The sequence below is a fragment of the Ischnura elegans genome (assembly GCF_921293095.1).
Source record: "Ischnura elegans chromosome 13 unlocalized genomic scaffold, ioIscEleg1.1 SUPER_13_unloc_4, whole genome shotgun sequence".
NCBI lineage: Eukaryota > Metazoa > Arthropoda > Insecta > Odonata > Coenagrionidae > Ischnura > Ischnura elegans.
In genome coordinates, this window is record NW_025791660.1 from 2,256,458 (window position 1) to 2,328,546 (window position 72,089).

Sequence of the window (72,089 nt, forward strand, 5' to 3'; positions counted from 1 at the left end):
TTTTTGAGTTGGTCATTCATGTATTCAAATGATACACTTTTTCGGCTATGATTGAATTGTAAAAACTTAGTTATACCAAAATAAAAAACGACTTCACTCTTCACCATTGAGTAACCAGATGCGTGTTAACAAATGCCTCTTCAGGATTAACTAATTCGGAAACACTACGTGGGACATTGGACTCTTTTCACTGTTCAGTCGATCATGCACAAGGGCCTTTAGTACCATCTTATGTTGTTCATCAACAAATTTAATACCCCATTTACCTTTGATGCCTAATCAAAGCGATTTTTAACAAACGTTGCACGTACCTGTTTGCTAAAGTCATAAAGCATTATACTTACCCCGTCGTAGCAAGTGATTCATCAAATACACAATTAAGTTACTTTTTGAAGTAACTGTTATAACCAGTTCAACCAACAAATACAAACATCTTGCTACATTTTTCATTCTCGTTGATATAAACTTAAAACTACTAATACCGGGCTACACGGTACATAATCACGAGCAAGTTAATATGTGTTTGCGAGAATGATTTAACATCATGTGGAAGTTACACGAGGCATCCAATGAAAAAAATAAGAAGCACTCACCCTGAAGTAATTTCTGGACGAAAATTTTCTCAGTTCTGCGTCCGATTCATGACAAATATTTCTGAAATCGTAGAATTCGATGATCTTTTTCAAGCACAGTGGACATAAAGTGGCAGGCAGGCCATCTCCCACAGCAACCTAAGAAAGGAATGAAAACATATGCAAGAGATTTCAGACGTACCAAGGAAAATATGTACTCATAAAACGGAATAAAATAAGAGGTAAGGAAATCGATAACATGTAACCCGCCACTTACTTTTAAGTCGACTAAATCATATAAGGCATCCTCTACAGTTGTCTGGCTTGCTACAATCGAAGTGAATATGTTATAATAATAATCATTTTTCTTCATGCAAAGTCTGCACGGGGTGCCCTCGGAATTCCTGTCTAAAGAATCCGAATAATTCCCAGTGGTAGCATTCATGTTGTCTCAGTCTCTAAACCAGTTCACTCCTCAAGGTAAGCATCCACACAGCACTCAGTTATTACTAAATTCCTAATAAATTACGATCATTTCCATGAAGTACAACAATGCAATAACATGAGACTTATTAAGAAAAAGGGCGTGTTAGGCTCACATTTAAATGTGACCTCAAAAAGAAATCAAACCGCAGCTGAATACTCAGCAAATACTTCAAGAAATTCCTCGTTATTGACGTTCTACGATATAACAGACCAAGGTAGAAACGTTTAGTTCAGATACCAGACTTTAGTTGCGTTTCTGACCACTAGTGTATAACGTACGCAATAGGCCTACAATCGATAAATGAGGCATTTGCAACGATGAGATATATCTAATTGAGCTTACTTGCATTTTTTTAAACATAAATATTTAAAACTCTTTAAATTCAGCGTTCAAGATATTTTGTAACCTTTTTCATATATAAAGATCGTAAATGAACTGTGACCGTGTGGAAGCTGAAGTCGGCCTTAAATTCAGTTTCTGTCCTAAGCATAGAATTATAATTAAACATAAATTATAATACTACCAAAAATTGAAATAAAATTGACGAATATATATTAAATATCCCTTTATTTTTTCAAATGGAAAGAAATTTGTCTTGAAACGCGGATGTTTGGCCTGTTCTATAGGTGTGCTGTTTGCGGATAAAATGGCAACTAGATATCATCGATTCTAATCTGAGGCTTGATTGCATGTTCTTGTATTAACAAGTAAACGTTGCGGTCGTGCATGTTGTGTTCGTAAGATTTACAATCATGTCATAAATTGTTGAAAATATTCTCAGCCCTTGCTATTGAGTCGTGAAATGTCTCTCAGGCGATTGTTGTTCGTTGTTGGCGTCGTTGGTCCTTTCGTTGAGCATAATAATCACAAGTATTTTCATTTTCAAACATCAACGTACTGAATGTAGTTTCCTTGTGTGATTTTGAGATCTTTGTCAGTGAGTAGATTATGTCTTTGACGATGTACCTGATTTAAACAGTGAATGAGATTTTGAAGTGAAAACATGAGTCGCACCAGCGGGATTTTCACGGAATCTTCAGGAAGGAATTACTGACTTAGTAGGAAAAATCATGATTATTATTACAACATATTCACTTCGGATGTAGCATGCAATAGTAACTGAATGATTCCCTACATGATTTAGTCGGCTTACATGTGATTGGCACATTAAATGCTATCGATTTTCTTTACAATGATGCTTCCTTCATTTTGTTTTTTCCTAGATAATTACGATATCTGTTGATGTATAATGATGCATGTGCCTTTATGATCAAAATCACTTTTGTAAATGCTTAGTTTATTTTCTGTTTTTAAGTTCATTTGTTGTTTTGTTTATTTGTGAGCATGTTTGTTTTTATTTTTATTTCTTTGTTTGAGGCGATGCTATGGTGATAAAAGATAAATAATAAATTGTTAATGAGAGAGCCATCTTGAAGTGGGTGTAAATAAAGTGTATTGAGAATAAAACAGAGTGTCTAGTGATATATACATGAATATAATGGCTGTGATACGTTAATAATTTGTTTATTAATATCTCAGATTGCTGTGGGAGATGGCCTGCCCACTACCAGACCAGTGTGCTTGAAGAAACTTACGGAATGCAGTGTTTTCAAAAAGATTTTATCATCATCACACGCAGTTCTGACAGAAAGTTTGCCGAGTAGTTGCTGCAGGGTGAGTACTTTTCCTTTTTTCTTATTTGATGACTGACGTGGTGTAAGTATGGCAGAGTTAAGGGTGACACTCTTCGGTTTTTGTCGACAACAGGAGGAATCTTGAAAGATAAATTTTGCGGACTGAAATATTCGTTGTATAAAGTTGTGAGGATTAACTCTATATTGTAATAGATTAAATTCTTGGTGACACAATTGGAGAAATATAATGTTGTAGTACTACCGGTGGCCATTAATTGGAATGCTAACTAAAAAGGCGCTTCGATTAACGGTCAAAAGATAATTTAGTATACCTTTTGGTAATCTACAATATTAGGGCACATGAAAGGTCCTCGTCCATGGTCTACGGGAAAAATGTAACAAGTCCAAATTCTAATAAACGGTTTTTCCTTATCTTTGAGCACTTGGCAGGATGCTTTTTATGTTGCAGTTGGTTTTTCAGTGCCAAACACTGAAGACATTTCATCTTCTGGTAAAACTTAGTGTTTAATAGACAATGATATTCAGGAAAGTATGGGATTTGAATTCACCCTTTATCAACTTAGCAAGGCAATTCACACACATGGCTCTTCCATACTCCACTTTTTAGGAACGAAGAAACCGCTGACCATATGCTGTTAAATAATGAAATGTGAGAGACCTTGAAAATAGTTTGTTGATCGGTTGTCAATTGTAGTTCCAAGTGAATGAAGACATATTATATTTCTTTTTTCTGTGTGAGAAAAGTTTAGAGGGTAATGCATAATTGTTGCATGATTGGTTTTGCAAGTTTTAAGGATATGAATATCAGGGTTATTTAAAAAAATATTTTAATGAAATAATTTTGTAAGAGAAGATGACTTTGAGGTTTCTTTTTTCTTAAATAATGTTCTTGGTGCAACAGTAAAGGCCTGTTTACATGGTACTTACCTGTACTAGTTAATGTCTTCATGTAGGAATGCATAAATGGACACGAAAATGCACAGTTTGACCACCCAAGTCGTATAAATGCATGAAGAAAAAATAGAACCTGTTCTAATATGGTTCATACATATGTACTTTTTCCATTCTGGTCCACTAAAATCGCCCACACATTATCTTATACATGTGCATGCATGGTGTACACAGGCCTGAAAAGAGTGAGGTGGGTATTTTTTTTTGCACATGATTGCTGTGTTATTGTTTTTTTTTCAGTTATAAGAGTTATTTGAAAAAAAACATGATAAATAAAATATTTTTAGCATAGAAGATTAATATGTGTGTCGTTTTTGCAACTGTATTAAGTAGGCATTAACAGTATTACTCCCACTCATCTCTATGGTTCGGTTGAAGAATAGTGGAAACCATACATTTGGTAATGAAAACTCTAAAATTTTCTATCCTGGATATAGTGTATCACAACTGTTTAAAAAAAGGGTTGGTTATTTGCAGGCATACTAAAATTGTAACGATAGAACTCACAATGCTGGTTTAAGTAAAATCTATGGTAATCTGGACAGTCGAAGTTGATGTAAATATAATAAACGTGATTATGATGTCACAAATTAGCAATTTGCATACAAATGGAACAAGTCCATGAAGGTATGTCAGATATATTTAGTTAATTTGTTTATAGAAGTTTAATTTCATTTTTTAGAATTCAATGTTGGACATTTTTTACTATGTAAAATAAGTTTTTTGTGCTTCACCACTTTTAAGTTTTTATGCTCTAATCAATTCACATGCATAATAGAAAGTAGAAAATAAAATTCTGTAAGCCAGTAAGTATGTTTTTCATAATGATGTAAGCCCCAGAGATAATCTTTAAACATAAAGAAGAGATCAAGAATGAAAGAATATGCTTTGTCAATGGTTTCTATGGTAAGACTTGGGCTTAAATAAAATATGTTAAGTGATATTGATAGTTTATAACTCTTTACTCAGAAATTACTGATTTTCTAATTGAGTGCGGGAATAAAAAATTTATTTTCATGCACTTAAATGTGAAAATGACAACCTTCATCAACATTGCTGTTATGAATATAATTTAAATTAAATTAAGGGAATAAAACCATATCTGCATGACGTCTAATACTCTAATCCATATGCATAATATATTTTTCTGTGAAAGGGCCTACTTTAAGGCCTTTGAGGGCTCAAAGGTCGTTGCATTGCCTGAATAAGAATCATGTTTACCTAGTTTCTTCCTGCCAAATTTAATTTCATTTGGTTCGGTAGTTTTCAAGCCATTTAGCAAAGAGATGGACAATACTCAATATTTAGTTGACTGTATATAAAGAATATTTAGAAATCCTGTTTCATCAAGATTAGGAGCATCTTTTCCTTTATTTACTTTGATGGAGGTGAGTTGCTTATCATAGGTACTTTCTCTGAAAGGAAAGGAGGCGGCTGGTGACGAGTTGGATTTTTCTTCGGAGACAAAGGACTGCATGGGGGCTGTGAAGTGTCTTCAATCGCATCTGCATTCAAAATGCGGTTGGAGGCACTTCACAGCTACCATGCTTTGTCCTTACAACTGTAACACACATTCCTGTACCGGACTGTAATCTACTGAGAGCCAAGGTGTTGGTCAGTTTCTTTCTCATCTATTGTGAAACCTGAGATAAAAAACCTCCAGATGCACTAAGTTCTTGGTGAAAGAAAGGAAGTGAGTTCGCCTAGTGGAAATATTTCTGCGGGAAGTCACTGTCAATTGTGCAAACTTCAGGGGTATGACTTGTATGATATGAGGCAAAAAGCGTAACCGTAATTATTTTAATTTAAGTCACTCTTAGTTTTAAATCACTAAAACACTGCTTATCTCCTAGGAGAAATGTCTTGTATCTAATGTTGTAGGCCAATGGTAAACAATCTCAATTCTATTTTCAAGGCAATAATATTTGGTAAAACATGGCTGGAATGAAAGATTGTTCTGTAAATGTTCAAGCAAAATTCATGCTTAACTCAGCTAAAGCACTAACTCTAAACCTACTGTCACCTCTTAATTAGAATGAGAAAATCGAAGGAGAACACAATCCAATGTATGAAGTAAATGGTTCTACAAAAGGTAATAATTACCTGGATTTTGTTATCACTGTGCATTAGCAACTTTGCTCTAAAATCTTAAATAGCCCCAGAAAAGTCATCTTGTGGTGCACAGGATATAAATTATATTGTTATGCATTAAAAACATCTCACTTAGCATGAAATATGCTAGCATGACACTCCATAGGAACATGTTTATAGTGAAGTGAGGGGTACCTGAAATAGAAACAAAAATATTATGGGAGGAATTTTTTCATTTGCATGGTCTGATTTACTCCCGAGAAGGAAAAAAATTAAAATGAGAGTATGGACTTAGTTGTAAATATATCATTTTTTGCTATGAAATTTGAAGTCTAATTCATGATAGAGTTTTTGAAATTCCTTTCATCCACAGCTCAAATCCACACTCAGATATTTGGGAGATCACTTTACTCGGTTGCAAATACTTTGGGTACTGTTTGTTAGAAAACTTGTATGTTTACTCAGTGTGGCCCGATGGTGTGCCGTCTATGGCGTGGAATGCAGCCAGCGCTACATTAAGGCAGCTTTCAGACGAAACAACTTTTCACGGGCCAATATTCACAGAATGATATGCTCAGTGGTACGAAATGGTGACAAGCTAAGTTCCAGTTTAGATTGACCAAATGCTTAAGTCTGCTCCTGAATCATTGAAATTAAGCCAAATGATTTAGCCTTAATTTTTCAGCATTCTTTCTGTAGTAGGCATTGGGGTTTATTTTTGGTCTCTATGTTTATGCCTCAGCATGCATACATATGTTAAAGGAGATTACATGGGTGATGGTGTGATCAGCAACAGCACTAGTTTTTTTTACCTAAAATAATTGAAGGTTAAGGTTGACTGATTCTCTCTTTTATAAACTCTTACCAGCTGCATTGAAGACATTATGCATTGCATAACAGTACCAATAGGTATTCAATTCAGCCATTGGTTCTAAAGCTAGCAGACATTTGCATCGTTAAAGCATCATCTTCAATTTTCATGGTTTTTAAAATTTGTCACTCTCAAACAGATGGGAATAATTTTAGCGTCCTTGCATCCAAACTGTGAGTCATTGGAATGATGAATAAGGGATATAAAGGCATGCAAACTTGGGGAACATGAATTTAAGTGCAATAATAATAATGAGATATAAACTAACATGCAATGAATGAAGCACTATGGAACAGAGGATTTTTATGACCCATCACAGCTGTGTACTGTCTCTCATGCTTCTGGTGGCTTTGAAATTGATTGCTTTGTTCAGGCAAAAGAGCTCTTCAGAATTGGTTTTCTTGTTTAGTTATACACTCTGAATTAAATTTATCACATTCGTATGTACAATATAATCTTGAATTCTTTGAATGAGGACCTTTTTCCTAATGACCTTTGGTCATTAACCTCGTCGTTTGATATCCACTCACTGCATTGGAAGGTTTCCCACTTCTTCATTTTTGAATTGTTTGTAATTGGTAAGCAAGATATAATAACATGTATCATAATAAGATAACAGTGTCTCCATGGGTTTCCATTACTATGTTGGGCAGTGTCTTTTACTGTTGTGAATTTATTTTATCTGAATGTGTATAATAACGTTTATCTTTTCAGGGTTTGTCAGCCTGCTGCTATTAAAATACAAGCCATGGACATTTAATGATACCCTTCCTGGGAAGTGATGCACAGCTGTTGATGTTCATATTTTACATTGCAACTAGTGCCAGATTGATCTCAAACATCATCCCAAATTTTATGCAAATTATTTGTTGACTAAAAAGCAGATAGTTCTGTTTGATTTGTCTGCAGTGTTTATAAATTTGTATTAGGATATCATGAATCAATGTAAATCACCATTATACTCCAAAACTGATAATGTGGTAGTGCATCTGGGAAGACTTCCTGAATGGATCAGTGAACAAAAAACGGTGAAAGTGTTCATAAAATCTCAGGAATGTGTAATTACCTCTCTACCATCTTCTATAGCATGGAAGGAGTATCGATTTATGAACAGCTTTTGTGGGAAAAACTTGCTGCCGTCACAAAACCAAGATTTGGTCAATGGTCGGAGGTTAACTCACTCTACTGGTGAGAACGTGATAGTGAATTTCATGGCCAAGTTACCTGATGACATAAATTATTGTTGTAAAATAATAGGGGCTTGCATTAACCCTTTCCTTGGATTTGATTGGTGTCATCATGCAATCGACTTACTGAACAATGAGGCCTTCCAGTGTCTTAGAAAAGTACAGGAGAACATGGATTTTGTGCTTAGTATGGCCATCACTGAATCTCAGTGTTCTGATGTAGAGTGCAAAGAATGTTCATTGCTGATGGATGCACCCTGGCTAGCAGCATCAAATCCTGGAGGCAGCCTGGTAAGTTGTTGAGAGCACCAGGGAAAAGGTGGGAGTGAAGTTTAGTGGAACACATGTGGTAAAGTTATTAAAGAGTGAGGAGACATAATTTTGTTATGGTAATGGTCCACTGAGTAATAGGAAAGCAGAATGTGGTAAAGACTTTTGTGGTCTGGGATGCATGGGTTGCAGATAGAAAGGTAAGGGGAAGTGCGTGCATTGTGGCCATGCTGATTGCATGTTTTCAAAACCTTCTTTAACTGTTTCTAATTTTACCGCAAGAGACTCCATTTTGTTAACAGATTTTAGTGCTGAGAGGTCATCTGAGAAGGGAGGGATCATTTTGATGGCAGTCAATAGTGCGTAGTATTGGGGAAGTATTAAGATTCTGTATTGCTAGCCTATTAAGTGTTCAGGGAGTGTGTTGTTCTCCAATATGTATCCTGTTACCTGGTCGGTGGGAAAAGCTGGTTTGCTAAAATACTTTTAAATCTCATTCTCTCTCCCAATGTTGAAATTTCCCTTGCTGCTTGGTAATTCATGGAAGAGGCTCAGGTATTCAGCCAAAATGACCCTTCTCTGCTTCACGTCTTCAGCAGTTATTTGGGTAGAATTCTTAAATAAACCAAAGAATAAAATGTTAGCTTAAGAGTACACCTTAATAACCATACCTCTGTACGTTTACTATTGTCACCCTGAAATATCCTCACCAATGCCTCATGACAGTGTTTTCTAGGTCTTTTGTCCTAAATGCAGTTCAAGTGGAGTGGATTAGCAATGCATGCATGGCCCTTCAAACTAACATAATCTTTTCTAGTATTAGAGGTAAGATTTCAATAATCCTGTTTCATTTTTTTTGGGTGTGCCCCTAATTTGTTAACTTTTAAGAAGGTGATCTGTTTATCTCCATTACTTTCTCTGCAGAGTATCAAAGAAGAGGGGACAGGTGATGACAATTTACGGTCTTCTACTTACTCACAGGACTGCTTGCAAAGTGCGAATGAAGGCACTTCACAGCTCCCATGTGCATTCCAACCTACTGAAGTATACATTCCTGTGTCAGACTGCCTAGAAACGAGACCAGATGCTTTGGTAAGTTTTATTCTCACCTACAGTAACACCTGAGTTGTACGACCTTGTGTTGTGTAAATTTCTCATCTGTATAATGATAATGGGTGTGCCTGACATGAATAGATACTATTCCCAATTCTATTCTACAACTCTCCGTTGTACGGAACAGCAAGTTTATGTGAGTCAAATAGCCTAATCACTATTATCTATTTACACCTGTGGCGATGTTTGTTGCGGAACAGTGTTAATCTTATGGCAGAAATTTGCATGGCAAATGAACTTAGATAGCTTGAGTTTGCTTGCAAGCTAATAAATATTCTTATGTATAACACTGATTGGTCTCAAGATAGTTCCCTGTTTGTTCAATCTTCCCGCTTCACCTTGATGAAGAAACGTGCCTAAACTCTCATGTTACCTCTTTATAGGCATAGGAAAAGCAAAGTAGAACACAGTTCTATGTATATCAACTGATATGAAGTAATAATCTCTACAAAATTCAATCCCTACCCATCCTTTTCCCCTATTCTGGTGTAAATTTTAAAATTCATCGAGTAACAAGGAAAAAATAAGATAAACAAATCATAATTTGCACCTGAAGTTGATGATAATCTGTTGAAACTCGGGAGTCACGCTCTGTTAAAAAATAGGCGGTATAAGTAATTGTGTGATATCCAGGAAAACTGATATGAAGTTTCTCATCTTCCTGCTTTACCTCAACTAAGGAACTGGCGAAAACTCATGGCACCTCTTTTTAAGCACAAAAAAGGTAAGAAGAACACAATTCAATGAAAAAACAGAACAACTAAGCAGTGCATTGGAAAAGGACCGCGGGGAAATATTATGGCTTCACGCAAACAAAGTCAATAGAATAGACAGACGTAATATTACATCAATGGCATTCTTCAGAAAGATTAACAGGATGTTATATTACATCCATGGCACGCAAAGTGTTAATTTTGTGTGTGATGGATGATTGGAATACTTTTTTTGATATGCAGCGCTGGAAAAACTCCGCTTTTTAATGTTTACATTGTCTTATTATTTATTCTGAAAACGAGGGCCGAATAAGTCTTGAGGACCATGTGATATGTAATTTTGCTTCCCTGTGTCCCCTTATATGCTATATCTTTGCAGTGTACATAGAAGGCTAAGATCTTAAACATTAATAATCGAACAGGTGCAGGTGAAGTGAAAAGAGAAAAGTGTTACTTTTGTAATTTTTACAGTGATTCTGGCAACCAAGACAAATCTTATGAATATTCTGGTAGCTTATATCCTGCAATTTAAAAAAAATTAGGTCTAATGGGTTTTGAAATGTAAAGAATATGGGATATAAGCAACGTGTCAAATAACCCAATGCCGCTGTGGAGTGGAGCTAGAAGAGCTGGTATTTTTTTCGTACCGCAGAGCCCCATTCCCTCACTGAGGACGTTTCCTTAGAGATGGACGGGTAAACGTGATGTGGTGTAGTGCGGCAGATAAGGTTTCACTCCTGGATTGGTGGGAGATAAAAAAAGTATGGGTTATAGATGGTAAGAAAGAAGGAAAACTAAGAGCTCTTCTACGGTGCATAGAATCCATATGAGGGTTAAGGAAGATTGTTAGGTTCTTGCCCTCTATAAATACTACAGGGTGCATTTCAAAGGTAATTCAATTCATAGCTTTTCCATGCTTTCTCTAGCAACCTTAAACACTCTATTGCCAGTATTGAGTAGGAATTTTACAATCTACACTTACTGCAGTGTTACCTAAAATGCAGGTCTCAGAAGTGGTGGCAGAATAAAGTACTTGCCTGACTAACTGAAGGTCGTGGGTTCGTGTGATCGTTGTTAAGTTGTTAATATCCGGGATATTGGTGATTATGATCATCTTTTCTTAACATTTGCTAGATTTCCCTCCTTTAAAGGCACTGTTTTTGGGGTGGTGAAGATAAATATATGGGTTATTCACCCTTAATTCATTCATTATTGTAAGAAAGCTCAAATTTACACGTAGCATGGAATGAAGTTTTGTGATTCAAGAGGTAGGTGTAAAACTGTGATTGAAGATGGATATCATTATATTAAGTACCAATCGTCACTTGTAAGAAGTATCCTAGAATACTTAAGGATTTGGTGGATCTTGCCCGCCGGAATATAAACCTCATTTTACAGATCTAAGTATATATTGCATTAACTCGTAAGATATATCATAGAAAACTTAAGTATTTGGTGGAATATGCCATCAGAAATATTAACTTCATTTTACAGATCTATTAGCAGCTTGGATCAAAAAGTAATTAATATTCAGTATGTGTTTTTAATGCCTAAATATTGTAAATTCATTGGTTAGAGCCTGAATTGAATACAGTGGAACCTCGTTAAAGCGAGTACGGGCTATAGCGACACCCCCGCTATTACGAGAGATAGCCGATGCACCGTCAATTGACCCTATAATAGGCGTGTTAAAAAATTCGTTTTTACGAGACTTTCGGCGTTGGCTCTCGCCATAGCGAGGGTTTCACCGCCGGAAGACTTTCATCAAGACTTCTTAACCTCTGTAACTGCTAGCGATCTGTTAGAAATGAAGTTATTGGAGTGCTCAGTCTCAAATTTATGTGGTAAACTTTCGTTCGATAAATATAATGATTGACGAAACAATGCTTTGTATGATTTTTATTCAGTGCGGCGCTTATAAATTTTTTGAATAGTTAGTCGTTATTTGAGTAAGGAAATCTAGTGATGCAAAAAAACATCGCCTTTCGTCTGGATTTATGCTTACGTTTATCGGATAATGTTTATCTGTCGCCGCACCACTTCTGTTCCTGTATATCTGTTCGCAACAGGTATATTGGCTATTATTTGTTCCACCTCCGGTAAAGTGACAATTCGCTATAGCGAGTGTTTATTAGTGCACCGTGGGGTGTCGTTATATCGAGGTTGCACTTTTGCTTTGTTATGGAATTCCAATAAAAAACTCCTTAAAATAATAAGAAAAAATGCTTAAGCGCCTCCTAAAGGTCATGCTCTAAATAAAAAAAGTATCAAAATTTCAAAAGTATTAACTCATTCTCTAATCCATTGAATTTTTATGGTGTCATGATTTGGATCAAAAAAAGAAATGACATTGAGCATAATTGTTTATATGAAATTAAAAATAATGGAAAGGATCGTAAAATTATTGTGGAGGTTGAACTAAATGTTCCTATCTTTGAAGTGGGAGTGACAAGAATCTCATGATTACATGCATTTGGTCAGCTTGAGTGGCCTTGAGGTGAAAAAGGAAGTTTTGTAATTATCAACACAATCAGTGCGGAGCACCTCAGTTGACGTGCTCTGCTAGTAGGGCTGGGAGCCCTTTCTCCACCTCTATATGTAACCAATATCCACTTCCGAATCTTCCGATGGTGTGTATGGCCTTCAACAAGCTTCCCTCTTTCGAACCATGTGCGCCGTTTGTAACAGCAGTATTTGAACGGAAATTATGTTGCAGAAACCTCCTGCTATTTTTCTTTCTTGTTATTTTGGCCAATTTTGATCACTTTAATGAAAATCGGGCTTGCATTGAATGTGTTGAAGAGGGTCTTAGTACTATTATTTTGCCTCAATTTAGTGACATGTAGCATTCTATTCTAGTTTCATGTGAAAGTGGAGAACGAAGACCCTCTCAGTGAAGGAAAGTATCCAGCGATGTTCACACCAGATCCACTGGAAATTTTAAGGGATGTCACAGATCCATTGGCAACTGATGAATTGGTGAGTGTACTCTTGCGTGGTTCAGTGCAGTTGTGCTATCAAACAAATTCATTCCCTGGTTAAATATTCCCAGGAAAACTCAACATTTTCCCTAAGTTGATAAAAGTTGGATCATAGAGTACAGAGGTGTCATTTTTGACTGTATCCTTCAAAATGAACTATGCATTGTAATGAAAAGAATAGGTGTGTTCTGCCACCCAACTTTGCTCTTTGCTGCTGCGATCCAATGAATGCCACATTCACTCCAAGACAGTTAAGACAGAAGTGCTGCAGAGCACCATGCATGGGCTATGTTTGCTACAAGAATTTCTTTTCAGATGGGTCAAGAGCAAAGTCAAAATGTAGAATGAATGAGGGAGGCTAAAAATATTAAGAGATGGTTTTGATTGCAAATTGAGGCTATAATTATCATTGAATATTAATGATTATGGTGTAATATCTTTAAAATGAGATTTTTCCAATATCCTGGTTCCACAAAGTAAAGCAACAAACTTAAGACTGAATTTGTCTCACCTACCCCACGTACCATGAATGTTGATGAAACTCATTACCCTGGACAGTAAAAAGTATTTAATTGCTTTAAAAAATGTTGAACTTGGCACTTTTTTCTGGTTTTCCAACAATGGGAGCATATATATTTCCCTACCAATTGAAGTTTCAACTTCTTTAATAATATTTCCAGAAATTGTCAATAAATTGATCTCTTACAAGAAACTTCCAACATGATAGTGTAAAAATTATAAACCAGTGAAAACTGACTTTTTTCCCTGGGATCAAAGAAATAGGCCATTTTTAGAATTTTATTAAGTGGCCATTTTGAAATAATGACATAGAAATATGAAAATGAGTATTATTTTTATTTGCCAAAGTTGATGTTAATGAAACAATGTATAACCCGAAATGCACTAAATCTCTAACTAAATTCTCTGATATTGAATATATATGTTTTCTGTAAATATGTTTTAATGCATGGGTACTGAAATCATATGCCAGGTACTCCCTACAGATAAGTCATCATTACAAATAAGATGGTATCAGGAGGTAGACATCTCCAGAAATCTCTCTGGCGATCATTTTTTGGCTTTTCACAAATTTCGCAGCGCAAAAAAGAGGCGTTATGAGTATGGCAAAGATAACCAAATGGCAAACATGCAAACCAATTTTTAAGCAGTTAAATTTCCTTACCATTACTTCCTTGAGACAGCTTGTAGAGTAGACTGTACATTTACACAAACACTATACATAAGAATCAACCTCTAATTTTATTTCTGTGACTAACTCAACAAGGCTTTTCCTCATTTTTCTAACTCTTTCATTATTTGTGCACTTATTATATGTGGATTCTTGTGCAGCCTTTGACCTCTACTCCTTTCCAAGAAGAATGGTTGGAATGTATGGCTGAAAGCTCAGGAGCCATCGTGACAGACTTTGACTGGAAGCTAGTTGGGGCTAAGGAAGAACCATCCCTAGAGGAGAAAGATGCTGCCAAGGTATGCCAGACATTCATCTTATCTATTGATATTTAGGTGTAGGTGATGCATATAAGGAGACATGGTGACTGATGTTCATGACTTGAATGCTAATCAGAAGTGATAAATTTTAATGTAGTAAACCGTAATGCACAAACTGTAGGAAAGTTTTCTCTTTGGATTTTTTGCACAATTTGTGCTTTGTGGGTGACTCCTGCTACAGTTATTGCCGTGGCTAATCCCGGTGTACTTAAAAGTAGTCAAGACCGAACGCCTCTATGTGTTCAAAGTTCAGACTTTGCTCTCCGGCTGTGGTGCCATGTGCACGACTTGGAGTGCTTTTGGCATCATATGCTCAGCATTCCAGCATCACCTTGTGCAGTATAGTCCACAAATATCCAGAGGGGACGGCTTGGAATGTTCACTGGCTAAAAACACTCAGGTGGAAATCGAGGGATTGGAGCTTGAATCCAAGTGTAGGTGAATGACTTTTTCCCTCTATGGATTTTTTCACGCAATAGGGTGGTTTCCTATAATTATTTTATTGCGTAAATCGAAAGATTATTACTCCTGGAGTACGTATTTCACGCTTTTAGATTTTTAAATGACAGTATCTATTTTTCGCGATTAAATGAAAAGTGAAAATTTTCAAGCGCACGAAAACGCGACGCATAAGTATGAATGCCGGGAAATCTGTCCGTGCGTCGTATTTCTGGTTCCCCTCCCGCCCAGTGAGGTGACCTTGAGGCGAGGCTTAGCGCTGATACGTCGCAGGATGCTAGTAGGTAGCTGAGTACCCTTCTTGCAGGTAGTGCTTTGCTCAATTAAGGATTATTAATACCTCATCAAACGAAGAAAACTTTCCGACCCTATCCAGTTTTGATAAGTGATTATTAAGTTATATTTTCCTGAGCTCTGTGCCTCATGCATGCATTGGTAACCTCAGACGATGTATAACTCCTATCTTCTCCTATAGAAACTAGGTCCCTGTGACGTCACGTGGAGTGGCATCGCATGGACGCCAATCTGGTCCTTTTCAAATGAGGATAAAAATGAACCATTGCCATTCGTCTAAACCGGCATTTCTAAAACGAAATAATTTGTATATTGTGAATACACTAATGGTGGGTAACGAATCGCAATTATTTCCTTTTGTTTTCTTTGATGAAGGAAACTACCCTATTTACAACTTTCATTCAGTTGAGAGCCAATTGTGGTGTTACAATCACTGTTAGAGGCTATGCATTGTGATTGGCTGCAAGAAAATACTAGCAACGGAAAAAGCGATGGGATTTCCATCCCTCGAGCTGTTGAGATAATTATCTGTAAGAAATAATAAATAATGGAAAGAGCAGTTAAATACTACTGGAGTTGAACTGCAAGCAAGGAGTCATAAAATAACTTATGAGTACATGCTTTTGGCTAGCTGAAGTGGTCTCAGCTAGTAGAGGAGGTTTTATTATTATTTTATAGAGGTTATTTTTATTGGTTGACTTATATTTAGTGACACTCAGCATTCTCTTTTAGTGTCATGTGAAAGAGGAGAACAGAGACCATCGTATGGAAGAGAGTTATCCCATGCTGTACGTACGAAACCTTGCCGGAATAATGACTGATGTCACGGATCCATTGGCAACGGATGACGTGGTGAGTGTACTTTTGCATTGTTTAGCTCAGTTGTGCGATGACACAAATCCATTCTCGGGTGGAACATCCCCAGCACCACTCAGCAGAGAGGCGAGACATTTTTCCTCCCTTGATCTAACAGGAGCAGAAATGCTGTATTTTTCATGAACGAATCATTTAAAATGAATGAATCGTTGCGACGAATAATTAGGTGTATTTTACTATACTGGTAGCTTATCTTACTGTTATTTTTAGGTTTGAAACTATTTCATTGATTTTCATCAATTTTTATTGGAAAATCACAAGGAATTTTTATAGTTAAATGGGCACGAGCCATGAGAGGCGGAGGTACCAGGAATTGACCCACTGGATGAATCAATTCATCCACTTTCAGGGCCACTAGATCACACCAGGGTAGTGTAAGTCTTTGGCTCAATGGAGGCAGACTCAGGCTGTGCTTTCTCCAAACAGCTCTCCTCACCCACATCCTTCTCCTCATGCTCTTCTTCTTACTCTGGTGACGAAGTCATCTGTGGGTTGAAATACGCCAATCGTTGCATTATAAGGTGTCCCTCAACAGATGTCATATGATCAGTCTCAACATCTCCTTCAACTGAGCGCCAAGCATTGAAAGTTTTACCCTAGTCGCGACATGTACTATTAACCACTTAATACTTCTGGGGAAACTGAGGATCAATGTCACCCCTAAATCCTCAGATGCCAATGTGCACTGCATCTCAGCTGCTTGTATTTTCTCCATTCCATTAAAGCCATGAAAAGGGGCCAAGCGATTGAAATGGACTACTCTTGGCTTCCCTCTTGGAGGTTTCTTGATCGTGTACACCACATCATTGATCCTGGTAACTACCTCATGCGGTCCTTCCCACTGTTTCTGGAGCTTTGCTGAGTACCCACAAATCATTTTTGGGTTGTAGAGCCACACCAAATCTCCTGCCTGGTAGCCACCGTGGTCAGTCTTGATATCATACCTCTCCTTCATTTTGCCACTTGCTTCCTCAAGATTGGAATGCACACTTTGATGGGTTTCATCCATACTCTTCCTGAGCTTTGTGATGTAGTCTTCTATCTCAACATCCTCCCCAGGCCTGCACCCAAATTGGAGATCACAAGGCAAATGCAGATCTCTCCCAAAAATGATGCGAGCGGGTGTCTCTTTGGTTGTCTCATTGAGAGAACTTCGGTAGGCCACGAGGAAGAAATGGAGATGCAGGTCCCAATCATGTTGATTGTCTGGAACCATTTTCGTTAGGTATCTACCTAGGGTTCGGTTCATACGCTCAACCATGCAATCAGACTGTGGCTGAAATGTTGATGTCCTGGTTTTCCTGATACCCATCAACTCACACACTCGGGTGAATACTTCTAACTCAAAGTTTCTTCCCTGATCAGAATGAAGCTCTAATGGGACACCAAAGCGACTAAAGAATTGTTTCACAAACACATCAGATCAGCTTAAGGTTGGAAGGCGATATTTGGTGGAACTTGTTCACAGGAAACATAATGAAATACACTTTTGTATGTTCCACAATAGTTTTTTATCCCGACCCAGGTTTCGACAGTACACACTGTCATTACCTTGATAATTTTTGAAAAAGAATTTCTCAAACCCTTCGTTTTGCCAAAAGCAACTTCCCTTGAAGGAGCTCGGCGCAAAAAGGTTAAACTCTGCATTGCTTTTTAAATAGGTAGGAGTTGTAGCTTTACCGTTCTTGTTCAAAGGTTTGTTTACACCATATTTTTACCTGTAAGGTGGGATGAGTGTAACCCCTAAATAGCACATATCAATTTTCACTAGCCTAGGAAATTTTTCTAGGCTTGCTAAAATCCTGAGATTCAACGGAAAATATGTATTAATGACCAAAAAAGAAAATTATATTTACGTTCCTCTCTCAGTGAAGTGGTAATTTTTATAAATCATTTCTTAAAATCTTGTCGAGGGATCGCACTTGCCCTGTGCATGGAGCAAGTGCATCTCATGGCTGATGTGTCATATATTTCCACATGAAGTGGCTTATGGGGTAAGTGTGATTTGCCCAGAAATTCAGCATTACATTGCTTTTTAAGGTACCAAATTATGTTTAATTATTCTTTAGAAATTGGCTATTATCTAAGGTAATGGAAGTAGTTTTTTTGCATCATCTGGTTAATTAGGTATTACACTAAGGAATTTAGTCATTGATCGATGGTGACAGTATTCCAATTTCATAAATTAATTTACAAGCATATTACAAATAGATAATGTGTATAGAAGCTGAATAAATAGTAGGAAAAATAGCATAGAATTTGTATATGACAATATACCTGAATGTAAACTAGGTTGAAAGAAACAAAAAATTCATTCTATAATGTAGCTTGCATTATCAGTGTAAAGAAACAAAATGAAGATAAACTCATGGTCTTAAAACAATTGAGCCTTCAATATTGATTAATTTTTAACTCAGGTTTTAACCTGAAAAAGATAGGGAAAATGTTAACTTATCCTCCACAGCCAACCAAAGGATTAGGCAATATTTTTACAGCGTCTTCCCTTGGTATTTCGCTTGAATTCTTAATCTGTGGATAGGTGATACTTATTTCAGTCCCACAACATGTTCTCAAAGCAAACCACGGGATCACCTGATTCATTGTTCTCCAGAATTCTCCCTATATAGTGAGAAACTGACTTCTTACCACTGAACATAGCCAGAAACCAATCTCCACTACTATCCTGTATTTTATGGAGGGCATCAACTATCCCAAACGTTTTTTTCTCTGAACACTAGGGATGTGGAACGAGAATTCGAGGGAAAATACTGTTGGCTCGTGTTCCATTACAATGTGTGGAATATGTTGTACGACCACCACGTGCTTCGAGAATGGAAATACCATCTTCTGTGAGGGTGGTCACATTTACCCCACCTCACCTTACTAGTTATTGTCCAATAAATTAACCCATGAAAGTACACTGGAATAAATGTACACATTAATGTAATTTACTTGTGAAAATTGTGACCCTAAATCTCTATTTTAAGTAAAAGCTTGTAATGTTAAAAGAAGGGAGTTAAGATACTTATCATGACCTTGATATTCCAGGGGTTATATGAATTTGCTGTGAATGGCATGATTTGAAGGCATTCTCATGACCCCAATGATGCCGTAATAAAGCCATAATAGTATGCACTGAGTTTCACTAAGAATCTTCTTGCCCAATTTGGTTTCTAGCGGCCATGTAGTTTCTGTGTGATTTATTTACAGACACATTTCAATTTTTATTTAATGACATAGATACCATTTCTAAAATACTGTTTCATGAATATTGGCAGCAGTCCTTAGTTGTTGATTTTGAAGTAGGTGAGTTGTTATATCAGTGTTACTCTGTTTGCAGAGTGTTGCAGGAGAGGGGGCAGTTAATGACAATTTTAAGTTTTCTCCTGATACAAAGGACTACATTCAAGATGCGGTTGTAGGCACTGCACAGGTAGCATACTCAGTCCAGCCTGCTGAAATATTCATTCCTGTGCCAGACATCCAACTGCCCACAGCCAATATGTTGGTAAGTTTTATTCTCATATGCAGTAAAACCTGTGTTGTGAGATTCATTATTTTAGCTTTTTTTATTTTAATGCATCGTGTGTATGATGAAAATAGGTTTGCCTAGCATATGTATATGCATTTCTATGGGAGTCTTCTTTAACATTTGGATCACAGGTTGTATGTTATAAGGTAAATTGCTTATCAGTTTACACATAATTCAATCTTAGTTGCGCAACACGGCTAATGGGATGAATTAAATGTTGCATGTCCCATGTAGTAAGTCTATAGTGAATTCTCTCAATTCTACTTACAAGCCAGTAGTCTTGGCTGTTACACAGCTATTTGTTTAAGCAATATCCCTTAATAAAGTCAGTAAGGGACCTTGCCTTAATATAAACATGGAAGAGCAAAGGAGAATACAGTTACTGATATACATAAATAAATATATTATATATATATATATATATATACATCTCATACTAGTAATTATCTCCAAGTTTATTACAGCTAGGATTTTCACCCACTTTGCAATATCAGCTTAACCTTTAAGGGACAGCCTAAAATCCCAGATGTATCATAGCATGGCGGGGCATTTAAATGGCCTTGCTTTAACATATAAGCAGCTCTCCAGTCAACTCTTGAGCGATAAAACTCATTATATGCCGATTTTAAACGAAGTGTGTCTCGTTGGTCCTGAAATTACCAGAGGGTCATGAAGGAAAACATTCGGTGGTCCTGTTTGGAACTGCAATGATGATAAGGTTAATGTAATTAGGATAAGGCATGGCTGTGAAATAGCCCCACTAAAGCCATCCTATGGTGCACAGAATTTAAGTTATACTGCCTGAAATGTATCTCTCACTTACCAATGCACTATTTAGGACAATATCTGTAATTTTCAGTGGGGGTGACTGTTAAAGTTACAAATATCAAATGGTAAGAATTTTTTAGGCAGACTCTGATTTCCTTTTAAGAAGAAAAGTATTTCATGAGGCTCTCAACCGGTTGTGGCTTCATTGAAGTCCTTTCTCCCTCATGTTGCCATCCTTGATAAATGGTTGGGGGCCTAAAATGTGGTAACGTTAGCATTGGTGCAGTAGCCGTAGGAATCTGCATTGTGATCTGCACAGTTGCCTGGATAACCATGGTCAATTTGCAGTATAAGGGAATTTTTTCTCATTGCAATTCATGTGTATTCCTTTGTAATTGTAACTGAAACACGAATAGGAAACTGTTGCAGTGAGCATGCCCTGATTTCCTCATTTGAAGCAGAAAAAATTAACATAAGTGTACCTAAGTATTAACGTTGCATTAAGCCTCACTGTAGAAGACAATTTTATGTTAGATTTTGTGAAATTCTGTTCATCAAGAACTCAAAGTCTATTAACAGGTAATTGGAAGTTTATTCTGTGACAAATATCAGGAGGGAAAGCAACTCTCCTCTCTCATTTCCATGCTGCAGAAATTTCTGTGAACCATTTATAATACATCTCATATGACAACACCTGTCAAGGTTGTACGCATTGGAATGGGGTCCCTTTTGTGTTGTCACTTCGCCAATAATGCTGTATATACTCTTGTCATTGCGAGCATCCAAGCCTAATTCTAATTCTCGGAGTAAGGATATCAGTAGAAGAGGGGAAGCTGGCAACCGCTCTGGTAAACACATGTGCCATTCATATCCATCAAGTGAGTTTGGGAAATGTCCTCACCAATGAGCCCCAAAGGAATAGTACTGAAAGTATAGAAAAAGAGCACCAATAGTACTGAAAATACTCTTTATCTCTTCTCTCATCCATACCTCATTCTCAATCTTAGAGAGGAGGACCGTAATAAGATAAGAATAGGGGAATCTGGCAATCACTCACTCCCGTTAAAACATATGCCAATCATTTGCATCAGGGGAGTTACTGTGAGAGAATATTTGTTCACCAACGAGCCCTATAGGAAAAATTAAGCAACTTCCCTAAGAAATAATGTGCTATAAAACTTTATTTAGTGGTTATGTGCAGTTATATACTAACTTTAATTCAAATATTTGCATTCATTGCCTAATATCATTATTTTATGGCTTGTAGAAGCATATAAAATGTAAATGTTGTGAATTACATGGCAAATGGTGTATCAAAACTGAGGGTTTGTTAGGTCCCCTAGTAATAGACCATCAAATTATTGGCAGATATGAGTGAAAGGACAAAAACATCCATCCATATCTGATAATAACAATTAAAATAAGAGTGTGACTGTAGTACTGTAAAAGTCAGGTAATGGAGAAAAATTAAGACTAATTTTTTTCTAGATTATTTGTAAATACATGATAAATAATACATAAAATGGATATTAGGGCTTGATGGAAATTTCGAAATGAGGAGGGAAGGGGAATTTTTATGGGTAAGGACAGAGAACTCCAGAGATTGCAACCAGAGATAAGTAAAGGTTTAAGATTGCAGGCTGCGAAATATTTCGTGACTTCTAATCATTTTTAGGGCTTGATAAAACAACAGTATTAGGGATACCCTGCTCTCCTTTTTCGGTCTTAAATATTCAAATTTACCTTGAATGCAGGAGGGTGTCATTTTGACACCCAGTATATTTTATGATTTCTTCGTTCGGTTTAGGTGTTTCATGGGATGCAGTTTGATTATTACTAGCCAAATTAGTATTTTAAAATAATATTTTACCTTCACGATTGTTTATGTTTTACATAATTTCAATAAATAACAGCTGTTATCATTTTTTCTCAAATTTATTTGCTCGTAAGGTAAGTATATTCCGCTTTATTTGTCAATGATTATCCTTGAAACCAGCCAAATTTTACCGCGACGACACTTATTTGCCGTGAAACATAAGTGTAGTGACGGGTGCAACAATGCACTTGGCTTCTTCCGAGCCTCTGTGTTCGGCTGCCTGGCGCGGAATTTGACAAACTGGCTCGCTGGCGTGTCACGACCAGTCAAGACGTGCTTCTTGACTTGCATCAGCAGTTTGGTCTTGATAATGGCACTGTATAGACGTGTTACGTCAGAGAAAATTATTGCAATACTAAGTGATATTCTTGTCTTAGATGCCATGAATTGCATGTATGGACATCTAGCTTTGTTTGGAAACAGCAGTTCGTCAATGGTTGTGTGTGGTCCAGGCTCTGGTAAGGGCATTTTAGTACTTCAGTTACGAAGGAAAAACATCTTAGCATGTACACATGGCTATCGGACAGAAGAAATTTATGCGTAGTCTTGAGGTTGTGTGCCGACGTGGAAGGGGTGCTCGCCGGGCTTCAAAGCGACGACACACAGTGGTCCGGATCGCGAAAAAGTTGGAAAAAAATCAGATTTTCGTTGGATGTCTTTAAAAATTGCTCCCTACATGTTTTTTGGCGAGCTATTTTCATTTCTGCAGTTATTTTTACGAAAAAAACTATTATTTCATGCGATATCGTGGAACTTTAACTTATTAACTGGCTAATTGTAACGCTGACTGCATAGATAAACGGTTAGCATGATAAAATATGAAAATAAATGATTATTAGTTGTATAGAATGAGTTAATAATCTTTCAAATTAGTCAATAAACAAAAAACGGCTAAAAGTAGGGTTTTTGGGTGCATTGACTTACGTTAAAGAGGTGCGATTTCCAGATTTCATGAGATTCTTCTGTATGGACTAAAATGTAATTACTAAATAAGTGTCAAAATAGTATTTAAGTGACTTTTATTCTCATAAAAGCATGGTTAATTCCTCATAAATTTACAATTATGTATTATAATTGTTCAGCATCAGATTCTTCTGAATCCCACCCATCCTCCTCTTCTCATTCACTCGAAGAATTTTGAGAAATTTGCAAGACCAAGAGATCACGAACCTCCTGCGGAAATTCTTTAAGGCCCCGGCATTTGTTTAGCTCAGTTCCTAATTGCTAATAAAAGGATCCGATATTAGGATCAGTCTCCGGAAAATATCCTCATTAGTGTGAAGTCTAGATATTTTTCTCGCGTGATGCTCGCGATATATTCTAATGTCTTTATTGCGAGATTCCTGGGCCTCCTCCGATAGTTCTCCAATAGGAAGAAGAGCCGACTCGATGACATCTGCACCATGTATTAACACTTTGTGCTCAGTGGGTGGCATGTAAAACCAACCATAATGTCTCACAAAATTTTCCGCAGTATCCATACAGAACTTTTTAAATTTTACTGAATCAATCAAAAATCCGCAAGACAAAGACATTATAATTGTTGAGAATTGAAAGATTAACTCTTTCTCTACTCCTTAAAATTAATTAACTATGTTATTTCATATGAAAAGTACTGCATAAAGCAATAATAAAAAGATGTTATATTGCAACAATGAAAAAAAAGCATTCAAAAATATTGATCCTCGCCAGTAACTTAAGCCGATAGGCGAGAAGAAGCGCCTAGCTAAGTTTCCATCACTGGATGTACCATATTTTGGCTTCGGCACATCAACTAAAAGGCCCATTCCCTTTTTAAATTAGTAGGTACCTATTAAAAAATAAGACTACTAGAACAATACCCCAGGGGACCCCATATCACCATTAGAATACAAGGAAAATACGAACCTGAGGTGCTTTGAAGGTTGCGAAATACAACATCAGGGAAATCAACAATTTTGTCCAACCAAGTGCAATTCCTCTTCAAAAAAGAAGAGTTTGATCGCGAACTAGCTCGCCATCTTCTCTCGTTGGAATTTAAAAAAATTCATCTTTAAAAAATTATTAAGCTCTAGTTTTGCCTCCTCGTCTCCATGTAATCTGAAACAACTCTCTAGATATGCATTGAAATTCCTTTTTCGAGCATCCATGGTTTTCTCTTTTTTCTCCAGCATTTTTTCGTGCAGTTTACGCCGCGTAAATGCCCATGACATTGTTGACAGTCAACAATAAAAAACACAGGTTTGCAAAAAGCTACACAACAGTCTTCTTTCTAAAAAGTTTAAATATCAAATAGAAGGGAAATCTGAAAAATTAGAGCGGTGCATCGTCTCAGACCAATTAAAAAAAAAAGAAACAAGAAACGGAAATAAATGAAACATAGCATACCTGCTCCATAATCCTTATTTATGTGGTTGTCAGGAACTAATAAATCACTTAATCACAATTTTTTAGTTATCACAACACTAACTTCTTTGCGAGATCACTGTAAATCACAAAAACTGTAGCCAAAATAGGACCTCGCAATTAGTGATGGGTAGGTGTTCACATCGACAGAAAAGTTGAAACTGAAGGGTACCAAAATGTTTCGACCGAAATTTCGATGGGGTTAAAAAGAGGAGTAATCTTTACCAATGGAAATGTGGGTATTCCCCTGGATAACTTGTTGGGGTAGGGTTGGACCCCGTAAAGAAAATATGAAATGTTTGGATTTTGAGCGAAAATACATCCTAGCGGCGGACCTGCAATAAAATCCGTCCAAAAGGAAGCGGGTGGAGGGTAAAAACCTCATCTATTAACACGTGCAGCTTCACTTGCAAGCCAGACCGCCCCTAGAAAAGCAATAAACTCAAGTTGGGTCGTGCACCAAGTGGCAAAATAGCAAAATGACAAAAGATGGCAAAATTTCCCGGCTAAAGACCCCTTCCCACTTCCCTGATGTCCGACACGTGTTCGGGTAACGGGTCTCTTGCCCGTTCGGATTGAAAGAAAGGGAAGGCGGTTGTGGGTTTTCCCGGTAGCAGAGCATGTAGCCTGTCATATTTACTTCCATCTATTACCAAATCGTGATTGACACACAGATAAAGTTTGGATGATTACAAAGTATAAAATAGGTTTTAAAATGCTAAAATTCATATTTTTGTGATTCTGGCCCATTGGGAGACACATTTTACCATGTGCCTACACTGCGCTGATGCTAGCGTGTCGACGCTCACGTCTACCGCGGCTGGGAACATAAATCGTTGTTATTCGCTAACTCGCACAGATTTGCAGCTGATTTCTTTACTAATATCTTTATAATACTGTACTTTATTGTCACCAATAGCCGAATTCGCGCAAATCGACATCACTTTTTTATAACTCAACATTTATGCGAATTTTTCCGAAAAAATTACTCCCCTTCAAATAATTCTACAGCAATCATCAACCTCTCTATAAGGTTGAAATATATATTTTATGACAGAGAAATGTCTATATTACTATAGTGCAAAGTTAGTTTACGAATATAATTGGCGGCGTAAAGCCAAAAATAAATCTAAAATGCGTAATTTTCGAAAAAACGGAAAAATCAAGTTTCCATTAGAAATAGTGCTACTTTGACGCAATATATCTAAGCAAGCAATTTTTTTTTATAAAAAGTAAGCATGAAAGGTGATACCCCAGACATATTACTACATAACTTCTATAGTTTAAATGAGTTTCAAGAAAGTCGAAAAAATGATTTTTGTCCACATTTTTCCGGATCCGGACCACTGTGCGACACCTTCTCGTTCAAGATCCTACCTGAGAAGGAGATGGCCATTCTGTGGAACCATAGCCTAGGCCACACATAACCTTTGACGAACAGCTGTTTCCAAACAAAGCTAGATGTCCATTCACGCAATTCATGGCATCACAGCCTGATAAATATGGGCAAAATACTGGCTTGTAGCGGATAAGGATAGTAATTATCTGATTAACGGATTTCATTACCTTGGCAAGGACGACTCTCGTCAAGCTGGGAATCGCTTTACAGATCATGCTGTATTGAAACTTATGCGGCCCTACTTGACCAAAGGCAGAAATATCACTAATGGTCAATTTCTCATCACTTAGCTTGGTTTTGCTTGAAAGAAAGGGTACAAACCTTTTGGGTGCCATAAATAAGAGAAAGAAAGATATCTCTGCTGGAATAAAAGCCTTCGTATTTAAATAATAACAATAATATTTTCGTATACCTTCTTATTCTGCATATACTCAAAGAATACTTCTTGAAACAGCTCATCACCATTGCCCAAGTTCATGGGAAACTAACTCGACATGGTGAGGATGTAATCATGCTCTCCAATTACTCAGTAGTGTACAACAAGGTACCCTTTCTTATGGCCACAAAAGTAAAGAACCTTTTGCCTCTGAACATCATATATATTCCTTTGAGACATGAGTTCAAGTATAAAATGAAACTTCTTCGTGTAATTTAAGTTACTTCAGCCTTAAAGAGTTCTTCGAGGTGTATTCATATCACAGGGCTAGTAGATTGTTTCCTTGTGTTGCTGCATGCATGCATGCATTGTATTTGACTTATATTTTACTAAGTAAAATAATAGGACCTATAAATCATATCTGATAATGGTATAGATTTAAATCAAGTGTAATATTAATATAATTGATAGTAGTACTGACACTTGGTGGAAATCCTTTATTGTGGGAGTTGAAGAAATAAAATCTTGGCTTTTTCTTTTAAGTGATTTATTGTGATGATGAACTTGCAAGCATGCTCTCACAACAACTGTTACAACATAGTTGCGTATTAGTTTGATTTTAACGTAGTGAATCTATTGCCAATTATCCCAAGAAAGTACATAGCACTTTTAGTGGAAATCACCCTAACCGAGTCAGATACACCGCATCCAGTGATAAGTGAAGTTTGTTAACTCATGAATTTGTGCACAAATCAACAGTTTTTTCTTCATTGGCAGGCATTACAAACAGTTAGATAGCCTAGCTATGGGATCACCTTTGTCCCCTGTCCTAGCCAAAATTTATATGGATAATTTTGATATACTTAAGTTCTCTATTATAGTTCCCTACTTCAAAAAGCATAAAATAATATCGATATGTAGTCAATGTGTACTGTGATTGACAGGGGTATGTCATGAAATTTAACCTTTTCGCGCCGAGCTCCTTTACAGGAAGTTGCTTGTGGCTATATGAAGGGTTTGAGAATTTCTTTTTTGCCCCATACGGAGTTTTTTCTCGGCTTGGGACTGTCCAGGTAGTCGCTTCCTCCCCTTAATGACCTTTCCTAGCGGAGTGCCGGACCCTTTCCTCGGCAACTGGGCAAATATAATCCTCAACCCTTTTCCCCAAAGGTAACCCATCCCAGCGTACTTTTGCGGTCAGTTTATTGTTGCCAGTGCAATTTTAATTTTTTTAATTGTTACTGTTGCATTAAATGTCAGTTTATACATGTATTCCTTTCATTTTGCAATGCCGTTAGAACTTTTAAACGAAGTTCTACGGTTATTTTTAGGTTTTTCAGCTAAACGGCACTATATCGTAGCCAAATGAGCTTTTCCGAGAGGAGTGAGGTTATCGTCTTCCACGTACATATTTGAGTAGGAGAATACTTACACCAATATACTCTTGGATGTTCCACTTGGAGGATAATAAGTTTTTCAAAGAAAACATTAACGCTCTAATGTATCTCGAAATAAGCCCGTGAGGGGCACAGGGCAGACCACCTGGATCCTGACCAGAGAACCAAGATATGAGAGTAATTACCTGGGTAGAGAAGTTCTTATTCTTGCAATGGTATGGAATGCTTCTCACAGCATGTGTCTACGTAAAACATTCCTTATCATACATTATCGTACATTAAATTTACGAATTTTTAGGATATGCATTAATAAGTATTTATAGCTAAATTCGTTTAAAATACCTTTGTATTCAAAGGTTGGTAAGCGGTTATTAAAGTAAGCCGCTGTAAGTTTGGCTCACGACAAAGAACTAAGAGAATCATATTTTATTACATTACGAGGGCTTTTTTTTCATGGAAGTTAAATCGGATGTTCTATCGAATTTCACCGCAAATGTACTCTTAGAATGTAGCTAACAGAGTAACTTATATTTTAGATGTACATCATTAAAATATCGCTCCTATAAACTTGATAGTAAGATAAAAAAATAACAACTAAACATCTAACCGTAGCGTCTTCAAAAAATGTTCTAGGTTATGATCAACTCCGTTAATATGAACGCTAGAATTCCGTTTAAAATTTGGAACCAATCAGCAGAACATACAGAATGTAATTCCTCGCATTGATTTTCAATAAATACAACATTTATGTGTTTAGTTATTCCACCATATAAACAAATAAGTGACCATGAGCACCTTCCTTGAGTGGGTCACTAAGTGCCGGAATGGGCCGAGGTGTTCCCCACACGGACAATAGGAAAGGGTCGGACCTCTCTTGCCGAGGGACCCACTTGGCATTCTTGACCGAGAAATCGTAAAAAAACGGCCTTTGCCCTTTTGCTTCGAAAAATTCAAGCCATGAAATCATGCCCTGCGTAGGGAAGAGGTTAATGCGATTTCTTAGAGTGCTCAATTCACAGGATAAATACGTGTATGAATAAATAAATACAATTTTTGGTACAGAAGTCGAGGAGGAAGGCATACAATGGAATGTAATGGGTGTAGACCGCAGACTCAATTGGAATACGTTTCCACTGCTGTTTATGATTTTTTTATCGTTCTGAAAGGTGGAAATCAGATTTCTTTAAATTTGCTGTCATCCATAGATTATTCATATTTTATCATAAATATTATTGATTTACTTCTTGTTCACATGGAAAATATAAGCTAATATGCGAGTTTATATGGTTTAAGAATTAGTTGTGCGTAATCACGTGCTAAGTTAGTTTTAATTCCCTGTCCATTCATATTTTTTCCTACTTTCAGCCTACTTCTATGGAAAATGGAGAGCTGATTCAGAATCAGACAATGGCCATGGAGTCTATGACGGAGGCAGTAGGTGAGTGCTCATAAGTGCTTGAAAATAACTTTTCGCACAAAAGACTTGTAAAGAATTCAGACCAGGCAAATGTTCCAATACTGGATCTCAGAATTCAATCAAATTTTGTGATCCCAGAATTCAATCAAATTTTGTGATCCCAGAATAGGGTAGTTTCCTTCATCAAAGAAAACAAAAGGCAATAATTGCGATTCGTTATCCACCATTAGTGTATTCATAATATACAAATTATTTCGTTTTATAAATGCCGGTTTAGACGAATGGCAATGGTCCATTTTTATCCTCATTTGAAAAGGGCCGGATTGGCGCCCATGCGATGCCACTCCACGTGACGTCACAGGGACCTAGTTTCTATAGGAAAAGATAGGAGTTATACATCGTCTGAGGTAACCAATGCATGCATGAGTCAAAGATCTCAGGAAAACATGTCTTAATAATCACTTATTAAAACTGGCTAAGGTCGGAAAGTTTTCCTCGTTTGATAAGGTATTAATAATCCTTATTTAAGCCAAGCGCTACCAGGCGGCAGGGCACTAGGCTACCCGCTGGCAGCCTGCGACGTATCAGCGCTAAGCCTCGTCTCAAGGTCACCTCACCGGGCGGAGGGGGAACCAGAAATACGACGTACGGAAAGATTTCCCATCATTCCTACTTACGCGTCGCGTTTTCGCGCGCTTGTAAATTTTCACTTTTCATTTAATCGCGAAAAATAGATATTGTCATTTAAAAATCTAAAAGCGTGAAATACGTACTCCAGGAGTAATAATCTTTCGATTTAGGCAATAAAAAAATAATAGGAAACCACCCTATTTGATCAAATTTTGTGATGAAATTTGTCGTACTTTCATTTTACTTTTTATTTTACAGAAGCCTGTTGTTCCATAAATTTGAAGAAATTTTTATTTTTATGAGTGGATCGAAACTGTGACCGCTCTGGGTGACAACTGGGCACTTTAAGCACGGGACTAATGCTAACCCTTTGCAGAGTGTCTCTTATTTATTAATATGTTTGACCCTCAAATGTTTAACTGGATTTGTAGTTTAAAATATTGGTTGTACATGTTACCCCAAATGGGGGCTGATTCGGTGACAACTCACAATGGACTGCAAAAAAAAATTTGGTGAAATTCTTAGATCAGCTTTTTGGACACTCCACTTGTGAAGGATGTAGCATGTGAATATTTCATCCTGCTATACTTTCTTTAGTTTATGTTGACGGTTCTGCTGGATAATTTAATCAGGTCGGCAAATTTTTAGTAAAATATTCTTCGTGTTTCAGTGAAATATATTAATATTTCACTGAAATATTGCTATGTAGAAAAATTCATAGCCTTCTATTTCTTGATAGTCATGGTAGCGATAGACAAAGTTAACATGGAACCTGTTAAAATGAGGACAAAAGGTTTGGTTCAGTTTTGAAATAATAGAAAAAAATTAATTTGATACATAACGCTTCCAATTCACTCTGTTGTGCTCATGGAAACTGTGCTATATTAGGTCAATTACATATTCATGGAAGACGTGAGACATGGAAAAATACTGATTTGGCTAAAAATAGGCAAAACACAATTTCAATGCCTTGTGTGCCGAAGTTCTGGTTCTGGAGATAAAGGACAGTAAGTGACCAGTCCATGCTTACTTATTCTTGTTAGCTAAGATTTCAAGGCTATAGTTTCATCCAAATTTTTCATGGTTGTACAATGACGTACAGGGCATCACCCACATTGAGGGTGGTTATGAGAGGTTTGAATAATTTGGATGTAGTTTTACAAATAACTTCATGGTATATTTTTTAATATGGATGCTCTACTGCCATTTTGCGTGAAATGGTGCACTGGGGTGTTTTTTGGAGTAGATGTTTGAGGTTATTATGTAATGCCTTACTTAATTTCTCTGAGCTGCAGTGCCACTCAATTTGTGAAGAAATGTTTTGACCCCAGTATAATAAGTAAATTGCAACATTGTTTGTGTGTATGGCATTGAAACGAAAGATCGTTTGAAGTTGCAACTTTGATATCTGTCTTATGGTTGTTATAAATTTGGTCAACGAATGATATATTACATGTATAAATTTACTCATTTTAAATGTGAAATTCTTTTCTAGATCACCCTACTTCTGAAAGAGCCTCAGCTTTGTTTACTCTCCTTGAACAAAAAACTAGAGCATCAAATTCGAGGAAAGGAAGTAAGGTGATGGATGAAGACATTGAAAGCTGTGGTACCTTGGTTGCTGATAAAATAACTTCGTGCTCAATTCCTGGTGATGGACAGTTTCATTCGAAATCTAGGCATGTGTCTAAAATCAGAGGAAATAGAGAAACAATGACTGTTGCTGGACAAACAAATGGTTGTGATAATCGAGACACCATAGAGTTTTTCAGGGTCACTGACAGTAGAAAGAGTGGCCATGAGGCAGCCATGCGAGAAAACAAAGAGATGAGTACTAGCATGATCAAAAATCCTCGGAAGCTTGCCAAATCAAAGGACAATTCTTATCGTTGCTTCAACTGTGGAGATGCATTCAATGCCAAGAATGATCTTATCGAACACCTCAAAATTCATTTTGGTTCTGGCATTTTGGATATTGATGCTAATTTGACAATCAGAAAAGATTTGGCCCTCAAACCTCTTGTTTCAAGAGGAGAAACTAATAGTTCTTATCAGTCCACCTCCTCCAAAAGTTTAAATAAGCTGATATGTAAAAGACAAGGGATGAGACAAAACGGAAATGGGGTTTTTAAGGCAAACTTTGGAGGAACAAGGGAGAAAAATGTGAGGGAAGTGAGGAAAAGCTTCACTGCAGATGGGGCATCATGCAGAGATAGTCCACACAGTGCAAAGAAACATTATTCCTGCAATGAATGTGAACAGCCATTCTCTAATAAGAGTTGCCATATCCGTAACAATTGTATTCATGCGAAGGAGAAACCTCATTCCTGCGGTGAATGTGAAAAGTCTTTCTCTCGAAAGAGTTTTTTCTTATAGATCACATTCGGACACATACTAAGGAGAAACCTTACAGCTGTGGTGAATGTGAAAAGTCTTTTTCTCTTAGGAGCAGCCTTGTCTGTCACATGAGGATGCATACAAAGGAGAAACCTTATTCCTGCGGTGAATGTGAAAAGTCTTTCTCTCAAAAGGGTCACCTTGTTCAACACGTTCGGACTCATACGAAGGAGAAGCCTTATTCATGCAGTGAATGTGAAAAGTCTTTCTCTCAAAAGAGTGTCCTTGTCCGTCACGTTCGTACCCATACAAAGGAGAAACCGTATTCCTGCGGTGAATGTGAAAAGTCTTTCTCTGTCAGGAGCAACCTTGTCTGTCACATGAGGATTCATACAAAGGAGAAACCGTATTCCTGCGGTGAATGTATAAAGTCTTTCTCTCTAAAGAGTCACCTAATTTATCACATTCAGACTCATACAAAGGAGACACCTTATTTCTGCAGTGAATGTGAAAAGTCTTTCTCTCAAAAGAGTATCCTTGTCCGTCACGTTCGGACTCATACGAAGGAGAAACCTTACTCCTGCGGAGAATGTGAAAAGTCTTTTTCTCATAAGGGTCACCTAATCTATCACATTCGGACTCATACGAAGGAGAAACCTTATTCCTGCTGTGAATGTGAAAAGTCTTTCTCTCAAAAGAGTATCCTTGTCCGTCACGTTCGGACTCATACAAAGGAGAAACCTTATTCCTGCAGAGAATGTGAAAAGTCTTTCTCTCAAAAGAGTGACCTTGTCCGTCACATTCTGACTCATACGAAGGAGAAACCTTACTCTTGCCGTTAATTATAAATGTCTTTCTCTAAATAGATTCACTTTTTCGCTCATTTAAAAACAGTGATTGGTCTAAGTAGTCTAATTAGTGTTCACTAGCCACTAGGGTAAAAAAATTCTTACTGTTATGATAACTGCATTGTTGAAATGAAAGAAATGTCTCGTAGTAATTGAATAATGCAATATTATTCAACTAAGTCTGTGACCTAATTTCTAAATGTTTTTGTAAATGTACTCTACTTTATTCTTAAGGATAAATAAATTATTCTTTTATCTTTAAATGCTGTTCTTAAATGGTAAAAAAGTGTTTAAATTAAAATGTAAGCCATACATTTCAACGCTTTTGATAATAGTTTGAGGCACTTAGGGCAGTATTTTAAGACGTTCCTAGTGGAACGACTCTTCCTGTACGACTCGTTACTAGGGGGAAGTCCACCTCTAAGCGTTTTTGAAACGTACCTCTCCGTTTGTAGGACCAACTCTATCGACAAGCATACCGATTGTCTCCCTACTATTTTGAGCATGGCTCAGACCATGCTACTAAATTGTAGGAACGGTTCCAAGGTCTAATATGGCGGAATGCGTTGATCACCTCCGGATTTTGGCATTTTTTTATAGACACATGTTGCAATGTGCGATCAAAATCTGTAGTTAAGATGTCGCTTTTTTAACCTCACGATATTTATTTAATCATCATACATGCCTGTTATAAGAAAACGTATAAAAAGAACGAAAAAAGTGAAGTCCGTAATAGCAATGAAGTGAACAACCATTGCAATAACATAGATGCAGAATTTGCTAGGTATGTGATGGAAGAGCCGTGTATTTATGTTGGAAGAATGCACCTTAGGGATGGGCAGAATTGCATATTGTATTATTCAGGGGCGGAATTCCTCCAGAGGTATCGCTTCTCTAAGAGAACTGTCACAGACGTTTTATTAGCCTGTGTGAGGAGTGAGAGTTCAAGCAACCGTGCTCAAGTAAAAATTTCTCACTTGAAACCGAGCTGATTCTTGGCTGAAACTCCCCTGAATGTGTTAAAACTGCCTTGAAACAACCTTGTAGCTGCACTGCACTGCCATGTCCTCAACAAGAAAAAGAGCACTCAACTAAAACTCTGATACCATTCTCCCGTGCAAGTCTATGCATTTGAACTGCTTCTCCCTTGCTGCATGTGTGCCCCACTGGACAATAGGCTCACCCAGGTAAAAATATTTGCTCTGTAACTAATCTGGATCTGGTCTGTAACTGGTCTGAAAGGCTAAATTTATCTGTAACTGGTCTGTAACAGAACTAGGCTGGTCTGGATTTCAGAGAGGCAAAGGAAAATGGTCTGCAACTAGACTGGAATTCTGGTCTGTAACTGTGCTGTAAGATTAGATGATGTGTAACTGATCTGAATCAATTGCCTGTAGCTGCACTGGAATTTTCGATTGTCTGCAACTAGTCTGGATCAATTCTGTAACTCAGCTGAAATATTCCATGGGTTTCAACTGGTCCGGAACTCTACTGAAATGGGTACCAACTGGTCTGGAGCTATTCTGAAAAATCAAAGGGGGGCAACTGGTCTGGATAAGATATGAGCTCTGATATTTTATTCAGTGATCTTAAACCGTTCTTAAATTTAGTTCTTACTGTTCAATCACTAGAATATATTTTAGGCATTGACATTTAGTGGAATTTGGAATCCTAGTCTATGTAATAATACTGATAATGCGTATGTACTCTACGTAGATGTTTATTAGGCGCGAGGCAAGCGAACACTGCTGTAGACCACACTGGTGTGGACTGGCGGACAATGACAAATGACATGCGATATACATATGTTACAGTCTATGGAGTGGTAAATTTTTATGCACATTAATTTTTTTCAAGAAGAGATAAAATTTATACATGTGTAACTGATTAAATCAAGCTTAACTTTGTGAAACCTCTCCATATTGGAAATAATGGAGTGAAACTTTGTCAGGTTCACTATTATATTAATATTAAGTTACGAAGAAGAAGTTAATATAATAGAGAACCTGAGAAAGTTTTACTCCTTTATTTCCTTCATACATGTTATCTCATATATAAATTGCATATAGGTTCAAGGGTACCCACTGCACATAACCATACAACATGGGGAGTTGCTTTCTTTTGACGGCATTACAAAGGGGGACAAAATAAATTTAGACTGATATCAAAAGTAGGTTCAAAGATTTTCGCTGCGTTGATAAGATGATATTTGCATTCCCTTCGGGTTTTCACCGCGTCTGTTGGGTTTTCGCGATAACAGTTTCACTGACATTGCAGTCAGCGTCTTCAGGTCGAAGGTCTGACACTGTTGGAAACTGTTGTCGCCAAAACCCACAAACGCGGTGAAAACCCGAAGAGAATGCTGAGATCACCTGATAACAAAAGTATTTTACATAAAAGAATCTAGCAGAGGTGGGTAGTAAAAAATGTACAGGAGGAAAAAATATATATTAAATGAAATTATAACAGAAGAAACGAAGGTTGAAATATCAAATAGGACTCGGGCAAATAGTTAGCAATCAATGAAAGAATTTGCAATGATTTATTCGAATTTATTTACCCGTTCCACACAAAATGTTTTATTGCCAACTTCCACCATAACACATATATCAGCAATACGATTAATGGCAATACTTTTTACTTTTGATGTTACTAATACGTCATTAATGAAGATATTTTCTGGCAAGGTACTAGAAGTATAGATTTTGTCTTCTCTAACAATAGCTATGAATTCCCCTTCACAAATGCATTTGATGGGGCAACAACAAGATTTTAGTTTAATAGATGACTCAATGACACAAAACGAGCCATCATCTAACACAACAAAAGAGGAGTAATGCTTTCCTTTTATAGAATAGATTTCTGTGACATAATCCACTACATCCTTATAAAGTCTATCAAACACCCATATTTTTCAAATATCACTGAAGGGCATTTCTTCTATTTTTTCTATAGCTTTTTACATGAATGCCGACACCGAAAAAACAGGTTTTAGAGCACCAACGACAAAATTTTTGGGGTCAATCTCTTCTGTGCTGATAATCTTGGCACTTAGATTTTCAGCATAACCTTTTGCACTGCAGTCATGTGGCAAGGAACCAACATGCATAGGAAATGACCGCAAAAGCAAAAACATATCTGCTATTTTCATAGCAACGTGAGTTTTCCCAGACACAAACTTTTTCAATTGTCCAAGAATAGGCTCCGATGGGAAACAACTTGAATGAAATAACCAATAATGGACCAAGTTTCCTCACATGATCGGCTAAATGCTAATTTGAGTGACATTTGCTGATATAAAGCGATCACCAAAAATTTTGCTAAAGCCTTTTACAAAATCTATCAATAAGGTTTCAGCCACACCAATGTCAGACACAGATAGAGAGTTTAACAAGAATATTGCATGAACAACATTCAAATAATTCTGGAGCATTCTATTTGGTAGAACATCATGCAAAATTGGTATTGAAAAATAAAAAAACCGTAGTTATACTCAGCTGTTTTGTAGTATGCTAGTGACTTTCTATAGGTCATGGAGTGCGAGACAGGAAATTAGGGGGTTTGACAATAGCAAGTCTCATAGACACCAAATCAGTATGACCATGCAGTGAAAATGACCCAGATTTAAAATTTGGGCTAAACCAAAGCTTCATGAGAACTTTTCCTCCAGTGCCACCAAAAACAGAGTGCATTACATCTACTCCACAACCATTTACATAGTCAGGCATGATTTTCGAGAGTAGGCTCACACCCTTAAAGCCGAAAAATGCCTTCCCAGATTTCTCAGCCTCTTCTGCATGCCTTACTGAAGCACTCCGCCTCCACTTCCTCCACTTCCTTCTTCCACTTCATTCTGCCTCCTCCCTTTCCTTCTACTTCCTAAACTTCCTTCAGCCTTCTCCCCTCCCTTCTACTTCCTCCACTTCCTTCTACGTCTTCCACTTCCTTCAACTTCCTCCCCATCCTTCTCCCTCCTCCCGTTCCTTCCCCCTCTTCCCCTTCCTTCTACCTCCTCCCTTTCCTTCAACCTCCGCGACTTCCTTCTATTTCCTTCATTTCCTTCTCCCTCCTCCCCTTATTTCTCTCGCCTCCACTTCCTTCTACCCCCTCCACTTCGTTCTACGTCCTCCACTTCCTTCTACCCCCTCCACTTCGTTCTACCTCCTCCACTTCCTTCTACATCCTACACTTTCTTATACGTCCACCACTTCCTTCTTCCTCCTGCACTTCCTTCTACCTCCTCAACTTCCTTTTCATTCCTCCCCTTCCTTCTCTTTCCTTCATTTCTCAGCCCTCCTCCCCTTACTTCTCCCTCCCCTCCTTCATACTCCATTCTCCACTTCCTTCTACCTCTTCCACTTCCTTCTAACTCCTCCCCTTCCTTTACCTCCTCCACTTTGTTCTACCTCCTCTACCTCCTTCTACCTGCTCAACTTCCTTATACCTCCTCCACTTCATTCTACCTGCTCTACTTCCTTCCAACTCATCCATTTCCTTCTACCTCCTCCACTTCTTTCTGCCACCTTCAAATTATTCTACCTCCTCAATTTCCTTCTACGTCCTAAATAACTTCGACCTCCACTTCCTTCTACCTCCTCTCCTTCCTTGCCCCTCCTCCACTTCATTCTCCCCCCTCCCCTTCCTTCTCCCTCCTCCACATTCTTTTACCTCCTCCACTTCATTCTCACTCTTCCACTTCCTTCTACCTCCTCAATCTCCTTCTACTTCCTCTATTTCCTTCTACCTACTACCCTTCCTTCACCTCCTCCTTATTCTTCTACCTCCGCCGTTTTGTTCTACCTCCTCCACCTCTTTATACCTCCTCCAATTCCTTTAACCTACTCTTATTCCTCCTCCTTTCTCCTTCACTTCCTTCCCCTTCTCCACCAACTTTTCCCTTCTTCACTTTCTTCTACCTCCTCAACTTCCTTCTACCTCCTTCACTTCGTTCTGCCTTCTCTCCTTCCTTCTACCTCGTCCACTTCCTTCTATGTCCCCCACTTCCTTCTACCTCCTCCAATTTCTTTTAACTCCTCCTCCTTCTTCTACCTCCTCCCCTTCCTTCACCCCCCTCCACTTCCTGCACATTCTTCCTCCTCTTCCTTCTACCTCCTCCACTTCCTTCACCCTCCTACCCTTCCTTCTCTTTCCTCCATTTCCTAATTCCTCCACCCCTTCCTTCTCCGACATCCCCTTCCTCTACCAACTTACCTTCCTACTCAATCCTACACTTCCAACACTCTCCTCTACTTCCATCTACCTCCTCAACTTCCTTCTCCCTCCTCCACTTACTTCTACCTCCTCCACTTCATCCTACCTCCTCCACTTCCTTCAACGTCCTCCACATCCTTCTAACGTCTGCACTTCCTTCTACCTCCTCCACTTCCTTATGACTCCTCCACTTCCTTCTACCTCCACCACATTCTACTACCTCCTCCACTTCCTTCTATCTACTCAACATACTTCTACCACCTCCACTTCCTTCAACCTCCTCCACTTCCTTCTACCTCCTTAACTTCCATCTACTTCCTCCACATCCTTCTTCCTCCTCCATTTCCTTCTACCTCCGGCAATTCCTTCAACTTCCTAAACTTCCTTCAACCTCTTTCACTTTTTTCTACCTCCTCCACTTTCTTCTTCCTCCTCCATTTTATTTTGCCTCCTAAACTTTCTTCTGCCTACTCAACTTCCTTCTCTCTCCTCCACCTCATCCTACCTCCACCACTACCTTTTACCTCCACCACTTCCTTCTACCTCCTCCACTTCCTTCAACCTCCTTATCTTCCTTCTTCCTCCTCCACTTTTTTCTACCTCCTCCACTTTCTTCTGCCTTCTCAACTTCTTTCTTCCTCCTCCACTTCCTTCTACTTCCACCACTTTCTTCTACCTCCTCCAATTCCTTCTACCTACTCCACTTCCTTCTACCTCCTACACTTCCTTTTACCCCCTCCGGTTCCTTCGCCTTCCACCACTTTATTCTATGACCTGCACTTCCTTATTCAGCCTCCCCCTCCTTAAACCGTCTCAACTTCTTTCTACCTCTTCCACTTTCTTCTACCACCTAAACTTCTTAATACGTCCTCCACTTTCGCCTACGGCCTCCACTTCCTTCTACCTCCTACACTTCCTTCTACCTCCACCACTTCCTCTTACCTCCTAAACTTACTTCTACCTCCTTTACTACATACTACCTCCTCCACTTCCTTCAGCCTTCACCCCTTCCTTCAACCTCCTCCACTTCCTTCTACGTCGTCCACTTCCTTCTCCGACATCCCCTTTTTCTCCCTCCTCCACTTCCTTCTACCTTCTTCACCTCTTTCTACCTGATCCACTTCCTTCTACCTCCTCCAATTCCTTCTACCTCCTCTATTTCCTTTTTTATCCTCCATTTCCTTATACCTTCTCCACTTCCTTCTTCCTCATCCACTTCCTCCTACCTCCTTCACTTCCTTTTACCTCCCCCCCTTCCTCCTACCTCCTTCACTTCCTTCTACCTCTTCCACTTCCTTCTACCCCCTCCACTTACTTCTACCTCCTCCACTACCTTCTCTCTCGTCAACTTTCTTCTCCCACTCCACTTCTTTCTACGTCCTCCACTTCCTTATACCTCCTCCACTTCCTTCTTCCGCCTCCACTTCCTTTTAACTCCTCCACTTTCTTGCAAATCCTCCACTTCCTTCTACCTCCTCCACTTCCTTCTACCTCCTTCACTTCCATTTGCTTCCTCCACTTCCGTCTATTTCCCCCACTTCCTTCTCCCTCATCTACTTCCTTCTACCTCTTCCACTTCATTCTCCCTCCTCCACTTCCTCTTACCTCCTCCACTTACTTCTACCACCTCCACGTCCTTCATCCTCCTCCACTTACTTCTACCCCTTAATATACTTCCACTTCCTCCACTTCCTTCTACCTCCTCCATTCCTTTCTATCTCCGCCAATTCCTTCTTCCTTCTCAATTTCCATCAACTTTCTCCACTTTCTTTTACCTCCTCTACTTTCTTCTTCTTCCTCCACTTTCTTTTGCCTCCTCCACTTCCTTCAACCTCTATACCTTCCTTCACCTCCTCCACTTAGTTCTTCCTCTTCCACTTCCTTCAGCCTCCTCGTCTTCCTTCTGCCTCCTCCACGTATTTCTACCTCCTCCACTTCCTTCTACGTCCCAAAATTAATTCTGCCAACTTCAATTCCTTCTGCTTCCTACAATTCCTTCTACCTCCTCCCCTTCCTTCTACCTCCTCAACTTCCTTCTGCCTCGTCCACTTCCTTCTACTTCCACACTTTCTTCTGCCTCTTCCACATCCTGCTACGCCCTACACCTCCTTCTACCTCCTCCACATCCTTCTACCTCCTACACTTCTTTTAACCTCCTCCACTTTTTTCTACGTCCTCAACTTTCTTCTAACTTCTCCACTTCGTATTCCTCCTCCACTTCCTTTCTACCTCCTCCACATCCTTTTTTCCTCCACTTCCTTCTACCATCTCCTTTTCCTTCTACCTCATCCACTTAGTTCTACCTTCTCCAATTCCTTCTATGGCCTCCATTACCCTCTACCTCCTACACTTCCTTTTACCTCCACCACTACCTTCTGACTTCTCCCCTTCCTTCTCTTACCTCTTCATCTTCTCCCTCCTCCCCTTCCTACTCAATCCTTCACTCCCATCTTTCTCCTCCACTTCTATCTTTCTCCTCAACTTCCTTCTCTTTCCTCCCCTTACTTCTACCTCCTCCATTTTCTTCTACCTCCTCCACTTCCTTCAACGTTCTCGACTTCGTTCTTCGTCCTCCACTTCATTCTACCTCCTCCACTTCCTTCTACCACCTCCACTTCCTTCAACTTCCTCCACTTACTTCTACCTCTTTAACTTCCTTCTATTTCCTCCACGTCCTTCTACCTCCTCCATTTTCTTCTACCACCGCCAATTCTTTCTACTTCCTCAACTTCCTTCAACCTCCGCCATTTTCTTCTACCTCCTCATCTTTCTTCTTCCTCCTCCAATTTTTTTCCTCCTCCACTTTCTTCTGCCTATTCATTTTCCTTTTATCTTCTCCACTTCCTTCTACCACCCCCACTTCCCACTACCTTCTCCACTCCCTTCTCCCTCCTCCACACGAGTCACACGTGTCCAAGTGCCGCTCCCGTATATCCTCTGATTTCATGGGTAATTCGCCGATAAACTAACGCTGCTAGTGTCAGCAACGATTGTGAAAGTGTCTGCTGCTGACCAATGTGAAAATCTCCGATATTCACCCATTTTTGGCGTTTTTGTGGCATTTTTTGTGTTTGCCACAACCCAGCCGCTACCGAGATTTTTCAAAGTCGACATTCTTAAGGGTTGGCTTTGGCCACCGAGTGATTTTGTGTGATTCCAATGCCGTTTATTCTACAGCGCTTGTGAAAGTTTCGTTCTCTTAAGTGCATTTTTCATCCGATTACAAGTGGATTAAGTGTTCAGTTTTACCGAATTGGTTTTTATGTTATAATTCCTTATTTTAGTGAAAATCCGTCCTGATCGAGGGTAATCAGTGTTCCGGAGTTACTATTCTGTTATATTTCACCCCTTTAGTGTCATTCTGTGCCTAAGTTTCGGTTATTTTCGAAGTTTTATGTTTCATGAGTGAACATGTGATCCTGTTCTAATAATTACGTAATTATCTCTTATAAGTTTCATACCAAGTGTTTATATCCAGTGTAGGACATCTATATCATCTAATTCTATTATTCTGTGTGCCATTTACCTCCAAAAGTGATAATCTGGGGTTTTTTTTCGATGTTTTCGTAGTGATCGGCGATCGTCTTTTGTTTTGTTAACTGGTGTCTCATTATAACCTCCCTTTAGAGCCCCAGAATTGTGTTCTGAATAATTTTCTCAAGGTCCTGGTGGTATTGCGATCGTCCTGTGTTAATTAGGAGGCCAACAATCCCTTTTTCAAATATTAGTGTTTTTTGACTTTGACTTTATTTCATGTTTTTTGGCACCCCTCATTAGAGGCATATTTTTTGATTCGACGTTATTCTCACTGTGCTTACTACTATTTTACCGTGAACCGGAGCCTCTTCTGCTCTTGGGTGCCGAGTTTTTCATTTTTTAAATCTTAATTCAGTTTATGCGTGGTACTTTAACGTACCACCCTCTGTTGGACCACGGGCCTGCAGTGTCCCTCAAGTGCATACACCGTCTTTAGCTCACCGGTGCGCTGTCGTGTGTGAATTGAGGTAGTGTCCACTAGTCTGGTGCGCTATGGTGGGCAAAAACAAGTCATCAGTCAGGGGGGCTGGCCGTAAACGTAAAAAGAAGGCATCATCTGCCAGTGATCTCGGTGTGTCGCAGATCGGGGGCGATCGTTCTCGATCTCCTTCCCCCTCAGCGGCCGAAATCGTCCCCGACACTTATCATTCTCCCTCCAAATCTACGAAAAGCCATTCCACAAAATGCCCATCTTCTCCTACGCCATCGTCCACCCACGAGATCACCTCTTCTGCTTTCAAGGTACCATGTCGGGAAGTGGAAAAGTGTGAGGGCAAATTTTGGTCAAATTGCCCATCTTCTCCCACGTCATCGTCCATCCACGAGACCGCCTCTTCTACTTCAGTTGCAATGCCCACGAAAAAACTGAAGTCCTCCACGTTAAGCCCTCCACCTCCCCCGCTAACGGATGTTGAGATCCAGCCACCGCCTACCTGTCCTCCTTCCCCTTATTCCACTAAAAAGCCATCTCCTCCTGACTCGACCTCATTGACTTCTACCTCAACAACCTACGCCACAGCTACCGCCAACGCTACCGGGATGCCAGCCTTTTCCTATTCTGACGTTGGTGATGTGCCGAATAAGCGCACCGCTGTGGTGTGTGAGGCAGTCGAGAATGTCCCGCTTGATAATTACCTCATACCCATTTTGTCTGTTGTGGACCCTCGTGATATTAAATTTGCATCCAAGATCAGCAATAATAGGATTTGCGTCTACCTCAAAAGTTTGGCTCACGCCGAAAGGGTTGTTTCGGCTTTCCCTTTGTGTTATCAGGGGAAATCCTATAAGTTTAGGAAATATGTGTCAGGAGCAACTAGGATTTTTCTTTCAAATGTTCTACCAGACATACCCTCTTCGATTCTCCACAACATGTTCGCGCAGTACGGGCGTGTGGTGGGGTCGATCTCCTGCGTTCGATCCTCCTGTCGAGACCCTCGTCTGGCTCATGTGTTGGGGTTCAGACGACTAGCTCACGTGGTAGTGGACAACCTGGCGGATCTTCCCTTTTCCTTACCTGTGGAACATGCCGGGACCGTTTACACGGTTTTCCTTAACCTCGATGACATCGTCTGCACCACGTGCCGGAGGACGGGGCACCATCAGGCGCGATGCGACATCATGCGTGGGAAGTCTCCCACACCTGCTCCGGCCGTGAAGGCAGTCACGGTGCTTCCCACTCTACCCACACCGCCCCCTTCTCCCGAGAATCCAGCACCGCTGGTCGCGGAGGTGCCTCGGTCCTCGGTCGCGGAGATCTCTGCGTTGGAGGGAGTACCGAGGCCTTCCGGGGATGGAGCTCATCGGCCACCAAAACGGAGTCCTGACTCACCCACCGAATTCCAGGCGAAGAGGTCGGTGGTGGAGACAGAGGACCGCCTATCTTCCAATGACGACGACTGCCATGACTCAGACATGGCCGACCTGACTTCTAGTTATAACAGTTCTGGTGATGAGTCAGTTTCTGACCCTGGTAACACTGACGAGGATGACTTGCCTTTGGTCGGTGATGATATAGTCAATAAAGTCTTAAAGGATGTTAATGACCAAACTGACATCAAATCATATTTACATGATCTTAATGTTGACCTGCATGCCTTATATGTGACGGTTAGGAACAATTGGTATGCGTTTTCTAGAAAATCTGAAATTCTAAAAAAGGACTTAAATTCCAGGCCCTCAAGCTGCGTCTCCGTAAGGAGATTCCTGTAGAAACAGATGCTCAAACTTTATTCAATCCAAAAGACTCCTTTTCATAACATTTCTGAGGATATCTCTGATCCTGTATATAGAACTATATATCAAAGTCTTACGATTTTATCTTTAATCTATGTCTTTTTATCGTTATTTATTATGTAACAGTGGTGAGTCCCGTGGTGTCCACTAACGAAGGCTGCTGCGATTACATCAGCGGAGGCAAGGAGTGTCTCCAGATAGCAGCAGCCTCAAGACTTGACAGCTCTGTAACACCACCTCAAGGCATCACATTTGTTTTATGGACTTACCGACTTACGTGCCAGTCAATTAATTGAAATTACGAAACATCTATTGTAAAAGACCCCTGGCCCGGGGGAAGAGGGGGCCGGATTGTGGCCTCACCCGGGCCAGGTTAAATAAAAAACAAGTCCAAGTCCCATTTCTTCTCTTTCCTCTTTTTTTCTCCCTCACCCTCTTCCATCTCTCTCCTCAACTTTCATCTCCCTCCTCCACTTCCTTCTCCCTCCTCCATTTCCTTCTACCTCCTTCATTTCCTTCTATCTCATCCACTTCCTTCTACCTCCTCCACTTCCTTCTACCTCCTCTCCACCTTTCTACGTCCTCCACTTTCGTCTACCTCCTCAACTTCCCTCTACGTCCTCCAATTCCTTCTACCTCCACCACTTCCTCTTACCTCCTAAACTTACTTTAACCTCCTTTACTACATACTACCTACTCCACTTCATTCTGCCTTTACCCCTTCCTTCTACCTCCTCCACTCGCTTCTGTGTTCTCCCATTCCAACTACCTCCTCCACTTCCTTCTACGTCGTCCACTTCCTTCTACCTGTTCCACTTCCTTTTACCTCCTCAACTTAATTCTACCCTCTCTTCTTCCTTCTCCCACCCCCACTTGCTTCTACCCCCTTTACTTCGTAATATATCTTCCACTTCCTTCGCCTCCTTCCATTCCTTCCACTTCTTCCACTTACTTCTACGTCCTCCACTTTCTTCACCCTCCTCTTCTTCCTTTTCCCTCCTGCCCTTCCTTTTCAATCCTCTTCTTCCTTCTCCCTTCTCCCCTTCTTATTCCATCCTCCACTTCCTTCTTTCTCCTCCACTTCCTTCTACAACCTCAACTTCCTTCTACCTCCTCCCCTACCTTCAACCCCCTCCCCTTCTTTTCCCTCCTCCCCTTCCTTCTCTTTCCTCAACTTCCTTCAAGCTCTTCCCATCCTTTAACCTCCTCCACATACTTATACCTCTTCCACATCCTTCTAGATCCCCCTTTCTCTCCTACCTCCTCCACGACCTCCATCCTCCTCAACTTCCGTCTTACACTTCCACTTCCTTCTCCCTCCTCCCCTTCCTTCTGTTTCTTTTATCACTTTCTCCTTCATTCCCTTCCTTCTCTTTCCTCTTCTTCTCCTCCCTCCTCCCTTTCCTACTCAATCCCGAACTTCCACCTCTCTCCTCCACTTTAATCTCCCTTCCCAACTTCCTTCTACATCCTTCGCTACCTTCTACCTCCTCCTCTCTCTTCTACCTCCTCCGCTTCCTTCTACCTCATATTCTTCCTTCAACCTCCTCTTCTTCCTTCTTCCTCGTCCACTTTCTCCTTACTCCTCCACTTCCTTCTTTCTCCTCAACTTCCATCTACCTCCTCCACTTCCTTCTACTTCCACACTTTCTTCTACCTCCTCCACTCCCTGCTACGTCATACACTTCCATCTACCTTCTCCACTTCCTTCTACCTCCTCCACTTCTCCTACCTCCTACACTAACTTTTACCTTCTCCACTTTCTTCTACTTCCTCCACTTTCTTCTAACTCCTCCACTTCTCATTCCTCCTCCACTTCCTTTCTACATCCTCCACATCCTTTTATCCTTCATTTCTTTCTACCTTCTCCACTTCCTTAAACCTCCTCCACTTCCTTCTACCTCCTCCACTTCCCTCTACCGTTTCAACTTCTTTTTACCTCCTCAACTTCCGTCTTTTTCCTCCACTTCCTTCTCCCTCCTCCTTTTCCTTCTACCTCATTCACTTAGTCCTACCTTCTCCACTTCCTTCTACCTTTTCCACTTCCTTCATTCTCCTCCACTTCCTTCTATTGCCTCCACTTCCTTCTACCTCCTACACATCGTTTTACCTCCACCACTTCCTTCTGACTTCTCCCCTTCCTTCTCCGACATCCCCTTCTTCTCCATCCTCCCCTTCCTTCTCTTTTCTCATGTTCTCCATCCTCCCCTTCCTGCTCAATCCTCCACTTCCATCTTCCTCCTCAACTTCCTTCTCCCTCTTCCACTTACTTCTTACGTTTTCACTTCCTTCTACGTCCTCCACTTCCTTCCACAACCTCGACTTCCTTCTACGTCCTCGACTTATTTCTACCTCCTGCACTTCCTTCTACCTACTCCACTAACTTCTCTCTAATCCTCTTACTTCTACCACCTACACTTCCTTCAACCTCCTTCACTTCCTCCTACCTCCTTCACTTCATTCTACTTCCCCCACTTCCTTGTACCTATTCCATTTCCTTCCACCTCCAACAATTCCTTCTACCTCTTCAACTTCTTCAACCTCCTCCCCTTTCTTCTACCTCCTCCGCTTTCTTCTTCCTCCTCCATATTCTTTTTCTCCACCACTTTCTTCTTCCTACTCAACTTCCTTCTCTCTCCTCCACTTCCTTCTACCTCCTCAACTTCCTTTTACCTCACCGTCTTCCGTCTGCCCCCTCTATTTCCTTCAACCTTCTAATCTTCCTTCTTCCTACTCCACTTTTTTTCTACCTCCTTTACTTCCTTTTACCGCCTCCACTTCCTTCTCCCTCATCCGCTTCCTTCTACCTCCTCCACTTCCTTCTCCCTCCTCCACTTCGTCTACCTCCTCCACTTCCTTCCACCTCCTCCACTTCCTTCTTTATCCTCTACGTCCTTATACCTTCTCCACTTCCTTCTCTCTCATCCACTGCCTTCTATTTCCTTCACATCCTTCTACCTCATCCACTTCCTTCTATCTCAACCACTTCCTTCTACCTCCCCCACTTCCTCCTATCTCCATCACTTTCTTATACCTCTTCCACTTACTTCTACCTCCACAACTTCTTTCTACCTCATCAACTTCCTTCTACCTCCTCCACTTGCTTCTACCTCCTTTACCTCCTCCTAACTCCTCCATTTCCTTCTACCTCCTCCACATCCTTCTACCTCCTCCATTTCCTTCTACCTCCTCCCCTTCCATCTGTCTCCTCCCCTTCCTCCTTCGACCTCCCCTTCTTCACCCACCTCTCCTTTCTTCTCTTTCCTCAATTTCCTTCTACCTCCTCCACTTCCTTCTGAATCCTCCACTTCCTTCCGTCTCCTCCAATTAATTCTACATTCTCAACATTTTTCTGACTCCTCCACTTCCTTCTACGTCCTCCACTTCCTTCTGTCTTCTCCAATTCCTTCTGCCTCCTCCAATTCCATCTACCTCCTCCGCTTCCTTCTCCTTCCTGACCATCCTCCTCCCTCTTCCCCTTCCTTTTCCCTCTTTCATTTCTTACAGCGTCCTATCATTTCTTCTCTTTCCTCTTGTTTCTCCTACCTCCTCCCCTTCCCACTCCATCCTCCACTTCCTTCTCTCTTCTCCACTAACATCCCCCCCTCAACTTCCCTCTCCCTCCTCCACTTCCTTCTATCTCCTTCACTTCCTTCTATATCCTCCACTTTCTTCTAACTTCTCCACTTTCTTCTAACTCCTGACTTTCTTCTACGTCCTCCACTTCTTTCTACATCCTCCACTTCCTTCTACGTTCTCAACTTCTTTCTACCTCCTCCACTTCCTCCTACCTCCTCCACTTCATTCTTCCTCCTCCATTTTCTTCTACCTCCTCCACTTCCTTCTACCTCCTCCACTGGCTTCTTCTTCCTCTACTTCCTACTACCTCCTTCACTTCCTTCTGCCTTTTCCACTTCCTTCTACCTCCTCCACTTCCTTCTGCATACTCCCCATCCTTCTACCTCTTCCCCTTCCTTCTACCTCTTCCTTTTCCTTCTCCCTCCTCCACTTCTTTCTTCCTCCTCCCCTTCCTTCTCCGACTTCCCCTTCTTCTTATTCCTGCAATTCCTTCAACATCCTCCGATTCCTTCTACCTCCTCCCCTTCTTTCTACGTCCTCCCCTTCCTTCTTTCTCCTCCCCTTCCTTCTCCCTTCTCCCCTTCCTTCTCTGACCTCCTCTTCTTCTCCCTCCTCCCTTTACCTTTCTTTCCTCCACTTCTTTCTACCTCCTTCACTTCCTTCTACCTCCTCCACATCCTTCCACCTCCTCCACTTCCTTTTACCTCCTTCACTCCCTTCTACGTCCTCCACTTCCTTCTATCTCCTTCACTACTTCCTACCTCCTCCACTTCTTTCAACCTTCTCCCCTTCCTTCTACCTTCTCCACTTCCTTCTACCTCCTCCACTTCCTTCCACCTCCTCCCCTTCTTTCTCTTTCCTTTTCTTCCTTCTCCCTTCTCCCCTTCCTTCTCTTTCCTCTTATTCTTCTCCCTCCTCCCCTTCCTACTGAATCCTCCCCTTTCTTCTGACTCCTCCACTTCCATCTCCCTCCTCAACTTCCTTCTCCCTCCACCACTTACTTCTACCTCCTTTATCTCCTTCTACCTCCTCCACTTCCATCTACCTCCTCCAGTTCCTTATACCTCCTCTACTTCCTACTACCTCCTCCACTTCCTTCAACCTACTCATCTTCCTTCTTCCTCCTCCACTTTTTTCTACCTCCTCCACTTTCTTCTGCCTCCTCAACTTCTTTCTTCCTCCTCCACTTCCTTCTACTTCCACCACGTTCTTCTACCTCCTCCACTTCCTTCTTCCTACTTCTCTTCCTTCTACCTCCTACACTTCCTTTTACCACCTCCGGATCCTTCTACTTCCACCACTTTATTCTATGACCTGCACTTCGTTATTCAGCCTCCCCTTCCTTAAACCTCCTCCACTACATTCTACCTCTTCCAATTACTTCAACCGCCTCAACTTATTTCTGCCTCTTCCACTTTCTCTACCTCCTAAACTTCTTGATACCTCCTCCACTTTCGCCTACGGCCTCCACTTCCTTCTACCTCCTACACTTTCTTATACCTCCACCACTTCCTTCTACCTCCTCCCCATCCTTCTCCGACATCCCCTTTTTCTCCCTCCTCCACTTCCTTCTACCTTCTTCACCTCTTTCTAACTGCTGCACTTCCTTCTACCTCCTCCAATTCCTTCTACCTCCTCTATTTCCTTTTTTATCCTCCATTTCCTTATACCATCTCCACTTCCTTCTCCATCATCCACTTTCTCCTACCTCCTTCACTTTCTTCTACCTCCTCCACTTCCTTCTACATCCTTTACTTCCTTCTACATCCTTTACTTCCTTCTACCTCGTTAACTTCCTTCTGCTTCCTCCTCTTTCTTCTACCTCCTCCCCTTCCTTCTTCCTTCTCTCTTTCCTTCTCCGACCTCCCCTTCTTCTCCCTCCTCCCCCTCCCTATCTTTCCTCCACTTCCTTCTACCTCCTCCACTTCCTTTTACCTTCTCCACATCCTTCTACTTCCTCCACTTCCTCCTACGTCCTTCTATTCCTTCTACGTGCTCCACTTTCTTCTACCTTCTACACCTCTTCCTACCTCCTCCACTTCCTTCTACCTTCTCCACTTCCTTCTACCTCCTCCATCTCCTTCTACCTCCTCCACTTCCTTCTCCCTCGGCCTCAACATTGTACTCCTCCGCTCACTGGGCGATCATCGATCCACCAGGCCACCACTGCCGGTTGGACTCTTCATTAAAATCGCTCTTTTAATGATAACTTTTTAAGGATTGCGTGATGCACTCGCCAACGGCTATACCTACGGAGCGGACGTGTTTTTCGCGAGCTCCCTCGTCCCGTTAGCCCGATCAAACAGGTTTCGCTGCCCGGCGCTTGCTTCAGCAATCGCCCGGGCCTCGGTCTCGTTCGGTGAACGCGATAGTGTTCTGTTTTTTACCTTACGCGGCGCAGCAGCGCTAGTTTTTCTTGCTTTAACAGTGCCAGTGCGCGGATACGTGACGGCTTTTTGTTTGTAATAATGCCCCGATATCGTGTATCTATAATCAAGATCACGCTAACCGAAGTGGTTAACGAATTAACTAGCAATGAGCTAATGAAGTTCATTGAAAAAGAGATAGGAGTGAAGGAGGAAGAGCTTTTGGGCCTACAATTTGGGCCGTTCGAGAAAACAGCCTTTCTAAAGATGACATCCAAAGAAGCCGTCCAGAGGATCCTTATGGAGGCTGAAGGACTGGTGCCTTTCCCATCAAAGAAGAACAGAAGAGGCCTGGTAAGAGTGGAACCAGCGACAAATTGGACAAATTTCGTCCGTGTTAGCATGTTTCTCTTCGAGGTTACTAAGGAAGAGGTATGTGAAATCCTAAAAGACTATGGCAAAATTGTGGATTACACCGAGACAAAATGGGGGAACACAGGTTTAAAGTTAAGAACGGAAACAGGAGAGTTAAGATGGTTTTGGATAAAAATATTCCCAGCTATTTAAATTTGGCCGGGGAAAGAGCTCTAATTCATTACGATGGGCAGGTCCAAACGTGCTCAAAATGTGGGGGCACGGATCATTTGAGGGTAAAATGTCTCAATCTCACGGTGGTTTTGAAAAGGGGGTATAGTGACGCGGCGAAAGCCATGACAAATGAGGAGGAGGAGTTAATGGAAATATGTCATCAACAGGAAAACTCTCGGGCGAGGGAAGTGGGCTGAATAACTCAGATATGCCCAGGGAATCTGAAAATGACGAGGCCGAAAAGGCAAGAAGGGGAGGTAGGGGGAAACGAGATGGGAGGGTGAGGAAGAACAGTGATAGCTCTGCTCCCGTTTTGGATAAGAGTATGGAAAAAGACAATAGGGCTAAAGACGTCAAAAATGTAAAAAAAATTGAAGATCGAGGAGAAGGAAATGGAACCTTCCACAACCAGTTGTATTGAGTCGAGCACACAAGCTTCCTTGGGGCAGGAAAAGGGAGCCTCAGAGAAAAGGGAAGGGGACTCGGTTATTGAAGAACTTACAATAGACTGGGCCTTCATTATGGAAAGGGAGGGGAGTGAGGAGTGTGCCTCGCCTGGAGAACCAGGAGAGGGGGATAGAGATAGGGAAAGTGAGGGGAGTGTGTCCACAGACACGCCTGATGAGCCGAGAGGCGAGCTAGATGTGGGGGGTGGGAAGAGGGATTCGGCCGACACAGCTGTGAAGCCACGAGGAATTCAAACTGAGGGAAGGGAAATACCGGTTTGGGAGGGGAGTGGGGAGAGTGGGGAGGCCGTCGAAGGGAAAGAAGCGGGTAGGGACCTACCGACTGAAGAGGAAGCCGGCTCGGAAACAGCTGATGATCGGGAGGAAAGAAAAAAAAAAGAAATGTGTAAGAATCCGAATTATTTGATTTTGCAAATCCCAAAAAGGAAAAGTGCAGCTAAAATTAAGAGTGCAATTATAAAGGATTCTCAAAAAGAATCCAAATGAGTAAATTAAAGATCGGGTCCCTTAATATACGCGGAATCTCCGCGAGACACAAAGTGGAGGAAGTGATTAATTGTTTTCTAGTAAATGATATTGATATGTTGTTGTTACAGGAAGTCATCCCTTCAGAATTTTGGAAGGGACACAATTGTAAATTTATTTGTAATACAAACGGGAACAGAGGAACTGGTATCCTTTTCAAAAATCATTTTAAGCCAATGGACACTTGTTTAAGCCCTGATGGGAGAATTTTAATTTTAGACTTCAAATTTGTAAAAATTATAAATGTGTACGCCCCAGCGGGCAGTAGATTGCAAAAGGAGAGGAAAGAGTTCTTCACTTCTACTCTTTCCATTCATATGAATGGTTTTACATAAAAAACAATCCTGGGAGGTGACTTTAATGCCATCATAGAAGCTAAGGACAGCTTGAACAACGACAAGCAAATAATCTATCCGGTTAATAAAGAATTAAAAACGTTACTCAGCACCTTCAGTGCTATCGATACGAATGAGCTCGCAGACGCCGCAGGCAAAATAGATTATACATTAATTACAAAAACGTACGCGACAAGGGTTGATCGGTTCTACATTCAAAGGAAATCTGATGTAAGCCTGGAAACACAAGGGAGTTTTCCAGTTAAATGTAGTGACCATAATTTGGTTATCCTAAATGTGTCAGTAAGCAATTTTCATACACACAAAATCTGGCCACGCTCATCAAATTAATACAAATCTTTTTTTGGAAAAAATTTGCAAAGTTTTTAAAAATAAATGGAGGGAGTGGAATGGTAGATATTCTCATTTAAACCCTGGTTTAAAATAGGAAACTTTAAAAATTAAAACAAGGGAATTTTTTACTCAACAGGGTAAAAATAAGTTAAGGGATATCAATTCACTGATGACCTTTTATAAAAAAAGCCTTGAGAGATTGTCTCAGGCAAAATGACAACCTAGAGATGGCATTTAAAATTAAAAAGAAAATCGAAACTTTGGGAAAAGAGCGGCAGGATTTCAGAACTATAAATAACAAAAGGGACTATATGGAGGGAGAAAGTAAAGTCTTGTTTCACCTCATCAAAGACAGACAAGATATTGAGCTAAAAAGTTTGCAAAGTCTAGATGGGAACTTCATTCTAACGGACGAAAACGACATTAAAGAAGTTGTGTACAGCTATTTTGAGAACACGCTGTCGATAGAAAGTAAAATTGTTAAGAAGGATTTTATTTCAGAATACAAACTATCTGAAGAAGAAGTAGAAAAAATAGAAGGGGATTTCACCCTGAGTGAACTAAAGTGTGCAATTTCTGAATTGCAGGCAGGAAAAGCTGCAGGGTTGGATGGGCTTGGAACAGAATTTTACACTACTTTTGAAAATTTAATAGAAAAGAATCTTTTTGAGGCCTTTACCCATAGCATAAAAAGCGGAATTTTAACAGAATCCCAGAGGGAGGGGAAGGTCATACTAATCCATAAGTCCAAGAATCCGATAAGCATCAAAGAATACCGTCCAATTACAGTTTTAAATACAGACTAAAAAATCTTGGCAAAAATGATTAAAAATAGGATGATGATAGCAGGTAATGAATACATGCACCTCTTACAATTTGCAGTTAAAACAGGTGGAGAAAATATTATAACCACAACGGGTATAATTAGAGACCTAATAACAGCAAAGGACACGTTAGACGAAATAAATCTGCAGCTGATAGCTGTGGACTTTGAAAAAGCTTTCGATAGGGTGAGCATGGAATTCTTATTTGAGGTAATGGTAGCAATGCATACCCAGAATATGCCTAGAAACTTATTTAAGAAAGATAAATGTCACTATGTGAAATGTTTCCTACGAATTTTGTTCGTGTTTCAAGAGAGTCACGTTAATGTACCGTTAGAAAGAAAAGGCTTGCGAAAAAAAATCCATTTTCAGTAATCACTGCAATCACTTACCCTGAATTCATTCCCTACTGCGAAAGTTTCGTCGATTCTGATATGTCGTCAATTAGAGAAATAGGTGTGGGAATAACTTTAACTTGCATTACACGCGACAATTTCCTTCAATCCTCGTTTATCGCATCGGGATTACATTATCAAAAGGCATGGAAATCGGCTTCCGCTTCCCGGTGTCCATTTAGATATTTGTTCCATTCAATAATGTCTCGGCCCTATATTTCAGCAATTCTGGGACCCCAGGTTTTTTAGAAATCGTGAAACGCGGACCAGGCAATATTTTTCCACTTGATTTCGTTTCTGAGAAGGCATCAGCCAGCTGAAGCTGCCGTGTGCGTTTCCCCGTAAGGAAAGCGTTGGAATTCGTGCAGAGGGTTTTTCATTGAATTTTTAAAAATAATTTACATTTCCAAAGTAATTAATACCGGTTATTTTCAGGAAGGATAAGGTTTGAAGATTGTTTTCATACCATCGTTGTGCAACGTAGGCCCTCCCTAACCTTCGCACAGGACATTCACTTCGCGAAAGCACGAAATTTCGATGCTCGATCAACAATACGCCATTACCTTGGCAACGACGCAAGACGAGCATCAAAAACACAGGCGTTCGGGTAATGACAGCGTGTAATTAGTAACAGTTCTTGGTTAAACGTGGCATTCTCGGATAGTGTAATACATTGTATTCTCTACTGGACTCATCGCCTGCCGTTTCACGGAACCGTGTCTCGGGAGGTGGTGCGCCCTAGTGGCAGTTGCGGAACTATCGGCTAGGATTCCTGCATCACGCAAGAACCTCACGGAATTTGACTAAAAATTTTAAGTATTAAAACGCAATGTGGAAGTGGTACTCGTCGCACAGACTGTGACAAGTGTTCCCTAATTTCCCTAATGTGCAAGTGAAGTCCCCGTGATTGTGAATATGGTAGAAAAAAGGCAGCGCAAAGGGAAGTGTTGGAAGGCGACGGAGGAATGAATGGGAAAATAAATCCGTTTTTGCGTGTGAGTGAGGAAATGTGTTAACGCGAAGAAATTTGAAGTGCATACTTTCATGTGAATGTGGTAATTATGTCGTTGCATTGCAAATACAACAAATACATCATTTGTTTGTTCAGGCTGAAGTTGGCTGATGTGTAGGAGTTTCAAATCTTCAATTTTTGGCTGTAGATTTCGAGAATGCCTTCGATAAAGTTAATATTACTTTTTTAAATAAATTAATGAAAAAATTGGCATCCCAGAGACTATACTGGACACAATAAACACTGTTTATAACGAACCCTATGTTTCGGTAAAGATAGGTAACAACGAAAACACAGATTGGATTCAAATAGGAAAATAATTGAGACAGGGATGTCCCCTATCAATGATCCTTTTATGCCTACAATTGAACCCCCTTCTAGACCTGTTAGAGGACAAAAATATTGGATTAACAATTGATTCTTTTAAGCTCCCATGCGTAATCCCATCTACTACGGTAACAAGGAAATCAAAAGAAAAGAAACGACCAAATTTTTAGGAGTCACACTTGACAAGAAATTAATGTGGAACCAGCAAATCACGGACTCGATAGGAAAAACCAAAGCCGCAGCAGCAGCTTTTGGCCCTCTGCTGCAGAAAAAATCCAAACTATCTCTGAAAACAAAAATTGCTCTGTACAAAACAATGCTGAAACCACTGCAAAAGTATGCATCTCCGGCCTGGCTGATGGCGTCGAAGACTCACCTTTCAAAAATACAATAAACGGAAAACGTACTCTTAAGAAAAATTGTTGGCGCTCCATATTACACCCAAAATAAGGACTTAGGCAAGGACCTTAAATCAACACCAATTCTCATCGAATTAAAGGCAAATTTACCGCTATTCATGGAATCCCTACGACGCACAAAAAATGAAAAAAATGCTAACCTCTGGGACTACACTCTAGATTCTAGTTTCAAACACCGAACTCCAAACTCCGCATTCCTCCCAAATCACATCCCTTCCCCGAAAACAACCACACCACCAGAATGACTGAAATTACATAAAGAAAAACATGCAACAGCAACCACCTTTACTGGAACACACTGGAGACAGCCAGTAGGCTGGGAGTAGTGGCCAAAATAAACCAGAAATTCCGGCGAGGCAAAATTGTGATTACCACGGATGCGAGTTTCACATTTGCATCGCCGCTTGAGGTCCATCTTTTCGTCAAGAAAACTTTGGGCCTCGTGGCTGAAGACATCGACGTCATTCACATTTGATGCAATACATAAAATATTTTCTTAAAATTGAAGTCAGGAATCATCATGAAAAAGATCTAAAAGAAAAACCCTGCCCTTCCCCAACCAGGAGAGGAAAATATTGACTGCTACGATAGACTCGGCAGAAGAAGCTCCGACGGCAATGAAATTTATGTGCCTTCCTTTGGAGATATCGGTAGCTGCCGTTGTGGAGGTATAAAGGCGCTTTGGTGAAATAAAACCCTGCTGGGAAGTGGCGTGGAGAGGGAAGGATCCCATTGCGGGTACGAGAACTGGAACCCTCTTTGCAAAAATAGTGATAAAATCCAACATTCCTTCATATCTGAATATTAACGGTCACCGTACAAGGTGCGTATAATAGGAGGTGGTCTCACCTGAAAGTGGGGGGGAAGTGCGTGACGTCACAAGGTTGCCGTCACATTTCCTTTCCGTGCGTAAGAGTTCCTAGCAACTGGCAAAGTATCAGCGTGGTGTTTGAAGAAATCACCCCAATGATTCTATAATTTTGCTAAATGCCTGGAAAAAGGTGTTCCGTTGCTGTGTGCACGAACAGCTTCTACAAAACTCGGGAACTTAGTGGGGAGAAGCACGTAGGATACTTAAGTTTCCCGAAAGATCCTCGACTAAGAAAACAGTGGGTAGAAGCCTGCAAGAGGAAGGATATATGGAATCCTGAAAACGGCCACGTGTGCTCCGTGGATTTCAAAGATGAGGATTTCGAGGGAAATCTCATTGTTAGATGAATTTTTCGAGGCAAAAGAAGATTTTGAAACCTGGGAGCGTGCCTTCGCTGTATTTGTTGCCTCCGAAAGCGTGTAGCGCGAAATCCCTGAACACTCGAGAATTTCGCCACAGAAGGAAAGAGAACAAGGCTATCGTCGAAGAAGTACTAATGCTTGAAGAAGCAAGTGGAATTACTCGGGAGCATCCTACTGAACCTAGCGTAAGTGATGGAAAATATTAACAATATCTATGCTAAAGTTCTTGAATGTAATATGTTGGATATTATATACTGCTTTTATAAAATTTGTAATATTCTAGGAGCTTGTTGAGGAAACTGTGGAGGAGAAATATGGGAATCTTCTCGGGGACCATACAAAGTTACTCGAGGAATTCAAGGTATTTCATATAATGATTAGTTTTAGGATATGTTTATTACCTTTTTGATGGCTTATGTGTTACACATATATTATTGAGAATTTATCGAATTATGCTATGTAATATCACGGCAGGCCTTGAAGCTGGAACACGAAGCCTGCATAAAAGCTCATCAGAGGGAGGTTGATGAGAGAGAGGCATTGGTGGAGTCCAGAGGGAAGGAAGTCCTACCGAAAATTTTCACTGAAGGTCAGATTTTCCTCTTACTCTCGGACAAGAAGCAAGTGAAATGCTGGACCTCGGAAGAGATTGGAAGGGCATTTTTAATTCGATATTTGAGTAAGAGATGCTACATTCACTTAAGGAACCAGATGAAGTTTCCTCTTCCAGGTTAGTGTAGGATAATTTTTTATGTTATGGTACTGGAAATATCGGTGCTACACAATGTGAGTTTTTTGGGTCATTCCATGTCAGTTGATTCAGGCATGGCACCCACCAAACCGATTTGGATACAACTTCATGATTTTCATCCTTCCATTTAGGGATGTAACTATGCAAAAATTTGCCTTGGCTATATCTACCATTTCCTTTCGTCGCCATTTGAAATTTGGGTAAAACTGTAGTTTCTCAAATCAAAATACAGGAAGTACGTTAATCCAAGTTAAATTACCAAATTTGTAGATATTGGTTAAAACATTAATAATATGATTTATTTGTTTCATGTTGGATTAAAAATCAACAACCACAAGTAAGTCATTTCTACTTATCTGTGCATCTGTTGGTGTTGTTAAATACCACAATTGAGGTCTTGATTGAGGTTCATTCAAGAGAACGCTCATATTTCAACTAACAGTTGTTCTGTCATTTATTCCCACATACCTTAATTTCAAGTTTTCCTGTTATATCTGTCAGACCATGGTTCGTGTGTTAGTGTTTACTTTCTGAGACATAATATATTCGTTTTGGGCCTTTCATGGTTTGGAGCTTCGACATAAACAATTATATTACTTACGGGAGCGTGACATGTATCTTCTTTTTCTTTAGAACAGTTAAATCATCTGGAAAGCCCATAAAGATGCATAAATTTCACTGTCAGATTATTATTGATTAACATCCTTTGACACAACTAGTCATGAAACTTGTACAAATTTTTGCATACAAATTTTTGCCTCATTATTTTCCTCACTTGGCTGTCTCCAAGAAATTTCGGATGGAACAGAAAGTGGCATCTAGGTTAGTATTTTGTTGCACAATTACTGCTTTTGAAACAGGAATGAAAAAATGATACCTAAGTGTATCAGTCATTGTTTTTCCATGGCACCAGCAAGTTTCTTATTATTGCGTAATCAATGACAAATGTTCTTTTTTGGAAAGGAAGAATGAAATTTAATTCGCTTTGAACTTGCAGAACTCATTAATATTTTCAAAATCATCTTACCCAGATCTTATAAAAGACTTAATTTTGTAAGAATTGGCCATAGAGACCCACACATTCCCTCACATTGAGATTTCCTATGACTTGTTACAAAATATAGCAAAGAAGCATGTAAGTTAAAGTCCAAGTGATGGTGGAATAACCTTAGAAAGTTTTTATAGTTCTTGTACTAGCTAACACAGCCATCACTGATATGTTGCACACTTTTACTTCAGGGGACGTATCCTTCAAAAGCCGGGTGGCTAAAATTAATTGTGTTTCCCATCCGAAAGCAAGTTATTGATCAATAACTAATGAAAAAACTCCTTACTTAGCACACTGAGGTCTTTCAGTGGCTGTCCTCTAGTATAAATTACCAGTGGATGAAGCGATTTGATTCCAGTGACCCCAAACCTCATCGTGTATCACATAGCTGTAATTTTAGCTAATATCCAGAAAAGCAATTTCTTCATATGGCTACAGGTTACTTTTCACCTGAGATTTGGATGCAAAGGAATGTGGGAGAAGTTTTTCTTGGCATCACCACAATATTGATATTAATTTTCAATGTGTCAGTTTGTCAATTTCATCCAAATTTTTGTACTTATTTATTGCTTGATTCATGTCAAGAATATTTGTTTAAAACATAGAAAGTTGTTGTGAGCACACATTTCATGACAATGGGAAGGTCCAACACAGACTGCCAATGCAAAAAAGAAAACTAAAAGCCACGTATTTTATGTTTTAAATTGGTGGGTCATATCATAAGAAATTTTCAAAATATTAGCTTGATTGACATATTGCCTTTGGTCAATATTTGATGTTTATATAACCATTTCTTTGGCGTTACATTTTATAAAATCTTATGAAAAAACGAGGGTATATAATACAGAATTTTCAATATCATTATGATATTTTTCCTTAATTAATTACATTTAAGCACATTATTAATGGGAATTGGGTGCAAAGTGAGACTACAACAAGTTATTTACCTCTGGAAATACAAGTGCCCTTGGCGAAAATTTGAATTCAACGAAAAAGTACAGTTTTACCCAAACTTCCAGTGGTCGTGAGAAAAACTTAGTGGGAATATGCAAGAGTAATTTTACATGGTTTTAATCCTGCATGGAAGGATGAAAATGGGCAAGTTTTATCCAAATCCTTGTTGGAGGATGTCATGCTTGGATAAACTGACGTGGAATGGCCCTATTTTAAATGAATTAATGCATTCAATATTCATTCTCTATTTAATTATATATTCATTTAGTTTTCCTATTGATGATAAATTATCTTTGACCAAAGATTTATAAAATTGCAACACCATGTTTGGAGTGTATACTTGAGTTTTGATTTAAGTGCTATTAATTTATTTTCTCCTGATCTGATAAAATATTACAACAAAAATGAGGTGTTTGAAAATGTGTCGTCTTATTCCAATTATCTTTGTTTCCTCCTTATAAGGAATATCAACGTTGCAAAGATGGGCCTGCAATATAAATATGAGACAAGGACTACTGACAGATGTCTTAGAAATAATGAAGTTCGCATCCCTGAAAATGAAATAAGTGGACAAATGCACAGTCCTTCAATTCGATGAAATGAAGGTGAGAGAGGAATACAAGATGGATAAAAGAGGTTAGTTTAATTCAGCAGCCTGATAAAAGCATTGCCCGTGACTAAACGATAGTTTCATTTCGTAGGTAACAAATTTATTTTCTCATTTCAGCTGATGAAGTTGTGTGACCACATAAACAGATGATGGTTGTTATGGCAAGGGGATTGTTTTCCCAGTGGAAGCAGCCAGTGTATGTTATCTTCGATACCCCAATGACGAAAGAAAATTTGGAACAAGTCCTTAACAGTGTTGCGTTGGTGGAGTACACAGTTGTAGCTGTGGTATGTGATAATGCTGGCTCTAATTTAGGGCTCTGGAAACAGTTATGTGTTTCACATGAGGACTCATGGTTCACTCATCAAAACCGAAAATTCTACTGTTTTGCTGATGCTCCTTATCTTTTATAACTATTAAGAAATCATTTCATTGACTCTGGTTTCATTTTAAAAAACAATCGCCTGATAGATTGTGAGCCTGTCCGCGAATCACTCAAACAAACAAGCACAGAGGTGTCGTCCATGTTTCGACTTACTGCCTCACATGTTAACTGTGAGAAACATGCTCGGCAAAATGTTAAGCTTGCCATCCAGCTCATGTCTCACACCACAGCTGTTGCACTAAGGCATTATTATGTAGGGGAAAAAGAAAAAACATGTAATGCAGCAGATTTCATTGAAATGGTGAACACATGGTTCGACATTTTCAATAGCAGTGTGCCATTTTGTAACATTAAAATTAAGAGTGCATTTGGTGTGGACATGGAATCTCAACTGGTAGCTCTAGATTAGGTACGGGACTGTATTCTGCACATGAGATGGCGAGGTAAAAAATCTTTATTGCCGTTTCAGAAAGGAATTCTTATGTCCATAAGATCTGTAAAGTTGCTGTACACTGACCTCAAGGCAACCCATGATATAAGTTTTATCATGACGAGAAAACTTAATCAGGACAGTTTGGAAAATTTATTTTCTCAACTGAGACATAGAGGAGGATCAAATGATCATCCATCACCAATGGATGCATTGATGAGGCTAAGGATGATCATTTTGGGACGTAATCAGGGCGTAGTGGTAAGGAACAGCAACAGTAGTTATGCCCATGAAGAGTACCTTCTGGAAAAGGTCACTAGGGTCAGTGGGCTGGATACAATTAAATCCAGGAATAATAGCAAAGGATCACGTGATTCATCAAGTGCTCTCTCCAGTGACACCTCTGCTTCATCTGATCGCAGTTCTTCAAGTGTATCCGAAGTAACGAGAGATGGATTACTTTACCTGGCTGGGTGGGTGACTAAGAAATTTAGCCACAACTACCAAGAATTAGGGAACAAAACATACAGGCTGAGCACAGAACATCAATACAGTATGCCTTCGTGGATAACACATTTATCCTATGGGGGCTTAACTGAACCAAGCCAATGGTGGAGTGAGCAGGTTATTGCTTTTGAAGATCTCTTCCGGAAGTATTGTAAGTCAAAGAAGATAATTATGAAAAGTGTCACTGGCAGACCTTTTGAAAAGATTCATAAGGATCTTGAAGTACCTGCTGAGGTTTTAAAGGCATTGATTTTACAAAGGGTATACATTAGAGAGAAGTATCTTAATAAGCAGTTGCTTTTGGCAAAAGCTCAAAGAAGGAAAAACAAAAAATAAAAAGGTGACTATATAAAAAAATGCTTAATTTATATCTTTGTTATCACGGAGGTGAGTGAACTAGAATGAACAGTAACTTGCTCCGAGTGATATGAAATTAATGCTTAACAATTATAAACATCCATAACCAGATGACAAATGAACCTCATTAAGTCGCATCAATAGTCAATATTGTGTTGTGAAAGTTAGCGGTAATTTTATGTAATCTCTTCTCAGCGTGGCATTTATTAGTGTACCCCCCAAATTTCTGGAACCACCCAACAAGAAATTCCTTTTCTGTGACACCAAAGAAAAATGTTGACAACTTTTACCATCCTCTGGGAGGCTGTGTACTCAGTTGAATGTAGTGTGTGAGGAATATGTACGACATGATGGTGTTAGTGATGTTCCATGCTTGTGTTGATTGAGACGAAAAGGTGGTAAACATCATGGAGATGAGTGTGTGTATTGTGAAGCTACCATGTACTTCGACTTGAAATCTTTGGGAACCTAGGAACCTAGGAGATGAAGTTCAAGTAACTTCACCATAATTGGGAATGTTTCTTAAGATGAGTGAGTATGGTTTTGATATAGGAATATTCACTGCCCTTCTGAAGGTCCATTTTAATAGTTTCTTTCTTTTCCAGTTTTCACTGCATCCTGTTTTGTATTGCACTCTATTGACTATAGTGCATGAGGAATGTGGACGACACATTCCAAGCTTGTGCTGATTGAGCCAAAAAGGTGGTTACCATCGTGGAGATGAGTGTCTGTAATGTGAGGCTACCATGTACTTTAAATTGAATTCATTGGGGACTTAGGAGATGATGTTCAAGTAACTTCATCACAATGGGGATTATTTATTAAAATAAGTGATTATTGTTTTGATGTAGGAATATTCACTGCCCTTTTGAAGGACCATTTTAATAGTTCCTTTCTTTTCGAGTTCTCACTGCATCTTGTTTTGTATTGCACTCTGTTGACTATAGTGCATTAGGAATGTGTACAACACATTCCAAACTTGTGCTGTTTGAAACGAAAAGGTGGTAATCATCGTGGAGATGAGTGTCTGTAATGTGTGGCTACCATGTACTTTGAATTGAAATCTTTGGGGACTTAGGAGATGATACTCAAGTAACTTCTTCGTAATGGGGAATATTTCTTAAAATAAGTGAGATTTGTTTTGATGTAGGAATATTCACTTCCCTTCTGAAGGTCCATTTTAATGGTTCCTTTCTTTTCCAGTTTTCACTGCATCCTGTTTTGTATTGCACTTGTACGCGTAAAATCTTACGTCGCCAGCCCCGGTCGTAAGCCTTCTCTAAGTCGAAGAATACACCGACTACGTGTTGGCGGAGAAGGAAGGCTTCTTGGATGAAATTTTCTATTCTGACCAAGTTGTCCATGGAGGAAGGGTTCCGTCCAAATCCGCATAGTATGCTAGAGAGAAGTTTCCGACGCTGCAGCCACCGAATGAGTCGTCGATTCACCATTTGCTCCATTAACTTGCACAGGCAGCTGGTGAGAGAAATCGACCGGTAAGAATTCGGGTCAGCTCGATCTTTTCCATGTTTTGGAATGGGAACAATGACGGACTCCCGCCAGGACGGAGGAAAATCACCACTAGCCCAGAGCTGATTAAAAGTTTCAAGGACTTCCAGCAACGCCGATTCCGATAGATATCAGAGGAAGGCATTGTGGATCTCGACGGGTCCCGGGGACGGGTCGGGGGAGTCATGGATGGCAGATTTTGTCTCCCAAAATGTTAATGGAGTATTGTAATCTGCCGTTGTTTTAGGCTCGTTAAAGCATATAGGAACGTTCTCGAGCCGTTCCTTGAGGAATGTAAAAGAATCTTCATAGCATTCGTCGCTGCGTTTCTTACGTTTTTTTATGGCTTCTGCGCAGGTTTCATTCCACCATGGCACCGCATTTCTTGGAAGGATGCTTCGAGATCGTGGTATGCTAATATCGGCGGCTTGAATAATGCTGGACGTCAAAAGATTTACGTTACACAGTCGTTGTTTTTATCCCACACGTAGTTAAAATTTGAGTTAAAACAATTCCAATCGGCTTTCTGGACAGTCCAACGGCCTGGTCTAATAAAATCGGGGTTAAAATTCTGCTCCCTTTTGATTAAAAGGGGAAAGTGATCGCTCCGACTAAGATCCTTATGCACCGAGAGTTTGGGTTTATTGACCAAATTAGTCGATAAAATACACAAGTCAATGGAGGATAAATCGCCGCTATAAGAGTTAAAACGGGTTTTCTCGCCGTTATTGAGTAAAAATAGGTTAAAATCACTAATAAAACTTGATAAAATACGTCCCCTGCGATTGCACTGTCCCGGGGTGCTTCCTCATAGACGATCGTGATCATTAAAATCTCCGATTAAAATAAAAGACTGAGGTAGCTGGTGAACAAGGGATTCTAGATAAAAACGGGTGACGGGTGCACCTTCTGGCAGATAAACGTTGCACACCGTTATCGCCTCGGGAGCGTGCACCTTCACCGCTTGGAACGGTGTGTTAAGATTTATTCGGGAGGTGTAAAGTGCCTCCCGAACAAAAACCGCCACTCCACCATGGGCGCGTTGGCCGCTGGTATTGTCCCGAATAAAATCGTTAAAATGTTTTAAATATCCCTTGTCCGTGTCCTTAAAATGTGTTTCCTGCAAACATATACAGGACGGGTTAAAATCTCTGATTAAAATGTCTAGCTCCTCCTTATGCCGATAAAAACCGTTACAGTTCCACTGTATGATAAAAGCCATTAAAAATTGATAAAAATTAAATAAATAAATAAATAAATAGATAAATTAATTTAAAACTGCCAGAGGGAGAGTCAACGCTTAGTGCGTCTTCTCTCCTTAGCCTTCGCCCGAATGATTTCTGACTCGGAAATATATTCGTCTTCTTCCATAGACTCTGGTTGGCTACGCGTAGGCGAACCAGATGGACCCGGGGACTGAGATTTTCCACGCCTGCTTTGCGTGGCCACGGTGGGTGTTGTGGTTGGGTTCTTCTTTGAAGATCCCTGACTAGCATCGTTTTTTTCCGGCGGTGTGCCCTTCTTTGTTGCCGGATTGGTAGCCTTATCCGGCTTGGCTTGCTTTATATTCTTAATGGTATGTTCTTCCTAATTTTTCTCTTGCGTGTCTGTATTGTTATTTTTCTCACTATCTACTACGGCAGCATACGAACGGGAGAACGTAGGCGCGATGAGTGTTCTGTATTTCTTTCGTGCTTCTTGATATGGCAGCTTTTCCACGGTCTTTATCTCCATTATTTTTTTCTCTTCTCTCATCTTGAGGCAATCTCGAGAATAAACCGGATGTGATCCCTCGCAATTCACGCAGGTTGGTTCAGAGATGCACGCGTCACCTTCGTGTTTATCTTTGCCACAGCGCGGGCAGGTGGCCTTGCCCTCACATATGGTAGCGATGTGGCCGAAACGCTGGCATTGAAAACACCGCATGGGGCTAGGAATGAATGGCCTTACGGAAACAGATTATCTCACATAGACCTTGTCAGGAAGTTTGTCACGACAGAAAGTGAGGATGACGGACGTGCTGTTGATCAGCTCACCGCTCCTCTTTGTCTTAAGACGGCGGCAGTCTATTACACCCTGAGACGCCATCTCACTCTTTATCTCATCTTCAGAGACGTAGAGCAGGTCGTAATGCGAAATGACTCCCCGACATGTATTGAGTGTTTGGTGCACATGGACCTTAACGGGTATTTCGTTAAATTTTGTCATTTTCAATAACTTTTCGCTTTGTGTTTCGTTGCTGGTTTTAATTAACAGTGATCCATCCCTTAATTTTTTGGCCGATTCTAAGTCACCGGGTATCGCTGCCGACAGAACTCGTCTTATTAGAAAGAAAGATACCTTTGTCAGGGTCTCACCATCATTAGCACATCTCATAACAAGGAATTGCCGACATGTAGTAAACTTACTTTCTCCCCCGCCCACTTCCGGACGGGATCTTTTCGGTGGAGGAAGAAAGTTGTTATCCATGGACTCAAAACAGAAATTCATCCCCTGGGCTCCCCACCCACCACGGAGCCACACATTCGGGACGCCACACCGAGATCCGGTGTGGTCGCCAGGGCTACCCGAGGGATATAGGAACCTTTGATAGGGGATAGGGCTCCTGGCGGCTGGGGAGCTTGGCGGCTCCTTCCGAGCGTACGCCAGGACGGGTTAGTGCTGGAGATATGGGGGTCTCCGTAGGGCGGCCGAAGGTGCGTGGGTTCGGAGGGCCCCCGCGCTGGAGGTTCTAACCCAAAAGAGATCCCCTATCAAAGAGGATAATATTTCACAAGTTTTATTTTCAAAAGATTATTTATCTCTATCAAAAATTTATATTGCAGCTGATGCCCCATTAATGATAAAGAAAAAAAGTCACGAAAATCTAAAAAACTCGAAGGGAATGAAAAAATCCCATGAGGGTGTTTCTTCCAATAACGATTTTCTGTCAGGTATTTCTGGCAGAGCAGTGAAGGCTACCACTGGAAAATCTGAAAAGACCTCTCTAGGGGATGTTTTGGTCCATAGAGAGGTACCACTGACTTCACCAGCTCCCAAGGCAATATCACTTAGCAAAGCCAGGGAAAATAATGGCTTGAAGGGTCAGTGATAACGATTGTAATGTAGCAATTGTTATGTTCTATTTTCTGAATTGTGTATTTTCAAAAGATGAGCTAATTTATATTGAAAATTAATTTTTTAGATCCCTCTACTGTGATGGTGAAAGAAAAAATTGATAAATATCATGAAAACCGTCTGAAAAAGTTGCAGGCAGTTAAGTTATTGCACAGGGTGTTTCCTCAAAGAGGGCACCAAGAATTCCTGGGAAAGCAGTATCGGTCACTTCTAGGACATCTGAGGAGACCAATGAAGAAGTTCTTATTCAGAGAGTAGAAACAATGAAAGAATCTCTGCATTCCCAGACTCAGAAGGTAATGCACCTGAACCAGTCAGGCAATTGGGAAAATACTGGTTCAAGAGTTTAGCATTTATAATATGACTTGGCATTTGTTTTGCTAATGTTGCGTCTAGTTTGTTTAGTTTGAGAAAAATTATTTTTTTACTCAAACTTTAATGCTTTCTTCTTATGTATTTTAAATTTTTGCCGATGACATGCTTAACTTAGAAAAAAAGGTGGTGGAACACATGCCAATGGAACTCCAAAAACTTTCTTGCTTGGAGGAAGCTATACATACAATTTTAATAAAATTAGATAATTTGAATGCATCATCAGGAAACCGTGAAGACTCTGAAGATGTTAGAGAACTTTATTCTCTTCCAGTCAATTCAATAGATGAATTACAGTCTTTACAAAATGAGTTAACATCTCCAAACATTCGAAAGTATATGGTAACCCTTTACTATTATTAATTAACATTTTTTGTTTTCTTTCTCATCACTTGACATTGATTTGACCATCTAATTCATAGCCATTAATACTTAGTTCCAGCTATTGAAGGATCAATCTCCTGGGCTTTTATTCCGGGGGCTATCCCATAAAAATGTCAACTCTGCCCTGAATAAAACAGTGTACTCCTGTCTGGCATCACTGATGACAAATGAACTGGCTTTGAAGTTCTGTATGAAGGGGAAGTCCTTGTGTAAGGTGGCTTTTGAGGTGGAATTCTCGGGATTGATCGGATTAATATTTGGTAAGCATATCACATTTGCCTAATGAAGCTGTACATCAGCATTGTCATTAAACTTGATGATTTACCATATTACTTTTTTTTAATTACAGATATTTTTTAACATCATTTTCATCATTTATGATGTTGTAAAAGAGAAAAACAGAAATGGCCCAGAAATCGACATTTCAATGGTGAAGAAGAGCATTGGGGAATGGTTAAGGCTGGCTAGATTGCGGCTGAGTGGTGGAAAGGGGATAGGGAGTCTAGAGGCATATGTTGTGGAAGACAATGTGATCGACTGTTCAACAAAAAACTTTCTTCAAGTCTAATATTATTCTTGTATAAAATTAAAATAAATAATTGTGTTAGTATTAAACCGTCAATTTAAATTTCGTTTCTATTTATTTCGGTCCTTCCTATTTCAACGGGTACCTAAGTACTTCCCTATGTTGTACATAAAGTTTATTTTTCACCTTGTTCCTCTTCAGCAAGTGGTTATTTCCTACTGTAGATGTCATAATTATAAATTTAGTTAATGGTATTCTTCAATTCAATTTCATTTCACGAACAACGTCGACATTCACACTGAAGAATACCTATTTATTGATAACTAAAAGTAACAAAATATAAAATACAACATCTATAAAAGGTAATAACCACTTGCTGAAGAGAAATAATTACTAAAATAAAAAATTCCTATAACGCATTAATGCAATTCACAGTTAGTTCACAATAGCGCCAACAGAGGGGGTGGCATCATATTTCTTTTAAAGCTCCACAGATGGCTCTGATGTCGCATCGGGAAGTTTTACCAGGAAAAAGTACGAATTTCACCCGTGTTTTACCATGAAATTACCCGAATTTTACCACTTAATTTTACCCGTTACCATGCAGGTTACCCATCTCTTACCACAATTTAACCCGTGTAAAATTTGGGTAATAATGGGGTAAAATATCTTTTGTGCTGACTGGGGAGCTGCTTTTTCACCTTGAAGATATCACGTACTTGATCATATATGCATATAATTATTTTAATTTGTGATTATTAGAGGCAATTTTATCTTTATTGTTTAGGAGTGCATTTTCAAGAACGGCTTGTTTATATCGTTTGCGCGATTGCACGCCACAACTCTATGACTATCACAGATATAATTATGCGATTAGAAGACCTTTTTGTGGCTTGGATTCACATTTTGGGCCATTCATAATACCTTCGTTGAAAAAAGACCGCAGATGTTCACCCATGCGGATGTTATGGAAGGAATCATCGCGAGTGTTGTGATTGTGAATTCGTGTGACATACTTTGAGCTTTCTAATCACAATTTCATCAGTGACGATAATGGAAGGGTGAATGTTTGCCTTTAGATGTCATTTCTACCAAATTGGCGATGATATAGGAGTGTAACTGAATATTTGTAAATTTGTGATACAACGCTGAGGTAGGAGGATTGTGCCCTGTTTTAGGGCAATATACCTATGCTGTCTCCAGATGAGTGATTCATTAAATTTCTCCTCGTTTACAGAAATCACTATTTTTATTTATGTAATTTTCAAATATAATGCAACTGCATATTAGCACACATCAACGGTATAAAATGTGCATAAAAGGAACGTAGATATGGTATATATGTGCATAATATGCAACTATATGGTAGCCCACATCAGTGGTATAAAATGTGCATAATATAATAGAAGGTGCATATAAATGGTATATATGGGTATAATATGTACATATATTCCTATAGCCACATCAATGGTATAAATAGTGCATAAAATGTACATAAAAGGGCATATAAATGGTATACATGGGCATAATATGCGAATATATTTAAGGCCACATCTATGGTATAAATTGGGCATAAAAGGTGCATATAAATGGTATATATGGGCATGATTATATACGAATATATTTTATACCACATCCATGGTATAAATTGTGCATAAAATGTACATAAAATGAGCATATAAATGGTATAATGTCCTCATACATTCCGTATATATGCAAACAATGCCATTCCATCAGTGCATATGCCGAATTAAAAGACCACAGCTTAATCTGATCTTTGCCGCCGCTCTCCTGCGACTACGCCACCGTTTTCGACTCTGCTAGCCTGGATCTTCGCCACCTGCTTGACCTTGCCTTCACGGACAACGATTTTGGACTTCACGCCACAGCACTCCGCTTCCGTCGGGAGCAGAGACATCACTCCTGAGTCCCGTCGCTAAAGGGGCGCCCGGGGGTCCTCAGCTGACTGGGCTCGTACCTACCTTTCGAACCCGGTCACTGTGGTTATCACCTCCGGGTGGTGCCTTTGCCCAAAGACACTCCCAGGTTGTCTCGGCCGCTACCCCAGGCACTAGAGTCTAACTCATTGCACGCCTGGGGGACACGGCCGGGTCCCCTCGTTAGGGTGTTAGGCCCCAAACAGCCCTCCCCAACGAATCATCTGGCCGCCATGGAATCCACGGCGGCCACAGCATCCACCGGCTCACCATCTCGGTCAACTGGCTGTGACACCGAGACATCATTTGACGCCCATCCGACGCTTTACAGCAGTCGAATGGCAGCTAAGGACCTGCGCCAAGGCCACAGCAACACAGCGCCACCATCATATGACTCCCCCGAGTCACCAGCCTACGTCAACAGCGAGGAAAGCTCAAGGGCCCTTCTAAGGTCCTTGACACCGGCCCTCTTGGGGTCCTTATCTACTTCAACCTCTTCCCAAGAAGCCAAAAATGCGTCTACCGCTTCTGCTGCTTCAGCTGTAACAATGCAGCACTCTCTAGAAGGCCCTAACGAGATCCTGAATGGCCCTCTTCAGGACCGCATGGACGTTTCGGAAGCATATATTCCTTCTGGAGCATTTTGTACCCTCAAGAAAACTACAAGGAAGAGAGGCCGCGCTTTTCCGCCCACTGTGCAACCCGCCAAGCAGGTTGTCACAAACAATAAGTATGCTCCCCTTGCAAATGCAGAAGAATCGGCAAATACCGAAGAGCCGGCACCGGATGCAGCCATCCTACCTGTACCTGAAGCTTCTAAGCGTCTCCCACGACGCCAACGGCCACCGCCATTCCTAATTTACGGGATCTCAGTAGAACAAATTATATCCGTCGTCAAGGGAGAATTCCGGCAAGATATTCGCCGTGAATTCACGCGAGTCCACCTCGACACCCTGGAAGATCATGCTGCCCTCAAAGAACTGCTGGCCAAGGAACAGGCTGAAGCAGTTTCATACGCGCTACCTGAAGAGAGAACTATGTCCTTTCTAGTGCGATGACTAGATGCGGAATTCGATCTAGAGTATCTACAAGAACTCTTCGGAGGAGACGGAATTCCCGTAATATCGGCAAGAACCCTTCTCACAAGGGAAAAACAAAAGAAGGATCTACATCAAATTACTGTCCGTCCTACTGCAGAGTGGTCACCAAAAGCTATTGCAGCTTTAAAAGGTCGGCCCTGTTCACCTTCGCCTAGCACCATTCAAGCACGATAGACCGCAAATGTGCTATCGTTGCAACAGGTTCGGACACTCCAGCGTTCATTGCACGGCGCATTCACGCTGTTGGTGATGCGCCGGCCCTCAGCATGGATCTGACTGCACAGTTCCAAAGACGACTCCTGCCACATGCTGTAATTGTGAAGGAGATCATCCTGCGATGTCTAGGAAATGTCCCGTCTAAAAAAGGCACTTGGACAAACTGAGGGCGTCCCATCATCGACTTACGGGCGGTGGCAGATAAGGCGGGTTTGGAAACCACAGCTTTATCACTTGGGCTACCTTACATCGGCAACGTTTTCGACTCTGGCACCTCTTTGGATCATCCTCCCAGACTACGACCCCTGCGCCTCTAGGACTACGGATTACGGAAACCGGACTACCACCAACGCCAGCATTGGCGACATCAACGGGACGCCCCGTGGGATTACTCCCGCCGAAGATAACCTCCATCCTCTTTGGAGGAGAAGGCGCCATGCCGTCCGGCAGCGGACAGGCAGCTGCGGCCGCTACAGCCGCCGAGAGCCATAACAGTCCTTTTCAAGGCCGTCAGACTCAGGATTGGGCAGGAGAAGGCCCTTCAACACCCGGATGGACCTCCGCATCCCAGGGCACCGGTCACCAAGCACCGCAATCAGCTGCGGCGACCGAAGGTCAAAGTGGCCCTCTTAAGGGCCGTCAACAGCAAAAATCCTCAGGGTGGACGCAAGTATCTGACAGGGATCCAAGAAAACGGTCTACGCCATTCCTGTCCATCCAGGACATGGCGAAGAAGAGAAACCCAGCACCCGTTGAGACCAGGAACTCATTCACTCCTCTGGCATCTGCCATCCCAGACGATGCCATGGACTCGGAGGAGACTCCAGCGGCAGCACCCACGCAGAGTGCACAGCGGGCCACCAAGCGACCACCGTCGCTGATCATCTACGCAGTAACGGACCATGCTGCCCTAACCGCCTCATTAGAACGACGGTAAAAGACCAAAAATTTACCGTTGTTCATAACACCGATAGCAGCCGCGTGCAACTACGCAACGCAGACGATTACCTGGCGCTTAAAACAAAGTTGGAGGAACAGCAGGCACAGATGTCAACCTGGGGCGCCACCGGGGACAAGCTGCGCTTCTATGCCATCAGGAAGCTGCCCATTGACTACGATGTAACCCAACTCAGGGAGGATCTCGAGGCCCTGGGAATCGACGTGGTACCGGTCATCCCGGCGCGGCGAGGGGCCTTCTTCATGGCGGTCATCAGGGAGACGCCGGAATGGACCATGAAGGAGATGTAGAAGCTCCGCTGGCTCGGCAATAACGGAGTTCGCGTGGACAAGTTCACCCACCGGGATCCACAAATGTGCTACCGATGCAATCGCTTCGGCCATTCATCGGTGCACTGCACGGCGGCTCCGAGATACTACAAATGCTCTGGGGACCACGAGGGCAAAAACTGCCCTGACGATGAGAGGAAGAATACCAAGTGCTGTAACTGTGGCGGCAATCACCCGGCGTCTTCCGAACATGCCCAGAAT

The 72,089-nt window shown here is 40.3% G+C and overlaps 1 protein-coding gene across 1 annotated transcript; it reads left to right on the forward strand.

The window, feature by feature from the left end:
* The first annotated feature begins 2,124 nt into the window (after nt 1-2,124).
* LOC124173249 (zinc finger protein 37-like) lies at nt 2,125-33,229 on the forward strand. Its single transcript, XM_046552770.1, is given in 11 exon segments — nt 2,125-2,214; nt 2,599-2,733; nt 7,342-8,105; nt 9,009-9,176; nt 12,770-12,889; nt 14,242-14,379; nt 15,886-16,005; nt 19,370-19,537; nt 29,128-29,200; nt 31,305-32,173; nt 32,176-33,229. Coding segments are annotated over 9 exon segments (3,012 nt in total). The 5' UTR covers nt 2,125-2,214; nt 2,599-2,733; nt 7,342-7,562; the 3' UTR covers nt 32,989-33,229.
* The last annotated feature ends 38,860 nt before the right edge of the window (nt 33,230-72,089 follow it).